Source organism: Triticum aestivum, chromosome 7B, assembly GCF_018294505.1.
Source record: "Triticum aestivum cultivar Chinese Spring chromosome 7B, IWGSC CS RefSeq v2.1, whole genome shotgun sequence".
NCBI lineage: Eukaryota > Viridiplantae > Streptophyta > Magnoliopsida > Poales > Poaceae > Triticum > Triticum aestivum.
This window is the reverse complement of record NC_057813.1, coordinates 58,212,542-58,284,089: the sequence shown is the minus strand read 5'-3', so window position 1 is coordinate 58,284,089 and position 71,548 is coordinate 58,212,542. Positions and strand designations below refer to the sequence as shown.

The following is a 71,548-nucleotide window of genomic DNA, read 5'->3' as shown; positions in this document are numbered from 1 at the left end:
ATTAATCCTGAGAAACGAGGCGTCTGACCAGTTGAATAACCATGTTTTTGGTCTCCTCAATTTCCGCAACCACTCATGAGTATTTCCTTATAAATAGGCATGACCCGTCTTTCCTCATTATCCCCCTTTCCATCGTCTTCCACCTCTCGCGCCCTTCTGCCTCTCGAGCTTTGCCGCCACCGCACAGTGCACCGTCGTCCTCGTCCAGGCCGCTGCATCACCCTGAATCGATCCAGAGAACGGCGGTGACCCTCCGCAATTGATCTGCAGCTGTAAGTTTTTGCTTTTCCGCTCCTCAGATCCTCATTAGGGTTTACGAGTTCTTCGGTGTTCTTCGTAGTTCATCACAGTTTTTTCATAGTTCCTCCACCGCAGCCTCTTTTGATCCAAAAGTAATATAAAACTCATGCGGTAGTTCGTTCACTTCCACTTTTCATATTAGTAGATCCCATTTCCCTGTAAAGAGACCTCATTGGAGCTCACGAACTCCTCTGTGCTGACTTTTAGGGTCTAGATTATTTCCTTTTTCTGAGCATCCGTTGATCCAAAATAATGATTGCCGTCTGTGAAACTTGTTTGTATAACAGTTAGCCAGTTATCTACGTTTTGATAGATCCACCTAGCCATGGTGGTTCAAACCACCGGCTTAAATTTGCACTGCTCAATAGATAACATCAATTTCTCACGGAGGCTTAAAATCCTGACTGCTAATGGCGATTTAAATAACCTGGCGTAATTAGTCATATACCATTAGGCCCCTTTATAAGCTGCCAGACTGAATACGTGCTCGTAATATTTCTCCTTCCGGCTTAAATTTGAACCGGTAATTTTATTCTTTTTAGGTTTTCCTGTTTCACGATGCCGCCCATGACCACCACTTCGTGTAACTGGGTGAAATCCATTGTTACCGGGAGCACACTCAATGATTCTGTGATCACCGGCTATCTGCCAAAAAAGGATGTCATGTCATATCGTGCTCCTGAACCAACAGAAGAGAAACCTCAACCCAAGGAAGGGGAAGTAATCGTCTTTACGGATCATATGAACCGGGGCTTTTCGCCACCCGGCTCAAAGTTTTTCAGAGATGTTTTGCACTTTTTTGACCTCCGCCCTCAAGACATTGGACCCAACTCCATGTCAAATATCTGCAATTTCCAAGTTTTTTCTGAAGTGTACCTTGGAGAAGAGCCCAACCTCCTTCTTTTCAGAGAGCCGTTTTACTTAAACCACCAGAATGAATACTCCAACAGACCGAGTTTGGAACTGGGCGGGGTCTCAATCCAACGACGGAGAGACGTAATCTTTCCTTATGCACAACTGCCGAGTCACCCCAAGGACTGGAACCAGACTTGGTTCTACTGTTAAGATACTTCTCCGGCTGACGAGAACCCTCTACCCAGCTTCCATGCTCTACGTCTTGACTCCCATCATCAGCTTCCTGGCAAGATAACAGTCGCCGAACGCTAGACACTCGCCCCCACTCTTGCAAAAATCAAAGTGTTGCTGGGGAACGGTTTAAACGGCATCGATCTGGTCCGGTGTTGGGTCGCATGGTGGGTCATCCTGTTGAGCCGTCGCTCCGGGTTAATGTGTGATTACACTGGTGATGCAAAGGATCATCTGCGCCACAACCCCAAAAACTTACCTGACGATGTTATTGACGATATGACAAAGTCACTTTTGAACGAGAGCTTAGCCGATTGTGGTAAAGTGGGACTGAGTCCTTTCTGCAAGGCTAACCCGGCTCCAGCACTAAGCCGCCAGAACCAATTGCTTTACTTTTACCTTTGATATTTCAACATAACTCGAACCTTCACTGATGATAAATTCTGGAAGAAGACTGATCATGAGGCTGCAAAGAGAGCCAGGAAATCCAAGAAAGCCGCCAGGAAGGCCGCTGCTCAGAAAAGAGGAAAGAAACCCAGTGCTTCCGAATTGCTTCAGCTGGAGGACTCTTCTGAGTTGGAGGTAACCCTTGATTCTCTTGGTTCATTTTTTAACCATCTTATTGATACTGATTATCATCAGGGTGATACGGGGATGAGTCAGAGAGGAGCTGATGAGGTAACTATTAATTCCTCCGACTCAGAGCCTTTGCCACAACAAAAAATCTGAAGAGTAACCCGAAAAGTAAGACTTACACACCCCTTAGCTTACCAGGACCCTGACTTTCTTTTGAAACGATAGATTTATGAGAGACGGAGGCAGACCCGGACAAGCAAGGATGCGGAACTCTCCTCTGGCTTGCCCAACACACCATGGAAACGCCAGAATGAGGTCACTTCCAATTTAAATTCTTTGTATCCTTTGGCGGGTTTTATTCGTCAACCGCTCAATTCTTCTGATTCAAACTATCAGGAATCCTCACACTCCTCCGGTGATTCAATTCAATCAAACCTGCTTATCTTGTATTCATTGTCCACCTTCATATTTGCACTCACCTCTTTAACTTTATGCAGCGGAAAGGCAAAGCCTAGCAAACGGAGCAAGAAAGATAAGCCGCTCAAAGAGTCAGTCGTCCATGAGACGAATCTTCAACCCGCGGCATCTGAGGCTACTATCCCTTGATACGTCTTCAACGTATCTATAATTTATGAAGCATTCATGCTATTTTATTATCTGTTTTGAATGATTACGGGCTTTATTATACACTTCTATATTACTTTTGGGACTAACCTATTAACCGGAGGCCCAGCCCATATTGTTGTTTTATTGCCTGTTTCAGTATTTCGAGGAAAAGGAATATCAAACGGAGTCCAAACGGAATGAAACCTTCGGCAGCGTGACTTTTGGGACGAATATGATCCGGGAGACTTGGAGTTCACGTCAGAAGATCCTCGAGGAGGCCAGGAGACAGCTGGGCGTGCCCACCCCCACTGGGTGCGCCCCCTATCTCGTGGGCCCCTCGAGCACCCCCCCCCCCGACCAACTTCTTTCGTCTATATAGTCCCACGTACCCTAAAACATCAACGAAGAAGATAGATCGGGAGGTCCGCCGCCGCAAGCCTCTGTAGCCACCAAAAACCTCTCGGGAGCCTGTTCCGGCACCCTGCCGGAGGGGGGATCCCATCACCGGTGGCCATCTTCATCATCCCGGCGCTCTCCATGACGAGGAGGGAGTAGTTCACCCTCGGGGCTGAGGGTATGTACCAGTAGCTATGTGTTTGATCTCTCTCTGTCGTGTTCTCTCTCGTGTTCCCTCTATGGCATGATCTTGATGTATCCCGAGCTTTGCTATTATAGTTGGATCTTATGATGTTTCTCCCCCTCTACTCTCTTGTAATGGATTGAGTTTTCCCTTTGAAGTTATCTTATCGGATTGAGTCTTTAATGATTTTAGAACACTTGATGTATGTCTTGCCGTGCTTATCTGTGGTGACAATGGGATATCATGTGCCACTTGATGTATGTTTTGGTGACCAACTTGCGGGTTCCGCCCATGAACCTATGCATAGGGGTTGGCACACGTTCTTGTCTTGACTCTCCGGTAGAAACTTTGGGGCACTCTTTGAAGTACTTTGTGTTGGTTGAATAGATGAATCTGAGATTGTGTGATGCATATCGTATAATCATGCCCACGGATACTTGAGGTGACAATGGAGAATTAAGGTGACATTAGGGTTTTGGTTGATTTGTGTCTTAAGGTGTTATTCTAGTACAAACTCTTGAATAGATTGATCCGAAAGAATAACTTTGAGGTGGTTTCATACCCTACCATAATCTCTTAGTTTGTTAGTGGCTTTGGAGTGACTCTTTGTTTCATGTTGAGGGATTGTTATATGATCTATCTATGTTATTATTGTTGAGAGAACTTGCACTAGTGAAAGTATGAACCTTAGGCATTGTTTCTTACCATTGCAATAAAGTTTACGCTCACTTTTATCAGTAGTTACCTTGCTGTTTTCATAATTTCAGATTACAAATACCCTTATCTACCATCCATATTGCACTTGTATCACCATCTCTTCGCCGAACTAGTGCACCTATACAATTTACCATTGTATTGGGTGTGTTGGGGACACAAGAGACTCTTTGTTATTTGGTTGCAGGGTTGTTTGAGAGAGACCATGTTCATCCTACGCCTCCCACGGATTGATAAACCTTAGGTCATCCACTTGAGGGAAATTTGCTACTGTCCTACAAACCTGTGCACTTGCAGGCCCAACAACGTCTACAAGAAGAAGGTTGTGTAGTAGACATCAAGCTCTTTTCTGGCGCCGTTGCCAGGGAGGTGAGTGCTTGAAGGTATATCTTTAGATCTTGCAATCGAATCTTTTTGTTTCTTGTTTTATCACTAGTTTAGTCTATAAAAGAAAACTACAAAAAAATGGAATTGAGTTTGTCTCATACGCTTCGTCTTTTTAATATCTTTCGTGAGAATGATGGTAAGGAAAATTGTGCTCAAGTGCTAGAAGAAGAAATCTATAAAATCTTTGTCACTAAATCTTTGAATGATGAGCATGATTGCAATGTTATTAGTATGAATTCTTTGAATACCCATGATGCTAATGATATGCAAAGCCACAAGCTTGGGGATGCTATGTTTGATGAATATGATATTTTTTGTCCCCCAAGCTTTGATGAGCAAATTTATTTTGACGATAGCATGCCTCCTATTTATGATGATTATATTGATGAAAGTGGGTTTGGAAGAGTGTAAACTTTAGGTAGTATTGATCCCACTATTTTGGAGGATGTTGAATCTTATTGTGATGAATATGAAAGTGGATTTGGAAGAGTGTCAACTTTATTTAGTGATGATTCCACTATTTTGGAAGAGGTTCCAATTGATTATGAGAACAAAGTTGCTATCTATGATGATTATTGTGATGACTAGTATGCTATTAAGAATAATTATAACCATGAAACTTGTCATCATGATTTTAGTTTTCAATTGGATTATGCTTCACATGATAGTTATTTTGTTAGGTTTGCTCCCACTACTATTGACGAGAATAAATTTGCTTATGTGGAGAGTAGTAAATTTTCTATGCAAGTAGATCATGAAAAGAATGTTTTAGGTGCTGGTTATATTGTTGAATTCATTCATGATGCTACTGAAAATTATTATGAGGGAGGAATATATGCTTGTAGGAATTGCAATAATATCAAGTTTCCTCTCTATGTGTTGAAAATTTTGAAGCTATACTTGTTTTACCTTCCTATGCTCGTTGATTATTGTTCCCATAAGTTGTTTGCTCACAAAAACCCTATGCATAGTAAGTGGGTTAGACTTAAATGTTCTAGTCATATTCTTCATGATGCTCTCCTTATGTTTCAATTCTTATCTTTTATGTGAGCATCATTGAAATCATCATGCCTAGCTAGGGGCGTTAAACGATAGCGCTTGTTGGGAGGCAACCCAACTTTATTTTTGTTCCTTGCTTTTTGTTCCTGTTTAGTAATAAATAATTCATCTAGCCTCTGGTTAGATGTGCTTCTATGTTTTAATTAGTGTTTGTGCCAAGTAGAGCCTTTGGGAAGACTTGGGTGAAGTCTTTTTGATCTTGCTGTAAAAAACAGAAACTTTGCGCTCACGAGATTAGCTGCCATGTTTTACTGGAGAGTGCTTTTAGGTTGATTCTTTTTGAATATGATTAATAGACAAATTCCTAAGGTCCACCAATTTATGTCAAAATTGTTGGAGTTCTAGAAGTATACGTTTGATACCTATTATTACAGACTATTCTGTTTTTGACAGATTCTGTTTTCATTGTGTTGCTTGCTTATTTTGATGAATCTATGAGTAGTATCGGAGAGTATGAACCATAGACAAGTTGGAATACATTAGATATTACACCAATATTAATAAAGAATGAGTTCATTACAGTACCTTAAAGTGGTGGTTTGTTTTCTTTTACTAACGGTGCTTAAGAGTTTTTGTTTTGAGTTTGTGTTGTTGAAGTTTTCAAGTTTTGGGTAAAGATTCGATGGACTATGGAATAAGTAGTGGCAAGAGCCTAAGCTTGGGGATTCCCAAGGCACCCCAAGGTAAAATTCAAGGACAACCAAAAGCCTAAGCTTGGGAATGCCCCGGATGGCATCCCGTCTTCCGTCTTCGTTCATTGGTAACTTTACTTGGAGCTATATTTTTATTCGCCACATGATATGTGTTTTGCTTGGAGTGTCATTTTATTTTTTTAGTATTTGCTTCCTGTTATTTAGAACAATGTTTTGCATATCTATTTTCAATAAAAAAATGTCAAGGATAGCCTTTACCATGCTTATTTTGCTAGTATACATGTTGCTGTTTGAAAACAGAAAGTTTAACGCTGTTGCAAAAATTCCCTAGAAAAGTCAGAGAGTGATATAATGTTGAATATTTTTGCATAATGATCTATGATAAATCTTTTACAGCGTAGTATTTTTCTTATAATTTTTGGACAGAGGGAAGTCTGATGAATCTTGCATTCTTTACAGACTATACTGTTTTGGCAGATTGCTGTTACGTTTGCATTGTTTGCATATGTTTGCTTGTTTAATGATTCTATTTGAGGATAGTGGTATTAAATATGCAGATAGATTTAGTATTCAATGTTGAATAATAATCTTAGTAATTTGTTATAGTAGAAAATTATAAGGTTTTGCATTAGTTTATACTAACCTATCTCACGAGTTCTTGTTGAGTTTGTTGTGGATGAAGCTTTTTATAAAAAGAGAAACCATGATATGAGAGGAATTAAGGAGACACAAAAGTTCAAGCTTGGGGATGCCCAAGTCACCCCAAGATAATATTCCAAGAAGTCTCAAGCATCTAAGTTGGGGATGCACCGGTAGGCATCCCACCTTTCTTCTTCAACAACTATCGGTTAGTATCGGTTGAACCTAAGTTTTTTGCTTCTTCACATGAGTTGTGCTATCCTTGCAAAGTCATTTTATTTTGTTTTGCTTGCTGTTTGAATACAATACCAAGATCTGAAATTCTTAAATGAGAGAGAGTCTTCACATAGTTACATAATTATTTAGCTACTCATTGATCTTCACTTATATCTTTTTGGAGTAGTTTGTCATTTACTCATGTGCTTCACTTATATCTTATGAGTAAATTGTTGAATGAGGTGAATGTCATAAATCTGAAATTATATATGTCTCATTTGCTTATCCCATGGGGAGTAATGACTTCACATCTAAGAAGTAGAGGTTGTAATTTTATTGACGGTTAGCAAGCATTGTATTGGTCATTTGAACAATTCATGAAAGAATATTAAAGGAAGAGAGATTTCACATATAAATATATTATCATGGACATCTTTTATAATTGTGATCACTCATTAAGTATGACATGCTAAAGAGTTGATGTTGGACAAGGAAGACAACATAATGGGTTATGTTTTCTCACATCTCAGTTAAAGTATATTGTCATGGATCATTCAAACATGTTGAGTTTGCCTTTCCCCCTAATGCTAGCCAAAATTCCTAGCACCAAGTAGAGATACTACTTGTGCTTCCAAATATCCTTAAACCCAGTTTTGCCATGAGAGTCCACCATACCTACCTATGGATTGAGTAAGATCCTTCAAGTAAGTTGTCATCGGTGCAAGCAATAAAAATTGCTCTCTAAATAGGCATGACTTATTAGTGCAGAGAAAATAAGCTTTGTACGATCTTGTTATGGAAGCAATAAAAGTGACGGACTGCATAATAAAGGTCCATATACAAGGGGCAATATAAAGTGACATTCTTTCGCATTAAGATTTTGTGTATCCAACCCTAAAAGCGCATGAAACCTCTGCTTCCCTATGCAAAGGGCCTATCTTTTACTTTATGTCTTTTACTTTATGCAAGAGTCAAGGTGATCTTCACCTTTCCTTTTTTCATTTTATCCTTTGGCAAGCACTTTGTGTTGGGGTGATCCTGATATATATATCCAATTGAATGTAAGTTAGCATGAACTATTATTGTTGACATCACCCAAAGGTGAATACGCTTGGAGACAACATTATAAGCCCCTATCTTTCTCTGTGTCTGATTAAAACTCCATAACCACAAGTATTGCGTGAGTGTTAGCAATTGTAGAAGACTATACGATAGTTGAGTATGTGAAGTTTGCTAAATCAAAGCTCTGTCATAGACCCTTCCTGAAAATAAGATGAATTGCAATTGTTTGATGATTAAGAATGAAGTTTGCTAGTTTTCAAGAAAGTTTATGGTCTATGCTTTAACATGTGAATAGTTTGTTACTTTATCATGAAAAGTTTTATGAGATGAACTATTGTTATGACTTATAAACATGCTAGAAAAGGTGATTGAAATTATCATTGATCAAACTTGCGCACCTGCTAGCATTCACACTTCATAAATTCTTTCTTTATCATTTACCTACTCGAGGACGAGTAGAAATTAAGCTTGGGATGTTGATACGTCTCCAACGTATCTATAATTTATGAAGCATTCATGCTATTTTATTATCTGTTTTGAATGATTATGGACTTTATTATACACTTTTATATTACTTTTGGGACTAACCTATTAACCGGAGGCCCAGCCCATATTGTTATTTTATTGCTTGTTTTAGTATTTCGAGGAAAAGTAATATCAAACGGAGTCCAAACGGAATGAAACCTTCGGTAACGTGATTTTTGGGAAGAATATGATCCGGGAGACTTGGAGTTCAAGTCAGAAGATCCTCGAGGAGGCCAGGAGATAGTTGGAAGCACCCCCCCCCCCGGCGCTCCCCCCTATCTCGTGGGCCCCTCGAGCACCCCTCGACCAATGCCTATATAGTCCCACGTACCCTAAAAACATCAATGGAGAAGATAGATTGGGAGTTCCGCCGCCGCAAGCCTCTGTAGCCACCAAAAACCTCTCGGGAGACCATTCCGGCACCCTGCCGGAGGGGGGGATCCCATCACCGGTGGCCATCTTCATCATCTCGACGCTCTCCACGACAAGGAGGGAGTAGTTCACCCTCGGGGCTGAGGGTATGTACCAGTAGCTATGTGTTTGATCTCTCTCTCTCATGTTCTCTCTCGTGTTCCCTCTATGGCACGATCTTGATGTATCCCGAGCTTTGCTATTATAGTTGGATCTTATGATGTTTCTCCCCCTCTACTCTCTTGTAATGGGTTGAGTTTTCCCTTTGAAGTTATCTTATCGGATTGAGTCTTTAATGATTTGAGAATAGTTGATGTATGTCTTGCCATGCTTATCTATGGTGACAATGGGATATCATGTGCCACTTGATGTATGTTTTGGTGACCAACTTGCGGGTTGCGCCCATGAACCTATGCATAGGGGTTCGCACACGTTCTTGTCTTGACTCTCCGGTAGAAACTTTGGGGCACTCTTTGAAGTACTTTGTACTGGTTGAATAGATGAATCTGAGATTGTGTGATGCATATCGTATAATCATGCCCACGGATACTTGAGGTGATAATGGAGTATCTAGGTGACATTAGGGTTTTGGTTGATTTGTGTCTTAAGGTGTTATTCTAGTATGAACTCTTGAATAGATTGATCCGAAAGAATAACTTTGAGGTGGTTTCGTACCCTACCATAATCTCTTCGTTTGTTCTCCGCTATTAGTGGCTTTGGAGTGACTCTTTGTTTCATGTTGAGGGATTGTTATATGATCTATCGATGTTATTATTGTTGAGAGAACTTGCACTAGTGAAAGTATGAACCTTAGGACTTGTTTCCTACCATTGCAATACCGTTTACGCTCACTTTTATCATTAGTTACCTTGCAGTTTTTATAATTTCAGATTACAAATACCCTTATCTACCATCCATATTGCACTTGTATCACCATCTCTTCGCCGAACTAGTGCACCTATACAATTTACCATTGTATTGGGTGTGTTGGGGACACAAGAGACTCTTTGTTATTTGGTTGCAGGGTTGTTTGAGAGAGACCATCTTCATCATACGCCTCCCACGGATTGATAAACCTTAGGCCATCCACTTGAGGGAAATTTGCTACTGTCCTACAAACCTGTGCACTTGCAGGCCCAACAACGTCTACAAGAAGAAGGTTGTGTAGTAGACATCATCCCTGAACCGGCTCATGATACACCAACAATCACCACTTACCTGCCTGTCGAGCAAACTATCGCCGGCTTAAATCCTGAAGCTTCCAGTCCGACCAAGAAAGCCAACCCTACTGACACTTATGTGGAAATCATCAAGACCGGCTTTTCTGAGCCGGGAAGACCTACCGTGCTGGGCAAGTGCTCTGCCAAGGGAGAGCGTAAGGTCAGATTTGACATAGCTGACTACTCTCAGTTGAGTCTTGGTGAAGTTTTCTCTGGCTATCTGAGCCAAGTGAGCAGCAATCGTGACCTTGAAATTGACATGGTGAAACAAATGCACCAGAAATTCAAGGTATAATCTCTTGTCTTTATTGAATTATCTTTACTATGCCAGCCCCCAAGTCTAGTGCTTATGATGCATATGCTGTAGACTTAGAACAAACATATAGTTCTCAGTAATATCCTTTAATCAAACCTGCAAAAATCCGGCTTAATCCATAGCCCCCAAGGGCTGGTTTAATCAAAATGAATGAGCCGGTCCTTCACCTGCTTGTGTAGAATATAGTATTTGTGTAGCTTTAACTGCAATATGCATTAGCCCCCAAGTGCCAAGTAGTCTTGCTTGCAAAGTACTTGGGACTTACTCTCATGAACCGCCACTTGGAAAAAATCTTTCGGTGGACATTAGCCCCCAAGTGCCAAGTAGTCTTGCTTGCAAAGTGCTTGGGACTTACTCTCATGAACCGCTACAGTAGATAACATTTCTTAGGTTGACATTAGCCCCCAAGTGCCAAGTAGCCTTGCTTGGAAAGTACTTGGGACTTGGATATGATATGCTAATAGTCATGATTTTGACCCGGTAATTGTACAGGTTGCCACCACTCAACTGCATGCAGAAGTGTCTGATTTGAGGAACCGCCTGGAGGCACAGGAGACTGAAACCCAAAGAGCCAATTCAAAGTTTGAATTCAGTGTGTCTGAACAGGAGAAACTGAAGATAGACTTTGAAGCGGAGAAGAAGGCCTGGGCTAAAGAAAAGATTGCCTTAACCGGCCGAGCTGAAAAGGCAGAGGCAGCTCTTGAAGAGACGGCCACTGAAATGTCTGGTTTAAAACGCCATATATCTCAGATGGTCTCAGCAATCTTTGGTAAGTCGCCCTGCAAGTTGAATCTTTCTTATGATCATACTAATTATTGTTAACTCACCTGATATGGTTATACATGTCCCAGGAGCACAAATCTTAATCAGGACATGCTGATTAAGTTGAAGGCGGTTTACACGCTCGTGGAGCAATTGTACACTAGTTCTCAGTGTGCTTTAGCCATAGTTGCCTTGTCAAATGAAGTCCCCACACTCCTGTCAGATGTGCTAAAGAAGCTTTCGGTGCTGCCTCAGCGTCTCACTGAATTAAGGTGATCGTCTACAAGAGCTGGAGTCGTGGCTGCCTTAAGCTGGGACAAGGTGTGGCTATCGGAATTAGACCCGGCAGACATCGCCATTGGGTATCCAAGCCTTAAACAGGATGGCACTTCATTTGAACAAGAGGACTTCGCCATGTGCATGAAGGAAATACGTCATGTGGCCACCCTGATTGCTGATAAAGCAGATCTCACCAAGTACCAGCTGGGTTATGACGTAGAGAATCGGAGGATACCAACGCCACATTATAAAGTGACCAGCCTGATCCCACCGATCTGTAAGCATACCTTCACCCCTGAAGTTGACCCGGGCGGATTAATTGATGATGAAGCTAAATTTGAAGCTTTGAATGGCATTGACTGGTCTTCATCAACCTTCCAGGGCAGGGAACAGGTCGAAGGAGCAGAAAAGGTTGATCTGGAGGCGTCAGGTCAACCAGAGAATTAACTTGGTCGGACGGCTCATGTTTGCAGCCTGCTGATAAACAATTTAATCATGTGGACTTGGGGAGTCATGTAATAGAGTAGAAATGACTTTGCTTGTCGTGCCATTGTGCACGTTTTGGTGCTCAACATTGTTAAGCCGCCATCTTATCCTTGTCCCTTTTACATTTATCATATATGTTCCTTGTGCAAAATAAAGTTCTTAAAACACCCTGCACACAGAAATAGATCACAAGAACCCTCGGCAGTTTACCGCAGGGCGAATCACGAATATCCCACATACAATCATTGATGTTAAATAGGAGTTATAAATAAACCTGATAAGAATCAGAGCTTACAACATAACTGTAATAACATCATACCTGAGATGTCAAATTTTTACTGCCGGTTTAGATGACCTGTGCAGTAAGGGCGATGACCCACTCTTTTAGAAGCCATGATTTCAATCTGCTTGGCGTTTGTCACATACCTGGTGACTTATCATTCAAAGTCAAGCCGGTTTAAACAAAAACCTTATATATATATATATATATATATATATATATATATATATATATATATATATATATATATATATATATATCTCAAAGTCTCAAACGTGAATACAAAAAAGGTCTCAAGACAAACTCAGAGTATATACTTAAGTCCAATAAAGAAAAACAATACGAGGTTGCTGGTTCGAATACGACCAGTAAACCGGACCAAAGGGGTTAAGCTAGGATTCAAATACGATCATGTAGCCCCCAGTGGTTTTGGCGTTGCACCGATCAAGAGGGTACGGACAGCTATGTTCTCTTTGGTTCGAATACGACCTATGTTTGAACAGGAGGCCCCCAAATGACCTTGAGAGTTTTTTAATGACTCTGATTTGAATACGATCAAAGTCGGACCCAGAAAGGGGTTAAGCTATGATTCAGATATGATCAAGAAGCCCCCTTTTGGGTTTGGCATTGTGTCGATCAACAGGGTACCGACAGCTATGTTCTCTTTGGTTCGAATACGACCTATGTTTGAACAGGAAGCCCCTTAGTGACCATAAAGTTTAACGGCTAGATTCGAATACGATCATAAGCCGGATCAAGAGGATCAAGCTAGATTCGAATATGATCAACCCCCAATTGATCATTTGAAATTATAATGAAGACATATGATTATTTGAAGATAAAAAGGACGGAGGTCCTGCTTTATTACTTATCATAATATATACATCATCAAAGTATGTACATTACCAAAGCCCGCTCAAGTGTAGTAAGGCCGAAGAGGAGCGATATTCCACGGTCGGCGGTTCTCCTCCTCCGTCTTACATGAGACTTTGTGCTCTCGAACATCGATAAGGTAATATGACCCGTTGTTCAAGTTCTTGCTGACCACAAAGGGCCCTTCCCAAGGTGGGGATAACTTGTGTGCATCAGTTTGATCCTGGATGAGCCGGAGCACCAAATCACCTTCTTAAAAGGTTCTGGACTTAACCCGGCGGCTGTGATAACGGCGCAGGTCCTGTTGGTAAATTGCCGAGCAGGCTGCTGCTAGGTCACACTTCTCATCTAACAGGTCAAGTGCCTCCTGACATGCTTGTTCATTATCAGCTTCGACGTAAGCCGCCACGCAGGATGAGTCATGACGGACGTCACTAGGAAGAACCGCCTCCGCTCCATAAACCATGAAGAAAAGGGTGTAACCCGTAGATCTATTGGGGGTAGTATTGATACTCCATAACACTGATGGAAACTCCTCCACCCAACAACCCAGCGTCCGTTGCAAGGAACCAGAAGCCGGGGCTTGATGCCTTTCAAAATGTCCTGATTGGCTCTTTCTGCTTGACCATTGGATTGGGGGTGAGCTACTGATGAAACATCAAGCCGAATATGCTCACGTTGACAGAACTCCTCCATAGCCCCCTTGGACAAGACATTATCAGTTATGATGCTATGGGGGAAACCAAAACGGAAAATCACCCTTTTCATGAATTGAACCGCCGTTACCGCGTCACACTTACTGACCGGCTCTGCTTCCACCCACTTTGTGAATTTATCAACCGCCACCAAGAGGTGGGTCTTTTTATCCTTGGATCTTTTGAAAGGCCCAACCATGTCAAGCCCCCACACAGAAAACGGCCAAGTAATTGGAATCATCCTCAATTCTTGAGCCAACACATGAGCTCGTCGTGAAAATTTCTGACAACCATCACACTTACTAACCAGATCTTATGCATCAGCGTGAGCCGTCAGCCAATAAAATCCATGACGGAATGCTTTGGCCACAAGGGACTTTGAACCGGCATGATGGCCACAATCTCCTTCATGAATCTCACGAAGAATCTCTTGACCTTCCTTAGGAGAGAAACAACGCTAAAACGCCCCAGTGACACTACGATGATGCAACTCGCCATTGGCAATTGTCATTGACTTAGACCATCGGGTTATCTGTCTAGCCAAGGTTTCATCCTTCGGCAACTCACCCCGGGTCATGTAAGCCAAATATGGCACTGTCCAATCTGGGATGACATGAAGAGCCGCCAGCAATTGTGCTTCCGGGTCAAGAACAGCCAAGTCTTCCTCTGTAGGTAACTTAACAGAAGGATTATGCAGAATATCCAAGAAAGTGTTCGGAGGTACCGGTTTACGCTGAGATCCCAGCCGGCTTAAAGCATCAGCTGCCTCATTCTTCATGCGATCAATGTGTTCCACTTGATAGCCCTTGAAATGTCCAGCAACAACATCAACTTCACGGTGATAAGCTGCCATGAGAGGATCCTTGGAATCCCACTTGCCTGAGACTTGTTGAGATACCAAATCTGAGTCACCGAAGCACCTTACCTGGCTTAAGCTCATCTCCTTAGCCATCCGAAGACCATGGAGCAAGGCCTCATACTCAGCTGCATTGTTAGTACAGGGAAACATCAACCTTAACACATAACAAAATTTGTCACCTCGAGGGGAACCTAAAACAACTCCAGCACCCGAGCCTTCTAACTGCCTGGACCCGTCAAAGTGAATAGTCCAGTATGTTTTGTCCGGCTTCTCTTCAGGGATTTGCAGCTCTGTCCAATCGTTGATGAAATCCACCAATGCTTGAGACTTTATAGCAGTGTGCGGCACATACTTTAAACCATGAGGCCCAAGCTCAATAGCCCACTTGGCGACTCGTCCAATGGCCTCTCTGTTTTGGATGATATCCCCTAAAGGAGCAGAACTGACCACAGTGATGGGATGACCCAAAAAAATATTGTTTAAGCTTCCGGCTGGCCATGAACACCCCATAAACAAGCTTCTGCCAATGTGGATACCTCAGTTTGGACTCAATAACCACCTCACTGATATAGTAAACTGGCCGTTGAACCGGATACTACTTACCAGCTTCCTTGCGCTCCACCACAATGGCCACACTGACAACGCGTGTGTTAGCAGCCACATATAACAACAAGGGCTCCTTGTCAATGGGAGCAGCAAGGACCGGCGGCTCAGCCAGCTGTTTCTTCAAATCTTCAAAGGAGGCGTTAGCAGCGTCACTCCAGACAAAGTCGTATGTCTTCTTCATCATCTGATACAATTGTATGGCCTTCTCACCTAATCGTCTTATGAACTAGCTTAAAGCAGCAATATGACCCGCCAAATGCTGAATGTCATTGATACACTTGGGTTTTGCCAAAGAGGTAATATCCTTGATCTTCTCCGGGTTAGCCTCAATGCCTCTGTTAGAAACCAGAAATCCCAAGATCTTGCCTGTCGGCACACCGAAGACACACTTTGCCGGGTTAAGCATCATATTATAGACCCGGAGATTATCAAAGGTCTCCCTTAAGTCATCTATCAGGGTTTCCTTCTGTCTGGACTTCACCATAATATCATCTACGTAAGCATGAACATTACATCCAATCTGAGTATGAAGACAATTCTGCACACAGCGCTGATAAGTCGCCTGGGCACTCTTGAGCCCAAAAGGCATAGAAACATAGCAGAAGGCTCCAAAGGGAGTAATAAACGTTGTCTTCTCCTGGTCCTTAACTGCCATCTTGATCTAATGATATCCAGAATAAGCATCCAAAAAACTTAGACGCTCACACCACGCCGTAGCATAATGATTTGATCAAGACGAGGGAGAGCAAAGGCATCAACCGGACAAGCCTTGTTCAAGTCCATGTAATCCACACACATGCGCCAAGTGTCGTTCTTCTTGAGCACTAGCACCAGGTTAGCCAACCACTCATGATGAAATACTTCAATAATGAACCCAGCTGCCAAGAGCCGGGCCACCTCCTCACCAATGGCCTTGCGCCTCTCCTCATTAAACCACTGAAGAAACTGCTTGATCGGCTTAAACTTAGGATCAATATTGAGAGTGTGCTCAGCAAGTTCTCTCGGTACACCCAGCATGTCAGAAGGTTTCCATGCAAAGATGTCCCGGTTCTCACGGACGAACTCAATGAGCGCGCTTTCCTATTTGGGGTCCAGATTAGCATTGATACTGAACTGCTTGGATGAGTCGCCAAGAACGAAATCAACAAGCTTTGTGTCATCAACTGATTTAAACTTCATCACTGGGTCATGCTCTGTAGTGGGTTTTTTCAAAGATGTCATATCAGCCGGATAAACATTATCCTTGTAAAACTTCAACTCTTCCGCTGCACAGACCGACTCGGCATAAGCTGCATCTCCTTCTTCACACTCCAAAGCTACCTTCTGGCGTCCATGAACCGTGATGGTCCCCTTGTAACCCGGCATTTTGAGCTACAGATAAACATAACACGGTCGTGTCATGAACTTGGCGTAAGCTAGACGCCCAAACAGAGCATGATATGGACTCCTGATCTTGACCACTTCAAAGGTTAACTTCTCAGCCCTGGAATCATGCTCATCTGCAAAAGCTACTTCTAGCTCGATCTTGCCCACTGGGTATGCCGACTTACCAGGAACCACACCGTGAAAAACAGTATTGGACTGCTTGAGATTCTTATCGTTAACCCTATACGATGGAAGGTCTCATAATAAAGGATATTGATGCTGCTACCTCCATCCATGAGTACCTTAGTAAACTTATACCCCCAAACTTGAGGTGCCACCACCAAAGCCAGGTGACCCGGGTTGTCAACCCGGGGCGGGTGATCCGCCCGACTCCACATAATGGGCTGCTCAGACCATCGCAAGTATTGGGGAACTACCGGCTCAACGGTGTTCACTGCCCTCTTGTGAAGCTTCTGGTCCCATTTGCATAAATTCATGGTGAAGACATGATACTGCCCACTGTTCAACTATTTTGGATGACTCTGATACCCGGACTACTGATGTTGTTGTTGACTCCCTTGGCTAGATTGTTGATTATAACCACCTTGGCTACCTTGATTAAAACCTCCTTGATTATTCTGGTGGCTCTGAAAGCCGGAACTAGAACCGCCACTTCCATTATTCGGACCATGAAAATCACCACTGCCTGAGCCGCTGACCGGCCCATGATTGCCATCAAACATGTTAGAATTCTTAAAAGCTCTCATGATTGTGTAATCCTTCCACATGTGAGTAGCTGGCTTCTCTCGAGTGTCGTGCTTCGGGCAGGGTTCATTTAACAACTGCTCAAAAGTGGGACCTGACCTGCCAGACCGAGGAGGTGGCCTCCCCTTACGTCGTTGATTGTTGCCATGTCCATTGGTATTAGCCACAAACTCCAAGCTACTATCAGCCTTACGTTTGTTATTGCCCCCTTGATTCACCGGGTTATGATGCGAGCCCTTTGAGTTGCCATTCTTCTTTCCCTTCCCTACCTTCTCATCGTCAGACTCGGGATCCTTGGTACCATCAGAGTCGGCATATTTGACTAGAGCCGCCATTAGTTGTCCCCTGTCATTATAATCGCGCTTGAGCCGCCCCAACTTCTGTTTCAGAGGATCAAAACGGCAATTTTTCTCCAACATTAAGACTGCAGAGCCGGCGTCCATCTTATCAGAAGAATGTATTATAGCCTTGACGCGGCGCACCCAATGGGTCGTGGACTCACCTTCCTCTTGCCTGCAATTAGTCAAGTCCACAATCGACATGGGCTGCTTGCATGTATCCTTAAAGGTCTGAACAAACCGCTCCTTTAATTCTGACCATGAACTAATGGAATTAGGCGGCAGCCCCTTCAACCAATTATGGGTTGTTCCATCCAGCATCATGGTAAAATACTTAGCCATTGCAGCATCACTGACCTCCGGTAGCTCCATAGCCATCTCGTAACTTTCGATCCATGCCCCGGGCTGTAAGTCGGCTGTGTAATTAGGCACTTTTCGAGGCCCCTTGAAATCCTTGGGTAAACGCTCATTACGTAGAGCCAGTACCAAATAGGGTACACCTATGGTCCTAATAGTCAAGCTTGCCTCAATTGAAGTCATTGGATAAACCGGAAGGGGCTGGTAAGCCGCCTACTGAATGGCCATCTCAGCCGCCTGTTGAGCCGCTAGCTGAGCCGCCTACTGAGCCGCCTGCTCAATTTGCTGACGCACTCCGTCCTGATTACGCACGTTGGGAATTCCACCCCGTGCTGGGTTGTGCCCGTGCGGTTGATCACGGCGCTGGGCATTGCTTGAAATGGCCAGTAAGTCTATATGCCTGCTATAGCTCCTGCTCCGGCTTGGACGTGGAGTTGAATGAATCATGTCTCTACTATAAGAGTAAGCCTCCTGTTGTGCTAAGGCTGTCTGAAGAAGATCTCTGACCCTTCGTGTTTCAACCGCCGTCGGAGAGTCGTCATCGACTGGGAGAGCCGCCAATCCTGCTGCTGCAGTGATCATGTTCTCCAATGGATTAGAACAATGACCCGGTGGTACTGGTACATGCTGAGGTGGAGCAGTATTCAGACATGGGGGTTCCATCACCCGCTGCTGAGCCGGCGTTCCTGCCCCAGGCGCCGCAGCCCGGTTCACCTCTGCCGGGTTACTGGACCCTGCACCAGGCGTGCAAAAAAGGTTTCTAGGCTCATATACCGTAGGCAGACAGGACTAGTGCCTTCTCCTCATGACCTCATTAGATGCGTTCTGATCCAACGCAAGCTGAAAAGCCTGCGCCTGAATCTGCTGGGCCCGAGCATCCAGAGCCGCCTGTTCTACAGTGATCTTGACGTCCTCTGCCGCCAGATCTTCCTTAGCTTGTATTATCTCCTCATGTAGTTGTGCCACCTCCGCATCATGTTGAGCTTGATCTGTCGGATTAACCACAGCGGTTAACAGAGTCGTCAATTTATCCATCAGAGATATCAGAACTTGAGCCAGCGAGTGCACAGGGCCTCCTGCCCCGGCCATGGTCAGCGCTGCTGATCCGGAAGTCATCGCTGCCGTAGTTGAAGAATTTAACCCAGGTTGGGTACCAGCCATGAAGATTCCGACTCTGCTCGGCGTCTCAAAGGGGTCCGGAATACTGTTGCCATCGGAACATCCTCCAAGCACGCCGTCTTGCAGCTGATACAACGAATCCGTCTCACCCATGGATGACTCACCATCAGAGTAGATGGCCGTCTCACCACCAGATACAGATCCTTCCGAAAGTTCCCCTCCATGGATGCATCCCACGAAGGCATGCCTCACGGCAGGCTGAGCATGGGCGGGACTCGCACGCTAAGCCGTCTTGATGATGTCGGTGCAGATGTCCGGCTAAGGGCCCGACTCGCCGATTTTGCCAATGAAGACATGGATTCCGCAGAAAGGGACCCGATACCCGTACTCGATTGAGCCGGCGTCGGTCCCCCAGTCTGCGTCGTCGATGTAGAGCTTGATGCAAAGACTCTTGGTCATCCGGCCCACAGCATATCCTTTGAGCCCTTCGAAGCTGCCCTTCAAGAACTCAAATCCACCATGCGCTAGCCCCATGGTGGGCGCCAACTGTCGTGGAATTATCATGTCAGATGTCCTAGCGAAAGGACTTAGTCGTGGAGCCATCGCAACTAGGAAGCTTAAAGGGGTTAAACGGGACAAAGGACACGGGGTTTATACTGGTTCGGCCCCTTGCGGTGAAGGTAGAAGCCTACGATCCTATTTTGGGTGGTATTGCTTATGTCTCGATTACTAAGGAGCGATTCCGCTTGACCTAGTTCTCGATCTGTGGTTACTTGCCCTGAACCGCCGCCGGGTCGTCCTTCTATATACAGAGGTTGACGCCCAGCGGTTCACAGAGTCCCGGCCGGCTCATAAACAGTGTCCGGCTTAGTCTCTCTCTATTCTTGCCTTACAATACAAGTTACATACATATGGTGGTTTATCTCTACGGGCCTTAAGTCGCCTTTGGGCCTTGGGCCTTTAACTGAACCGCCATCTTCAAGTGTCGCAGTGGGCTTCATAATAGTGAATCGCCATAGGTGTGACCCGGCCCCTCCTAGGCGGGTCATACCTAATAGTTATATCCCCAACACTATGTTTGCGAGTTCATCTACAACGCAACCTCTCAGCGGGACTACTCTGAAAAAGAATATGAAGTACGTAAATAATAATATTCACAATTTTATTTTATTACCATCATTTTTGTTGAGTTTCATTCATATATATGTATTGACACCCTTCTTTAAATTAGTTGTGGCAGATGTGGGATGAACTCCTACCACATGATCGCATTAGAGCAATTCAAGAGGAATTGGCGGTATTCTTTCTTAACCACATCATAAATGAGAAGGGAGAATACATCTGGAAAATGACATGGATTTTAGATGTTAGGGATTGTAAGAGATGTTATATTGTATATATGTAATAGCGTCAGATCGATATACGAAAACTTGTTGTTCGACCAATCTCTCGGAGAAAAAGAGGTCACTTCTCTTTGTATATGTTCATGAAAAACTTGTGTAATTAATGGTTCTTTCATTTGCTTACTAACTAGCGTGTCGAGTTCTCACTACTAGGGAAAACTTTATACACAGAACTTTAGCAGTAGCTTGGGTCAAAAAAGCACGCTGGTGCTAAGTAGCAGTAGCGCGCCTGTGCAAACCGCGCTACAGATAAAGTTCTAGCAGTAGCGCGCCTCATTCTAAACACGTTACTACTAAAATTCCCACGGCTTAACCAATAGGCTACACATAGTAGTAGAGATCTATAACGAACCGCGCTATCGCTACTTTCTTTATAGCAGCGCATTTTATTCTAAACTCGCTACTGCTAAAGGATATAAAATTAAATGGAAAGAAAATAGAAAGGTAATTGAAAATGAAAGAAATAGAAGAAGGTGAAAGGAAAAAAATAAAATGTGAAGAAAAATAAATTAAAAAGGGAAAAAGAAGAAAGGAGTAGCAGTAGCACATATCCCAGAAAACGATGTAGCTAACGTAGCAGTAGCGCACTTTCTGGAACGCGTTGCTTCTACTTTCAACTTAACCACGGGGTTCGTCCTTCCCCACGGTCACTTCCCGCAAATCCAACTCCTCCGCTCTCGCTGCCGCCGTCGCCCGTTGGCCGCCGCACGCTCTCCGCACACCCTCTACGCCGCCCCGACCCCGGATTCAACATCGCCCCCGCCCCCGACCTCAACGTCGCCCCGGACGCCACCCCCGACCCCGACGTCGACGCCGCCCTCCATCGCGCACCCGAGCCCCGACCCCTACCTCGACGCCGCCTTCCCCTCCCTCGTTGCAGGCACCCAAGGTGAGCACGCCTGCTCCTCCCTCTTCCCTACCTCTGCCTAGGGTTTCTTCATATTTTAGTTGCATCAAATTAGTTAGGGTTCATGTAAGGGTGGAAACGGATCGGATGCGGATGCGGCTCAAATTAGTTAGGGTTCATGTAAGGGTGGAAATGAATCAAATTTCTAAGATGAATCATAAAACGAGTAAAATTTGACCACTTATTTCACTTTTAAGTTGGATAATTGGAATATCCGCTACCACTTTCCACCCCTAGGTTCATCAAATTAGATGGTAATTGGTGATGTTATATGTATGATACTATTCGGGATGTATTAGTGATAATATTCGACGATGTACGGACGCATGAGATGATTTACTTTTGTTTATTGAATGCATGCTAATTTCCGTTCATGCCCAAGTGGTCGATCATGTTTGCAGGTTACACCTCCGAGTGACCTATGTTTTGCCGGAGTGTTGATTCATTTCCGTTTCGGCAAACTTCAGGCGCTCGATATGCCCTATTTTAGCAAAGGTCATGCCGGATTTTTTCGTGAATTTTGGCATGACTTGTGCCAGAATATGTAGGAAATATTGAGTGCCCCGGATTTGTGTGTTGAGTATCCTGGTAGTTGTCTTCGATCGATTTTCAATTAATGTTTCAACTATGAACATAGGAAATGTCGGACGACGAAAAGGATTTCGGTATTTGCAAATACTACGAAGACGAGCGCGACCTGTGTGACGGAATCTTCCTAGATGATGATAGGCGCTTCAGCATCAAGCTGGACGAGAACTTCAAAGTGGATACAGTAAGTCACAACGACAAGTCTTTTTTCATAATTAAGCATGACATCTGCTTCATTTGCTTTAACTTATAATTTTTTTACTATTCTAGCGTATCCCCTACCATGCAAGAGTTTTTGTATTGGATAAGATAGGTTTCAGTCGTACTATGGAGGTAAAGAAAGTTCACTTGAAGACCGAGCAAGGTTATATTTTCCACGCAAAATTATACAACGCAGACGACTACACCTATTTTGGATGCAAAACATGGCGAACACTATGCAAGGCTTATGCATTTGAGCCTGTTATGGTTATCACCTTTGATATTCATCTGGAAGATGATATTGAAGGTAATACCGACATCTGGGTCGATGTGCAGACGCCTCCAGTTATATCATTATGTGAGTTTCTCAACCATATTTATGTCTTTGATATTGTTTATTCAAAAATAGTTGACAACTAATTTCTATTGTCAGCTTATTTCCGTTCTAGCAAACATGTCCAGCGCTTGGTAGACAGGACCTACTACTGTCCCGGGGCTGAACTAAACTGCGAGGAGCTAAGTCATTATGCTTCATAGCTTGCGGATCTTGATACTGTCAAGACAAATTTTCTTCCTGCACTTAGAAATGTTAGTACTGAAAACGTGCGACCAATAGTGTTCGTAATGAATTACGGTCACATCTATTTTGGAAAGATGATAAGATTTTTACTATTTATCCTCAGTGCATCGTTTCCATACATTATTTTTAAGCTAAACTTCATTGCTAAGTATGTTACCATACGATGTTCTTCAACAGATACTACCGATGAATGTTGTGCCTCATGGAATCGAGACTAAAGGTACAATGAGTATTATTAGCTTACGGCCAAGATATCCTATAATGTACTTTAGTGCATTCGGGATTAGCGACGAATTCTTAATAGTGAAAGACTAGACCAAATTTGTGATGGAGGAGCGCAGAGAAGTACTAGGGGCAGCAATCAGAAGCGCAGCCCACGATTAGGAGACAGGTTCATCTGCATGCTCCAACTTGATGAAGGAGGAGAGCTACACATGTTTTACCTGAGAGAGAGCAGCAGGAGTGATTAACTAGCTAGAAATGAGTTTGAAGATGATGATGTGCTACACTATGACTATGATGATAAATAACTAGTGTTGGTGGTAATGACTATGATGATTATTATTAGCTACTGTTGGTGGTAATTAATGACTATGATGATGATTAAATAGCTTGTGCTGGCGGATTAGATTCAAGTGGAGGCAACATGTGGTGCACATAGAAAGTACTACTAGTCCAAACTAGATCAAGTTTGGATTAGTAGTATACTTTTGACATGCACCACATATTGCCTCCACTTGAACCTAATCCACCTTTATTTGACACACTGTTATGGACATAATGATATAAACCTCATAATTGGTATTGTACCAAAATTTGTATAACGGCGTATAAATACACTAAAAAAACTAGGAGCAATGGATAGTAAACACGCTGCAACTAGCTAGATTAGCAGCAGCGCGGGAGAGAAGAAGTGATGGCGCTATGTGTCTTAGCAGTAGCGCGTGTCACACGCGCTACTGCTAAGTAATAGCTGTAGCGCCGTATTAGTAGCGCGGCAGCACGCGCTACTAGTGGGCTTTAAACCCGCGCTACTACTAAGGTTTTCCCTAGTATTGTCTCTCTATATGTATAGTAGCTAGCATCGACCAAGTACGAAGAAAGAGAGGCCATTTTTCTCTATTAGCTAGCTAACACAATATGAAACCCGTAAATTAACCCTCAAAACCCCTAAACCCCTCTTTAAAAAAATAAAAACCCTAGCGCCTGCGAGCTGCTGACGCGTGACTGACTTTTGGTCCTGGTTGGTGTCGGGACTAAAGGTCATCCTGCCTGGGTGTCCCGCAGCGGCCATGTGAAGCCCCTTTTGTCCCGGTTCGTAAGCGAACCGGGACTAAATGTTTTGGGCTTTAGTCCCGGTTTCAGAACCAGGGCTAAAGGGCCTCCGAAATCGGGATTAATGGGTCATTTTCTACTAGTGATATCTTATGTAGGAGTGAGGGGAACCATTTCCCTATGATGGCATTCATCGCCCACTTCTTCATGTCTTTGTCGGTCACAACACTCCGGCCACCTCTGCTCCATCCTTGACCCTCGTCCTCCCGGCCGCGGCTTCCCTGCCTCGCACCATGAGGAGATCCGGTTGGGTCAGAATAGAAGAGAAAAATACTGGGGGCTAGGAGATAGGCAGAGGAGGTAGGAGAAGAAGCACGGAGGAGAAATCTGCGAAATGGGGGAGAAACCACTAGGAAATGTTTCCTTCCCTTTATATCTTGTGTTCTTTGTGAGGTTTCCCACCGTGCGAGAATCCAGGCGCCATCATCACTACGAGACATCAAATCAAAGCTAGTTGGTTCCCCTTCTGTTTTAATAGTGACAACGACATGACATGAGGCCAACTCCACCGCACGATCCCAAACGGACGTCCGTTTTGTCTGAATTCTGTCTGTTTGGGTAGGGCAATGGAGTCGTGTCCGGGCAACTTCTGGGATGCGGTGGCCATGCGTCCAGCGCGCGGACGCATTCCGGCCGCATCTTGTCCGCGTGCACATTTCTTTGCAAGTCCTTAAACTTTTTTTCATCATTCATTTTTGGTACATAGAAGGGGAGCCTTGGCGCAGTGGTAAAGCTGCTGCCTTGTGACCATGAGGTCACGGGTTCAAGTCCTGGAAACAGCCTCTTACAGAAATGTAGGGAAAGGCTGCGTACTATAGACCCAAAGTGGTCGGACCCTTCCCCGGACCCTGCGCAAGCGGGAGCTACATGCATCGGGCTGCCCTTTTTTTATTCATTTTTGGTACATGACAATACATCATCACATTTTGACTAGTAAAGCAAGGCCAAAGAAAACAAGAACCACAAGAATACATTTGAGAAGATACCCAACTTCCATAACTGCTCCCTTGAGTTGGGTTAGGGCCTTCTCGATGCACTCATTGTTGATCTGTGGAGGAGGCTCAACGTTGCACCCTCCTTTCTTCTTCAAGCCAGAAGTCGATGTCGCTTCCTCACACGTAGTATCATGTCTAGCCTCTAATCTAGCAACAAGTGCACTTGTCTCATCTACGGCCTCTAGGCTACCTAAAAGTGCACGAACATGTACTAAATTTCACTCTATCAATATATCGATGTACTCTTTTTCCCAATACCAAAACTTGCATCCCTTCTACATAATAAAACTTAAAGTTAGCAAAACTAGTCTAACCCGAGAGCACAAACTGAAGCTAAAAAGAGCACATACCCCATCGTTTAAGCACTTGATGAACACCCATCCGGGATGTTCCGGCGTTGTAGACACGCGGCGCACGACCATCCTTGGGCAGTGGTCGCACTTGATGAGGGGCAACGGTGCACCAACGAGCTTTTGGGCAAGCACCGAGCCCGGTCGATCGCCATTCGTGTATTTGCCGGCGGACCACCGACGGTGCAGATCCGAGTGGCTAGAGGACCAGGTGGCCGTGGTTGGGTAGCTCGGCGGCGACGAGAGGAAGGGGCTGGGCGAGCGCGCATCCGAGTTGCACGGCTGCAATGGCAGCGGAGACAGCGGCGGCGGCGAGGGAAAGAGTGGGGAAGAGTGGAGAAGAGTGGAGTGGGGTGCGGCCGGAGGGAGGGAGGGGGCGGATAGAAAAAGGCCCGTCATGTGCCACCGACGGGCGGGCCAGGGGAGAACACGCACAGACGGCCGGCGCGTCCGTGTGGTGTCTGTTTCACCCAAAAACGACGCAAACTTGAACCGCGGATGGGTCGAAAACGGACACAAAACGGATAAAAGTCCGTTTACTCCCGCGCGCTGGGCCGCTCGGTTTATCCGTTTTACCCCAAACGAACGAGTTCGGACAGGATAGGGCCACGCGGTGGAGTTGGCCTGACCGGCGTGAGTAGCCACAACGCCACAATCCCTACGGCAAGCTAGTTGTGACTCGATCAGGCTGGATACGTTACTGGGTCTAACAGTCAAAATCCAACACCAAGTCTGCAGAACCTAGCATTGATCCTGGGCGGGCTCGCTTTTCCTATGACCAAGAGGCCAGAACTCTCGCGGGTTCCCAGAAAATAAAAAAGAGAAACCGATTACGACGGCGCAATCGACAAGCTCCTTGATGTCATTGTTTCGAGTATGATGATGGCTTCTTTGGTGTGACTTTTATATAGCCCGCGCAAAATTTTGAGACAGTTTTTTTATTGTCAATGCATGCAATCAATTGAACTGAGCGTACCTGGAAAGCGTCTTGCCACTTCAATAGCCATCAACTTTTCTATCTTGCACATTTGGTTCACTCAGATACTTTGCTCCAAACACATGCACCATGGTGCAGACAAATCTCACAGTGGTCTTAAGACATATTCTCTCCATACGGTTCATCTCACCAATGACATCAGCGGCGGTACCTAGTGCGAGCATCCTCATAGCAACCATGCATTTCTACTTAGCAGAGAACGAGAGTTGTCCGCAACAATCCCTGGTGAGGCTGAAGTATGGATCATGTGCTTCCACTCCCTCCAACAAGCGAAAACAAGGGTTTACGCATATAAAAGTGTCAATGAAACCATGTACTCCCTCCGTCCAAAAATACTTGTCATCAAAATGGATAAAAAGAGATGTATCTAGAACTAAAATACGTCTAGATACATCCCCTTTTATTCATTTTAATGACAAGTATTTCCGGACGGAGGGAGTATTAGGGAATGTTGGTTTGGGTCAAAAGTAGTCTATGGTAGAGCATCCGTGATCCAGAAACCCTATCCCAGTTCAAAACTCTTCTCTCTTTGATTTAATCCTTGAAGTTAAAAATGTGCTCCACCTCGATTTCCATTTCCTCATGGATGCTCATGATCATCATCATCTCGACATCTTCGTCCGACACCGACGAATCGAAGAACTCCTTTTGCATTAATTTATCAGCTTTGTGTTTCCATACTCCTTATCTAACAAATCATCCACATCCATCACTTTACCTACAATAGAATCACAAAAAAAAACGCTCTCAAAAACTTTGTCAAGCACAAAGAGGACAAGGTGCAGTCCGAGAAAAGTCTGACATACCACGGTAGCATCCGAGGCAACGAGGATAAGCCCGGGTCTTCTCATATCCGCATCAGATATGAGCTGTATATGAGGGGTGTCAGTCTGGCTGAATTTATTGTACCGGTTTGAGAAGCCTGGCTAGGTTATAATGTGACCAGACACTGATCGGGTCGTCCGCTCGGCCGTATTTGGAGTAGTAGAATTGCAGTAAAACTTTGGTTACGTGTAATGCACTCTATAAGAGTTCTGCTTTGAGAGAGACATACAGAGAGACATTCCACTGCATCGACACAGGTAGCGGCGGCTGACTGATGGAGTGGGGCGACGAGTGGCTCGCCCCGGACAAGCTGCAGCACGTCCTCGCCTGCCTCCTCATCGCCCTCGCCGCCGCCGCGCTTGCCGGCCGGAGCTCCCGCCCCTTCCTCCGCCGCCGGGCGCTGGCCCTCGGCTGCGCCGCCTCCCTCGCCGTCGGCGCCGCCAAGGAGGCCGCCGACGAGACCCGCCTCTTCGGGTCCTCTGGCGCCTCGCTCAGGGACGCCGCGGCCGACCTCCTCGGCGTCGTACTCGCCGCGGTCCTCGTCGCCATCGCCCGCCGCCTCCGCCGTCAACGGCGCCGCGAGAAGGCCGACGATACGGACGGCAGCATCTCCATGGTCTGAGTAAGTCTGAACACTCACCTTTCCGAGTCAAATGGGTCACTGGGCCTAATTCTTTTGCCGGCCCGTTTTCACCGGCCCGCGTCGCGAGGCCTTTCTCGTGCGCGTGACCTTTCCACCGTCGCTCCGATCTCTCCTCCTCCTGCGCTTTAGGGAGACGCCGCCGCGCCGCCGCCCACCCGCCATGGCGCTCCTCGCCGCCGTCCGCCGCCTTCCTCGGGCCCTCCGGCTCCTAAAGCCTCACCACCTCAGCACCACTTCTTCCTCCACCTTCTTCGGGGACTCCGAGGGCTCTGCGCCCGCCTGGGAGCCGCGGTCCCCCGTCCGCTCCCCGCCGGACGACCAGTTCGCGGCGTGGGTCACGCGGCTCCGCCCGGGCTTCACCGCGTGCGACCTGGCGGACGCCATCAACTCCGAGCAGGACCCGGACCTCGCGCTCGCGCTCTTCCGCTGGGCCGGGCTCCGCCCGGGCTTCCGCCACGGCCCCGCCTCCTACATCGCCGCCCTCAACGCCGCCTCCTCCGGCAAGCGCCCCGTCGCCGCGGAGAACCTCATCCACGACGTGCTCGCGGGGGCCTGCGCCCCCGACCTCCAGCTCTTCAACGCCTGCCTCCGCTTCTGCTGCGACCGCCGCAGTCTCTTCCCCATCGCCTTCGACATGTTCAACAAGATGCGCGCCCTCCCGGCCAACGCCGGCTGCCGCCCCAACGTCGAGACCTTCACGCTCCTCCTCAGCACCGTGGTCCGCCGCGTCCGCCGCCCGCCCGCGTCGCTGGTCTACCTCCACGCCGTCAGATCCCTCTCCCGCCAGATGAAGGCCACGGGCGTGGTCCCGGACACCTATCTGCTCAACCTGATCATCAAGGCGTATGGGCGGTGCCTTGAGGTGGACGACGCCCTCAAGGTGTTCCGTGAAATGCCCCTCTACGGCTGTGAGCCGAACGAGTTCACCTACGGCTACATCGTCAAGGCCATGTTCCAGAAGGGCAGGACCGACAACGGGTTGGTGTATCTCAAGACGATGAGGGAGAAGGGGTTCGTGCCGAGCGGCGGCGTGTACATGTCAGCGGTGGCCGCGCTAGCACTGGAATGGAGGTTCGAGGAATCGAGAGAGGTGCTTTTGGATATGCTGGATAGCAAGAGGAAGCCAGATATGATCACTTACAGGACTCTGCTGGAGGAGCTGTGCCGAGCTACACGGACAGAGGACGCGTTCCAGTTGCTGGAGGAGCTGAAAGAGAGGAAGCGAGGAGCACTGGACCAGAGGATGTACTCTGAATTGCTCGATGGGCTGCACTGGATTTCTCAGCCACAACAGAATAGTCTTCCTCGCCGTGACAGGGGCTCCGATGATAGGGGATCTGATGACTGAAATTCATCGATGAATTGCATGTCTTAGTGCTATCCAATGGCCAATCACAGTCATAGAGAGTAATTCATGAATTAAGCAGGAGGGCCACCTTCACTGGTATTATCTGGTTGACTCAACTTTGCACAATTACTGCTTCTGGCATGATCGATGACATGCCCACAGGGCGGAGAAATGCACAAAATGTCTTGACAGGAGATGTGGGATCAGAAAAATTGCTTGTTGCTGGCGGCAATGATTGTTGGGGTGCTGTTCAACTTGTCAATTGCAATTTCCGAAGTAAATCACGGTGGCATTCAGAAATGGTTATTCCAGGTATCATGTATTGAACACAACAAACTGTAGTAACATGATACATTTAAAATTCCTTTTGCTCGTAAAGTCCGATTATAGAATAACTAGTGCTTGCACCTGTGAGAAATTGCTCTATATTTTCTCTACTTGGTGTTGATAGCACAATCAGTATTGATTGTATTGTACTCCCTCCGTTCCTAAATATTTGTCTTTCTAGAGATTTCAACAAGTGACTACATACGGAGCAAAATGAGTGAATCTACACCAAAATATGTCTATATACCTCCATATGTGGTAGTCCATTTGAAACTCTAAAAAGACAAATATTTAGGAACGGAGGAAGTGGAACATCGTTCATGGTGGTGCAGTTAAGATGTTTTTCTGTGATAATAGTGTGTTACGTGATGTTTTTTTCTTTCTGAAATGATCTGGTCAGACACGTTTAAATTCCTTTTGCTTGTAAACTTCAGGTTGTAGAATAACTAGTGCTTGCGCCTGTCAGAAATTGCTCTTTAGTTTTCTCTATCTGGTGTTGATAGCACAAGCTGTATCGATCGTGGTGTAGAACCTCGATCATGATGGTGCGCTTGAGCTATTTATCTGTGAGAATAGTGTATTATGTGCCATCGTACCAAAAAGAGTTGGAGATAACTCCGCATCCTTTGCTGCTGATGCCCCTGTGATGCCATGACGTGCAAATCACAGTCATAGAGAGTCTAATCCATTGTTTTTAAGGCGGTAAGGCGAGGCGAGGCGCTGGGGGGGCGCCTCACTGCCTAAGCGCTAAAGCATAAGGCGAGGCGACGCCTTAGAGAGTTATATGCAACAGAATTAAGTAGAATTTGGTAGGCATTAGGCAACTAGGCATACAGCCATACACAGCTTGCTTCTGCCTGCTGTCTTGGAGAGGTGCTGCTTGCTTGTTGTCCTGGAGGAGGAAGAAGCTAGCTGCAGGAGAGGAGGGGAGGAGGTACTGCAGGAGAGGAGGGGGAGGAGGAACTGCAGGAGAGGAAGGGGAGGGGGATCGCTGGAGAGGAGGGGGGAAGCTGCTGTAGAGGAGGGGGAGAAGCTCAGATCCAGCCTGAGGTGGGGGTGGGGGGAAACTGAAACTGGTTACAGCTCTCTCTCTCCCTGCTAGTAACTGTTGGCGCCAAAACAGACTTTCCCGCCCTTTTCTTCCCTCCTAGATCTCTGTTTCCCGCCTGAACCTCCCAGCCTTGTCTAAGGCGTCCTCATTTGCCTAAGGCAGGCAGAGTGGCGCCTAGGCGGACGGACGCCTTGGACGCCTTATGGACTAAGGCGGACGCCTTAGACACACAGGTAAGGCAAGGCCGACGCCTTGGCTCCTGGGGGCGCCCTGACGCCTTAGGGACGCCTTAAAAATAATGGTCTAATTCATGGAAGAATGTACTTCTGCTTGATAGATTCTATATGTTCTGATGTAGAACAGCATAAGGAGGAACTGAGTTGACCTGGTTGATTCAAACTTGTGCACAATTACGGCTTTTGGCATGATTGATGCAATGCCCATGGGGTAGAGAAGATACACAAAATGTCTTTGATGGAGATGCGGGGTCAGGAAAAAATGCTTGTCACTGGCAGCAACGATTGCTGGGGTGATTGCCGCTAAACTTGCTTGACAATAGCAATTTCCGAAGTAAATCACGTATGGCATCCGGAAAAGGTTGTTCCAGGTATTCATGTATGATATGAACAATTACACAACAGAACTGTAGTGGTGCTGTACATTTTTAATTCCTTTTGCTCGTAAAGTTCAGTTGTAGAATAAGTGTTTATGCCTGTGAGAATTTGCTCTTTGTTTCTCTACCTGGTGTTGATAACACAATCTGTATTGTAGAACCTCGTTCATGATAGATATTTATCTGTGAGAATAGTGCATCATGTGCCCTTTTTTCCCCTTCCGAAATACTCCCTCCGTCCGAAAATAGTTGTCATCAAAATGGATAAAAGGGGATGTATTTAGACATATTTCCGTTCTAGATACATCTCTCTTTATTCATTTTGATGACAAGTATTTCCGGATGGAGGGAGTAGTATGGTCTGTCAATACACCCTTCATACTGCATTACATCTCTTGATATAGCAAATGAGAACGCAATTCCTCCTTATGTTCCAGGATTTCGGGTGTACAACATCAGTCAACTCTCTGGGTAAGAAACTACCCAGGGTATCCTATTGCTCGCGTAGCTGGAGACAGTTAAATACGATTTATTGTTATGAAATGAACAGTAGACTGGAAGCGATTCCAACCTTCACCAACATCCGTGTTTCTGTAGTGTCCAGCACTGGAACCAAAAACAAAAAAAACAGGTGATTGTATCAGTAGTAACAAATGGGTGAGGTTTTGATCCTTTGCCAACCGTAGCGAGTCAGACACAAAATCCTGCATATTGCTATCCTGGTGTGTGGTATCAGTTTTTGTTTTTCTGTTTTTTGTTTTTTGTTTTTGAGGGGATGTTGTTTCAGTTTTCTGGTAAGTCAAGCAAGTACTCCCTCCGTCCGGAATGGAAATTGATGTAATTTCGGACGGAGATAAATCAGGATGTGATTGTGATGCCGTGATGTGCCAGTTGCAGGGCTGTATTGTATTTGCAGCTCGGCTCACCCGGTTGCTCATTTGTAGCTCAAGTTCAAGTGGCCTTTTGTCCTCGACGTCGGCATCGTCAAATGGTTTCATCCTTGGCCGATCGTAGTGACTAGTGACTAGTGAGCCATACACGAAATCTGTGTTACGATCATCCACAAAACCGGTTTCAAAAAAGAAAAGAAAAAATCATCTACAAAACCTCGACCCGGTTGGTCTCTAGCATAGGAGAAAAGAGATCCGCTCCTGCCGAAACTCGACTCGACGGGTCGACGGGTCAAACTTGACAACCCTGGCCCAAAATATGCAAGTTGTAACTGGCACAGCCGGAAAAGTCTAGTCTAATAAATACTGTATGTATATATCCTTCCGTTCCACCAAATGATCAGAAGCAAGGAGCGCTTCCGGCGACCGCGAGCTGCACCTGCACCGGAGACAGCAGCATCCACCGGAGGAGGAGGAGATGGAGACGGGGCCGGGTTCGCGCTGCCGCCGGTGCCTGGAGATCCTGTGCGCCGTCCTCCTCCCGCCGCTCCGCGTCTACCTCCGCCACGGCTTCTGCTCCGTAAGCACCCGCCGACGAGCGAACACCCCATGTTTCCTTTCCTCCATGCATATGCATGCATACCTTTCGACTTTCACCAGCTGATTCACCCGATGCTGCCGCTCACTCTTTTCTTGCCGCTTGGTGCCGGAGCAGATGCGGTTCTTGATCAGCGTGCTGCGCACCATCATCGGCTACTACTTTTGCCTTCTCTTCGTTATTCAAGCCCCCGTCACGGGTTACGTGCGGAACTACCTCGCCGTCTTCTATGTCTTGCTCCTCGTCGCACTCAACCGCCCCAGTAATGGCGACAACGACGACGTCGACGAAGATGACGACTCCGCCACCGCCGCCTCCTACGTCTTCGTCGCCTGACCGTGTTTGATGATTCCATGCCGTGTGGACTGTCAGTCCCCCAACAAGATTATTTGTGGCGAGGTCTTGTCACTGTACCAAAATTGAGTTGACCCACTTAAATCCAACCTCCTTATTGTGCCTCCTTTGTGTTTTTTTTACAAAAGGGCGAATTTTAGCTTAAAAACGAAGCATCAAAGTATATATACAATGAGCACGTACCCGGTCTTTGCATAGTTAGGGCATCTTCAACGTTGGCCCATAAATTTGCTCCCACATCCGTCCGTGGATACAGATATAGAAGTTGGCCATCCAATGCTGTCCGCATATATTTCAAACACTATTTCAACTAATTGGACGAAATTCATGCAAACATGGCGGATATTCATATAAATCAAAGCACATTCATTATAATTCAAACATTTTTATTAAAAAAAAGCAGTTGGACCCTAAACATATCCTACCGCGGTGCCTGTCGTCCACTTCCTTTGTATTCCGCATCGGTGACCACGTTCTCCATCTGCCGCCTCCATGAGCAGTAGCGGGGTTCAAAACTCGTGAAGTGAAGGTGCAGTCTCCGGCGAGGAAGAGTAGAACATGAGAGACAGACTGGCCCACTTGGGACACAATGCCATGTCGCCTCCCACGCCCTACTCATCCTCGAAGGAGTCCCCGACCTGTTCGTCGCCAGCGCCGGTGAACATGAGGTCGATGATGGATGTGGACGGTCCGTCACTGTCCACCTGCCACATGCACCCTCGAAAGTTGGATGGCGGCGCATAGGACGCATAGCTGGCGGCGTCAGAGTTCACGACCGTCTGCGCCGCCAGTCCTTGTGCGACCACAGCCGCGTTTGCTCTGCGTTCCGAGCGACGCCTTGAGCACGCATGGCCTCATAGAGCGCCTGCTGCCCCGCAAAGAAGTTCGATTTCGCCGCGGTCATGGCGGCCACGGCCTACTCGCTTGCGCACCTGCCGTAGATTTGGCCCTCCGCCTGCCGGTGCTGCTCGAGGAGGAACATGTTGTACCTGTGCTCCTCCTGCGCCTGCCGGAAGGTCGACATAGGAGTCGGTAAGACTCCTCCTCATCGGCGGATCTACGTGCAGTCCTGGGGGTGCCACTGCCCCCAACTGTAGCCTAATTACAAGGCATTTTATCCAGTTAGTTAGGGCATCTTCAACACTGGCCCGTAAATTTGCTCCCACATCCACCGTGGACACGCATATAGGACTCGGCCATCCAACACTACCCGCATACATTTCATACACTATTTCAACTAACCGGATAAAATTCATACAAACACAATGATTTTTCATATAAACTAGAGCACATTCATTACAATGTAATTCGGACATTTTTCATTAAAAAAAGCAGTCGGACCCTAAACCTGCCCGTCATCCACTTCCTTTGAATTCCGCATTGATGACCACGCTCTCCATCTGCTGCCTCCATGAGCGGCGGCGGGGTTCAGAACTAGTGAAGTGAAGGTGCACTTCATGGGCTATGCCTTCTGCGTCGTCTACGCAGTCTGGGTCCTCGTCTATGTCTACCATGAGTCTGTGACGGCCTCCCCCACAACAGCGACGACGATGATGACGACGAGTCCGCAGGTGCCGCCGCCTCCTACGTCTTCGTTGCCTGACCAACCAATAAAACCGTGGCCATCCCCTGAATGCATCCCCTGCATTGATCTTTGTATGGACCTTGCCCAAATACAAGCTCAGCCTGCCGATTGCTGAACTCCGTTGAGTTTAAGGAATTTTACATTTTATTATTGTAGGAGTAGGAAAGAACGCATAAAGGAGATTAAAAAAACGAGCAAAAGAAATCCTACGTGCAGATGAAACGAGCAAAAGAACTCTGGAACTGTTCGTGCAGATGAAACTTTCATTCACTCCTCTGACCTCTTGGAAGAAATTCTATGTGCTTCCTATGAAAATAAACTTCAATGCAAATCCATTCATGTAGGTCATGCGCTTTTTCTATTCTTGAGTTTTTAGAGACCTACAAATCAAGGAAGCAACTGGGAGATATCTTAAGAAAGTATAGTTTAGGAAAAGTTGATGTAAACTCTATGATGTCTTAGGGCATGTACAATGATGATATATTAGTGATGCCACGTGGGATAATTGCTTAGAAAGAGAGAGAGAGAGAGAGAGAGAGAGAGAGAGAGAGAGAGAGAGAGAGAGAGAGAGAGAAATGAAACAAAAAGAAAAACAGATGAAACTTGTTGTATCTCACATCGGATAATAGTGAAAGAAGATTTGGGCGGCTTCGGTTTGTAGTTTTTACCCCGACTTGAGCATCACCGCTCCAAGTCCACCCGTTGGACTTGGACTCTGATCTAGATCCGAACATGACCGAAGAGGAGAGAGGAGATGGGAATGGGAGTGAGAGTTAGGCTTAGGGTTTGGTGCGGATTGGAACGGATGGATCAGGACAGGCCAACATGGCCAGACATGTCCGCAAAATCCAATTTCCGCCCCCACATTTGGGATAAGGTTGAGACGATCACGACAATTCGGATAAATGAGTGGCTTTTGTGAGATTTTTCGGACAGTCCGTTCAATTCAATTCATCTGAACAGATGATGTGACTATGAGGAGGATTGGAGATGCTCTAATGGTGCTTTTTCAACTTCAACTTTTCCCCGCAAACAAAAGGAACTGTTTTTTCAACTTCAGTTTGGATGGCCATCGGCACTGGAATGTTGGTTGATGCTTATTCAGAGAATGAGAGTAGCGTTTCAGATTTTGTCGCTCAATACGCAATTTGATAGGACACGTGAGCGTGTGATAAAACCCGAGCTGACCTGTAAAGCGGGACCAACAGACAGAGCTGCCGTGCCTCGCAGAACTTCCAGCCAACCCAACCCGCACAAGTCGCGAGGCCCGCGTCTCCGTGTCTCCCAATCCAACCAGCCGAGTCGCGATCTCCCCCACAGAAAAACAGAGCCGCGCACGCATCGTTGGTCCAGCTCCCCTCCCCTCCCGCAGCTCCGCCCCCGCCTCCGAGTCCGGCGACCGCGAGCAACCCAGCCGGAGACAGCTGCGGGCGAGCGAACCGCGATGGGGCTGTGCTCGTGCTGCTGCCGGTGCCTGGAGATCATGTGCGCCATCCTCCTCCCGCCCCTCGGCGTCTGCCTCCGCCACGGCTGCTGCTCCGTACGCCACCAATTTCACCTCCCCGTCCCCCTCCCTCTCTTTGCCGGCTAATCACCGTGTTTCTCTCTCTCTCTCTCCTCCCCGTTTCTGGCGCAGATGGAGTTCTGGATCAGCGTGCTGCTCACCATCCTCGGCTACCTGCCGGGCGTCCTCTACGCCGCCTACGTCATCTGCTCCGTCGACCCCGACCGCGTCCGCCGCCGCGGCGACAGCGACGACGACTACATCTACGTCGCCTGAGCAGAACCAGCCGCCGCTCCTCCCCTCCCATCCTGTGGGATTAGGTTAGTGGAATGAACCAGTCCTGTTCCTGCCCCCTGTATACGTACACTTCGGGTGACAGGTTATATACCTGAAATTGGATCCAGATTTGCTGGTACCGTTTAATGCAGTTACTGCTTACTTGCCTGGTTCAGTTGTGGTTGCTGGTTTATGAGTATTTCATCTGGGTTCATTTCAACTTTGCTGTCATGATAATACTTTGATATAGCAAATTCCATCCTAGATCCATTTCAGAAAACCTTGAGTTCCGACAAAACGATTCATAAGCTAGAGGATCAGGCTTCCTATAAGCTCTTAGATGCGCATGTGAACTGAAGAAGGTATTAGTGATCAAAGTGAGAGGTACAACTAAGCCCTAGTGTTTCATCTATCAGTACAACACAGAGTAGCACATGATTTTCCTAGGATTACATAGATGCCTAAGCAAATCGTGAGAATCTTGATCTGTTGTCATTCATAAGAACCTCCGGGTTTCCTTCTTCAACCTAAATTTGGAGGAAACAGAGTTAGATACTATTCTAACAAGGTGAGCAAAGGGCATTTCTAATGATTTGAACATAGTATAACCACGCTGCTGCAGATGTCCAATGAAGGGCATCTGATTCACGTTGCCATTTGTTCATTTCTGTGAAGCATTTTGTTGCATCCAGATTTTGACTCTTCAGGTATATATCATCACTAAGAGGTTACAAAAGCATAATGGCATGACTTACCAGTTTGCCTTGATCAAGAACTAGAATATTGTCCATCTTCATCACAGTTGAAATGCGGTGGGCTATTGTGAGGACCGTCATGCCCTTGCATTCAGCAGAAATAGTATTCTGTAACAGGAATGCTGTCTGATTGTCAACATTGGCTGTGCACTCATCAAGGCAAAGTACCTGTAGAATCATTAGCAAGTTGAACTTCTTTGAGCAACTACGTGGCACGCAACTTAACATCATAAACTTTTGCTGCTGCTGAAACTTGCAGAAATTTTGAATAGACCAACACAGTATAGATACCTTTGATGATTTTAGGATAGCACGGGCGAGACATAGGAGTTGTCGCTGGCCTACTGAAAAGGATCCACCACTTTCTTTCACATGGATATTGAGTCCTCCTATTGATTCTATCTCTGCCTTCATATGGCATTTTTCAAGAGCTTCCCATATCCTGATATCTGTTGTTATACCGAAAGGGTCTAGGTTTTCCCTGTTTGTCAACTGAAAATTAGAATGCTGGAGATAGGTTTCTCTGTTTAGTTCTCTAAATGTCCAACCAATGCCCACAAAATTGTACAAGTCAGAAAAGAGAGAAATAAGAGCAACTAATAGTTTACCTCAAAGAACCATCAAACAAAAACGGACTCTGCGGTACTACTGCAAAATGTGCACGAAGATCTCGGACAGCAACTTTGGCCACATCAAAACCGTCTACTAAGATGCGACCATTGCAGATTGGAGTTAAACGGAAAAGTGCATTCAGTATACTGGATTTTCCTGCTCCGGTCCTTCCTATTATTCCAACCTAATAAACCAGGGCAGTTTAATGGTAGTTTTCTGAATGACTCAAATAAGAATGTGCAGACAGTTACCATACCTGCATGCCAGATTCAATATGGAATGATATTTCATCCAAAGCTGGTGGTAGATCCGCTTTGTACCTTAGAGTTACATGCTCAAACTCAATCTTCCCTTCTGTTGGCCAACTTCTATCAGGAGATTCTGATCCCTGGAGTTCTTCTTGAGGTATATCGACATACTGCAAGCATTATTGAATTATTAGAGGAAAATATGCTTGTCACTAACAGGCAGAATATTTCTTGGCTTTTTACCTCAACAACCCTCTCAACAGAGATCATTTCCTTTTCTGTCTCTGTAAAAGTGGTTAAGAAGCTATTCAACAGTGATACAACAGGTGCTGCATACGATAACGCCAGGCCAACCTGCAGTGTATTTTCTCTATCTTAAATTCTATATAGTTCAAACATACCAATATTTTCAACAGGAACAGAAATGTAAAAAAATGAGCCTGGAGTTGGTAATTTCTTCCCTGTCATACTTACCAGTCCAGGTGTACCAAACTTAACAGGAGAGTTGCTATGGAAGCCAACAACGGAAATCACAGCGATGAATAAAATGATCAACCCTGCCAACAACTAAAGTGATCTCCTAGTTAATACATTGACTGCGCAATAGGCCTAACTAATAGAGAAAGCTTCATGGTTTCATAACAGAAGATGAAGTTACTATCCCTTGACAAAGAATTATACCTGGAGTCTTAGTGAGAGCCACAGACTAGCAGTAAGCTCAGAGTAGGATGTTTTCTGATATAGTGTCAGTTGTTGGATGAACCTCTCTAAGAAAAAATCCTGTGTATTTTACCGTCAGTATCTTGAACAAATCATATCAACACAAGTCACTCGAGCTTTAAAGTTCTACTCCCTCCGTTCCTAAATGTAAGACTTCTTATGGATTCCACTATAGACTAGACGCGGAGCAAAATGAGTGGATCTACACTCTAAAATATGTCTATATACATCCGTATGTAGTTCATGGTGAAATCTCTAAAAGGTCTTATATTTAGGAACGGAGGGAGTAACAGCTAGGTTCAAATGAAGGTAAAGGCTCTGGTATCCTTCATATAATTTTTAGTAGTCTTGATGTAATTAACATACCTCCTTTTGGAATGCTCTTATCGTTGATGAACCATCAAGTGTCTCTGTAAAAGATGAATAGATAGGTGAACGAGCAACACTGTCAAGCCGTCGTACTTCACGTGATGTCGACCTGTAATAGAACTGCACAGAATGTTAATTTGTTTCTCAAAAAGTAGAGCATGTGTACAGTGCGAAAGAATCAGATTCCACTGTAAATGTATTTAGGCTAACAAGATGAGTTCTGCACTACATATGAGCTCCTTACAGTCTGTTTTCAGTTTTGTGGAAGGCTCTCCTGAAATGCATGTTATGCAGTAGAACTTTATAGTTGATACCATAAGTGCCAATCAGTTTTTTTTTTGCGGGGTAAGTGCCAATCAGTTTATCACATTATTCGAACATTCTCAATGCATGTTATATATCAGTATATAACATGTATTGAGAATGTTCGAATAATGAATTTTTAAAAATTGGAAGAATGTTAAGGACCAAAGCCTTAGTGAAGAACAGCACAAACTAAGGAAATCGATAACAGTACCTGCACTTTGCTGTAGATAAGCCAGAGAGGGACTAAGATGAGTAGAAACATAACCTGTGTGGGAACGTTCATGAGTTACAAGCTAAGTGAATTGGTTTATTTGAATATAATGTTGGCCCACATTAGAATTATAGTAAACTATTGCATATTTACCTGTGAATAACACAAAACAACAAGGGTGCCAAGTAAGCCGAAGAAGTTGGCCACAAATATATTGAGGATAAATGGAAGAGAATCATCAACAGTGTAGAGGTCTGACGATAATCTGGAAGTTCATAAAGTTCATCAAGGGTGTTTCTGTATTGCAGAGTTTGCTGAAGATTCCTGACATACTAACCTATTCAGTATTCGGCCACTGGGATTTTGGTCGAAAAAAGAAACCGGGGCACCGATTAGACTGCCAAGAAGATCTGCATGTATCTGAATTGCCGCACACAGACCGCCATATGCAAAAGAAAATGCCCTTCCCAATGTGAAAAAGGAGTTGATTATGCCAAACCCAGCGAGGATAGTCTACAGAGATCAAAATCATGAATGAGCATAAATGCACATCAGATCTTATTTATTTCACACACTGCCTTCTGTTCTGAGTGACCAGATATAGATAACATGTTTATGATAATAACTGTTCAAATTCAGTAGACTTAGATAGAGAGCACTCTTACCAGATAAAATCTTGTGTTATTGGTGCCTGAGCTGCTATCCACCCAGTAAGTCAACCAAAGATCATTGCCATTACGAGATGCTTGCATTAAGAATGCAGTCACAAATATCAGAAATACCATTGACCACCCTGCAAGTGTTGCATATTTTCTGTAGAAATAATCATTTCGGTTTAGTCGTAGTAGGAAGTTTAAGAAGCTTCCACTGTTCAATGCAGTAAATCAACAACATTGCAAAACAACTCACTTGTACACAATTATCTCAACCATGCCTTCTTTCCTGCCCTCTGCTTCAGTCTGATCTCTTTGTTCCTCCTGATCAACCACTGAACCATTGTCAAGCACATCTTTAGTGTTGAATTCAAAGGTGCTTGGTCCTTTATTTTTTTGTGAACTTGTTGCTGAGACAGCAGATGAACTATCTGGATTAGATATTTTTGAATATGGAGTTGCCAAGAAACTGTCCAATGTCCCGAACCATTTGACAAATCCATTAGCCATGACCACAATCATATCTGCAGCATAAATAGCCTGAAGAAAAAAAGGAAACATTTTGTTGTTTTAGTGGAAGCTATCTTCATTTTCTTGCTATCAAATTAAATGCTCGTTTCATGTATTTAGAAACAACATGCTACAATTTGTTTTGGTGAGATCAGAAAATCATTACCTGGAGATTGTGGGTGCTTAATAATCGTGTTTTTCGCTTCATTTGCGGTCCCATAATGGCCTTTTCGAGGATCCATGAAGCAACCTGTGAGTCAACTGCACTAAGTATATCATCGAACAAGTATACACCAGAGTCATGATACAAAGCCCTGCAAGTATATGATCACGTTGTTAGTACAAAAACTTTGGACTTTCCAGTGTCAACTGCACAATGTTTTTAATATAACCTTGCCAATGCTAGACGGGCTCTCTGTCCACCCGATAAGTTGAGACCTTTCTCTCCAATATGTGACATATCTCCCCCAATCATTGTTGAGATGTCAACATCAAGGGTACATGCTTGTATTACTTCTTCATATCTACATAAATGCTCCAACACAGAATAATAATTAAAATAAGACACAATAAACACCAGGTAATTCAGCTTTAAGAAAAAAAAGAAGCACCACCGTTAGCAGAACAAGTGATTCTTATTGGTAAAGCTAACATTTTAATAATCTACCTCCTTGTGTCAAATCCTTTTCCAAGCAAAATGTTATCCCGTAAAGACCCAGATAATATCCAAGGTACCTACAAAAACCAATGAAAAATTTAAGTTTTATGCAGCTCAACTGCGAATTTAAGCCATCTCTAAATCATAAAGTACAACCTGTGGTACATATGCAACTGAACCGCATGAGTTAATAGAACCACTGATGACAGACATCTCTCCAATAATAGAGTTCAGCAAAGATGACTTGCCTGAACCAACCTGAAAATGAACATAATATTATTATTTTTCCAATTAACAGAAAACAACTGCAATAGCCACAACACTCTACAAGAGTGGTTATTTTTACTCCTCTTGGCAAATTAAGGTGCTTAATAGAAAGCCTTGTGAAAGTTCCCTATCCAACTATCAGTATCAAATCAAACGCAAATTTGCATTATAGCAGTGTCAGAGAATCGATGAAGCTGGAGAAAAGAAAAAAAAAGTGTGGCAATGAAAATTTAAGAAGGTGTCACTAGTAATAGTATTGCAAATTCAAATATTATTTTCAGCCAGTAATACAGTATCCCCAAGGTATTCTTTCACCAACTAAAAGAGAAATATTCAAAGAAAGTAGTAGGATAATTATACAATTTTAAAAATCACCTCGCCTACGATCGCAATGAAGAGGCCGTTCTGTAGCTGCAGAGATATGTCTCTGAGAATTATTTGGGGCTCAACAGTGGAGATACTAGACCAAGAACAACATAGGTTCCTGATTATAACAGCTGTGGGATCATAGATTGTTTCAGTATGTCTGTTGGAATCATCCTTTACAACGTCACTTGAGATGGTCAACTCGGAAGAGCAATGCTCTGGAGTAGACAAATAGTTGTGCAATCTTCTGCTAGAGATAAAAGACTGCAATACCAGAGAATACAGGTAAGGTTACAGTGGTAGAGATGCATCTGGCATTACAATAGCAGATAGAGATCATCTAACTTACATCAATCATCCCATTAATAACCCATGGCAATGAGTTTAAGGGGGATATTAATGTGTTGAAGAGTGCGACACAAGTGAAAACCTGTAAGAAGGAATAAAATGTATGGAGTTTTTGTCACACCCCGAGACCCGAGGGCAAGTTTCAAACATATAATTCAAGATATTGCTTTACCGTGGCGGCATCCAGTGAGTGGCCCATTATTGCAAATATGGAAAAGGTGAAAAGGGAGAACAATGTTGGCGTGGTTGCCCAGAAATAGACACACCATGCATCCAGATATTTTCGAGTCTGTCAGGAAAAGAAGCACCTGTGAGTTCTAGTGCCAAAAATGCAACTTGATAGAAATTTTAAAATTGCTAACAAGCAACTGCACACCGCAAGATGCTTCACTTCTAGTTCTCTTCTTTTATTCAAGCGTTGAGTGAATAGTTTGTCCCAGCTGTACATCTTCACTGTTCTAATGTGTGCTAAGAGTTCTCCTGCACAACTTATCCTGTCCACAGAAAAATAGCAACAGACATTTTTGCACAATTATTCAAACTTTTTTTTCCATTCCTATTATTCAATTAAGACAATAGTTTCTTTGTTCCACGATAGTAAGAGAGGAATCGCTTATCTCACCTCTCATCCTTTTGCTTCATCATTTTTTGTGTGGCAGTAGCAATCCTTGTAGAAATCCATTTGTTCACTGTAAAATATGGCAGTGTTTTGATGACACAATTTTAACATAAATCTTTAAGTAATGATTAAGAAAGGCCTAGCATGACTTGATGCAATATTTATGGAATCATGGTTGCTTTAAGATGCACATTTTTGTGTGTTAGCGCTAGCATAGGAGGATGTATCTGTCAATGCCCCAGATAAACGGAGACATTGATGAAGTGAGAGGCTGAAGAATTATCTACAAGTAACATGAAAAAATGGGATTTATGACCTGGCAAGTCTCTCGAGATATAAGGAAACCTAGTTCACATTAAACAATTAGAAAAATAGCAATACCTGGTATCAGTATGATTGTTATTGCAAGTCCAGATAGAAATGCATAATTGACTTGTGTATACAGTAGGTAAAGAGCAAGTCCAATCTGCAATGGGAAGCTAACCAAACACCAAAATGTGCAATTCTGCAATTAATTAAGGCGGCACAAGCATACAATTTAAGTCCGTAATAGCCAAGAATCAGTAGAGAATGAAATACCTCCAAGCATCGTGAAGATTGTTACATATGTTTACTGTGCGGTCAACGTCAACAGACATGAAGGTCTGAATCTCTCCTTCAGAAAACCTAGAACGCTCAGATAGACTGAGGCATAGACACTGTTTTTTTAAGGCACATACAAATTGAAAAGGGACAAAGGTAAGTCAAGTAATGTTTGAATGATGCTTCAAGTCTACTGGAAGTTGTTACAAAATTCCTTGTTGATTTTTAAGAACCAAAAAACATTCTACAGCAGCAGCTAGCAACAGAAGATATGCTACAACTATTGTACAATCTCACAAGAATGGTCTAAACAAAACATGAGCTATCATACAAACTACTCATTGGATCCATGCTGAATGTCAGGAAATGGTGACCTAGTGTCCTAGATGATGATTCCTATCGTTCTTGGGAAGTGAATAGTAGCCAAGATGCATACGAAAATCTTAGTAATATGTCCTCATGACCAGTTTAATAAACTATTATTGTACAATGCAAGCAGACTGCAATGTTCTTTGCTTAGATTTTTTCTTTTTAACAGAATTACAGTAGGCATACCTTCCGGTAAACTATTCCCATCATGCTTGATCGCAACATCAACTTGAGCTTTGCAAGACGAAAGGAGTACTGGGTATCTAAAAATGACCTAGCAAACGGTGAAACAGAAATTGAATGAAGTTAATTACTAATGAGATTTGAAAAGATGCACAAGTGGTTAATCATCTGGAAATATTTGTTCAGCATTTATCTCGTTTCACTATTTAGTATGGTCATTACGACAAGTAAAAACCACACTCGTAATACCACAAGAGGTCAGAAACTATAACTGGTGAAGTCATCTTTATTATCATACTTATTCCATTCAGGACGAAACCAATTTAGCTAAAGCAGCTGTAAAATGAACATGTGACACCAGTACAAGTGTACGGCATGATGCAGCATTCTTCAGAAGATAACATGAGAAGACCACAATGCCTATCACATAACCTGTCCGCCAGTGAATAAAAGGCTTACGCAGTTTGCAACTTTAAACTGAAAGCTTATTTCGTTCAAAATGAAATTGAAGGCATACTGTGGATCTCAATAAATTCAATACATAAAATGGACTCGTCACTTTCTGTTAAAAGAAAGACTCGTCACTCTTGTTGAAGTATCAAAAATAAATTTTTATCTTCATAAACTGTGACTATGTTACCACAATTTCACCTATAACGCATAAGTGTCTAAGACTCGGTTAAAAACAACGTCTACACTTTCAAATTTAAAGAAAAAACTAATATGGAACCAACACTCAAGGTGAAGTCGAAATAAAAAAATCATTTTCATAAATTGTCACTATTTTTGCTGCAAAATTCATTTGTAGCTCATCAGTATCTAAGACTGAGTTAAGAATAATGTGTCTAGCTAGACTTCCAAATCACACAAAAACACACAATTAATTTGTGGTGAGAAGATTTACTTGATAATCGAAGTCAATCCTAGGGAAATGGCAATAATATATCCATCCATGCCAACGGAACCTGACAAAAGAAATGTTGATAAATACCAGAATATGTAGCTTGGTTTATTTACATTGGCTAAAAAGCACAAATAAACCAGTATAATGGATGCTACTTTGATAAGAAACATTATTCAGATACCCTGTTGTTTAATACATCTTGTAGTTTATTTATTGATGAATCCCAACATATTATGCAGTGCTTCTACAAGAACTACCAGCAGAATCCTAAGAACTACTTCTAAAATGCTTGTGAGAATATTTGCTGATCGTCTTTGGTTTTCCTGAGCCATCCATGTGAAGCAAACTAATGAAACACTCTGTATAGTGCAAGTTTTAGTGCCAGAGGAACATGGCAGTTATTATCCTTAGAAATTTTCAGTGGAAAGCCTTGTAGATTTTTAGGAAACAACACCTTCTTGAATAAGCTTTATGAACTTGTTGAGTAGCAGTGGGCTTACAAAACTGATACTGTCATTTACCACCTGCACGAACGGAAATTATGATAATGTATTAAAAAAAACAATCTTTGAATGTAGGGTTCATTCTAAGCAATAATTTTGCCAGCATTCATTGAACAAGATAAAAATTATTAACCAAGTATATCAACCTCCTTTTTGTGAAGTGCTAGCAATATATTAATCACAAAGCTGTCTGTCACAGGACACGTATCAAATTAATAAAATTCATCCCAGCATTTAGTACATGGAGTTCTCAATAGCAATATGATAATCCTTTTTTTCTAACTTGGTTAATATGGTCATGTATGCAACATGGCTATAGAAGGGGGATGCAGAAAGAGATCATGCACTTCTGTGTCATAAATCCCTCGCCCTCTTTAATAAAATTACAAGCCCGAACAACTAATTCATATATACGGCATAAATTTACTCAGCTGATCTATAATAATTTTAAAAAGGTACCTTTAGTATGCCCAAACGTAAGTAGGACCATCCATAAGCGTAAAACATAGCTCTAAGTAGAGAAGAATCAGCATGGTATTTTTGATGTTCAGCGGTCCAGGAAGACAGAAGTTTGTCATAACAGGAAGCAGTTCTGAGCTCAGTGGGTAATTCAAGTAGATCTGTGAAGTCAAGTTGTCTTCTGATACCAATGTCCATCATTGGATTAACAGACTTAAAAGTCAACAGTTCCCAAACATTGTGCTGCTTATTTACCTGAGAGAACAGGACATAAAGCATAGAGAAATTCAGAACCTGAACTACGTAATTTGGTTAATAGAAGTGAAATATCAGTGTCCAAATTACAAATAATCAAGTAGCAGGAACATTTTTTTCATACACCAAAGGTTTACATTAATATATTGGCATGGTTTTAGAGGGACATGTTTGCAGGTGTGGATTATAGGATGGCATAACCTTAATATCGATTCAACTATTCCTGCCATGTTTGCAATTGTCAGTTGGAGTTTTCAGCTGTTTGGGGTTGACACCTGCACCCAATAAGGGATGGCATTTGTATCGCACAAATCACTTGCTCTCAAAACAAAGATGCCATATATTTTTGACAAGAAAAGTTAACATTAACTTGACGAGTTTAGGCAAAATTATGCATTTATAACATAAGAAATTGCACACATCCTGAATGTACAACAGGAACTCAAAAACGTCATACCAAGTTTGCATTTTCAGCCTCAGAATTTTCATTGTTCAGGATGAGGGGAGCTTCGATAGAGTTAACTTCTCTGAAAGAGAACAACACAGCACACAGCTTTACATGAATTGTGAGGAACACAGCTCAGTATGATTTATAACGATGAATAACAACACAGGGTTGGTTATTCAACAGAGTAGCTAGGTTGCTGTGCTTGGCAAAAGAATTATCTAGCGTGCCTAGGTTAAAGTTAAATAGAGGATACAGCCTGCATGGATCCAAAACAAATTACAGTTGTAGTTTGACTTTGCCTCATTTAGCAATAGCAAACATAAAATAGAGCATGGTAAGATTAAAATAAAGCGCAAGAATGTACTAATTAGAATGACTAAGCATAAGTTATTTATACATGATATACCAATGACTTAGGTTGCATTTCATGATAAGCAACATGCTTGCTCCAAGTATAACTCCTAATTCCTAAAAGATAAAAACCGATTTAATGCATTAATAAAAACAATAATGTGATGTAGGTGATTTACAAACCAGTTACCTTTTGTTGCATAATTTGCGTACTGCAGTTATGACAATAAGAAAAAGTCCAAATGTAATTGATGTAGAGAATGAGACGATCTCCATAACATATGCCATTGCCTGTAATGAATACCAAAACAGAGCATAAACTAGATGCTTCTATTTGTGTAGCTGCCATTTCATGTTAATTTATATGCAACTTGCAGTAGCATGCAAGCTAAAGAACAGTGGAATGGACAGAGAATTTGTCGGTTATCATAATACAGCAGAAAATCGTAGAGAAGAGTGTCATAACTCCATAACAAAGAAGCATCACTCAAAGGGAAGAAAAGACGGCAGATTGTGTGTAAAATGGAATACCTTCATTTCTGTGAGCTTGTATTGCAAATGAGGTATCTCTAGAAGAATCTTCAACATCCAGCAGATGCATATGATTGGGTTGCTTAGTATTTCGGACCAAGGGCCATTGGCAGAGATAAGAACAGCTACCTATTCAAAGGACAGACTATAATGGCCGGCTGGAAAGGAAGAGCATGTAGATCGTTATTGTAATGAACCTCTTACCCATGCAAGAAACTGCGAGCACCTGAAGAATGATTCGTGGTTTGGGACATCTATCCCTTCAATTTTCTTCTTTACAAGCACAATTAGTCCAAGCAGAGAAAGGCAGGCTGCAAAGCTAGGTATGCCGAACACAAACAACTTCTCTGGTAAACGTCTCCTGACGTTCTGAAGCAGCATGTGAAATTATAATCGTTAAAAGAACATGGCAAAAAGTAATAACAGTGTATAAAATTATAATCGCTAATTGCAGTCTAATTAACTATCGTTGCAAACAGGACATATTTGCTGATTAAACTTCTGCAACATTTAAGCAACTCTCAGTTCTCCACTTATTCAAACAGGACATATTTGCTGATTAAACTTCTGCAACATTTAAGCAACTCTCAGTTCTCCACTTATTCAAACAGGACATATTTGTTCTCCACTAGAAACATCAAACAGATAATTAGCTAGAATCTTTGAGTTCAGCACTCCAATTGGCAGAACAACCAACCGGCAACAAAGACCTTCAGTGAGTTCTGAAATACTGCATGCAAGTTGCATAGTACCCGAAGGTAGACCTCGCAATTCATCCTTCAGCATATTATTAACTGAACCCCTGTTTCAACCTTATTGTTTGATAGAAGTAAACGCAACACTAGATTAGTATAAGACTATAAGTACATAAATGCTCTGCCTATAAGAAATAGATGTCAGCATCCGACTGTCCTATAATTTGCAAACAGGCAATAACACCTTGAGAATGACAGGTCCCGCAAATAATCAATATATGTTGTCTCTGTCACTAGTTAACTGTCTTGGTGCTTTTTAGACATCCTCAAACTCCAGAGGCCCAATTGCAAGCAAACTGAACTGAACTTGTACGCGATTTTGCTCGGTGCTGCGATGCCTCACCAGTGAGTAATAAGTTGGTGCCATCAACCATGTATCCACTATAAGTATCGATTACTATTTACTTTGATACGAACCAAGTAACCAGGGCATTTAATCAGTTCTGAACCCAATCGGACTAGTACCTCGGCTCTGGACTCGTTCCTCTTGGCGATGAAGAGCGCCAGGACGGCGACCGTGGCGACCACATTCCCCCCGAGCCCCAGCACCGTGCGACGCGGAGGAAAATTAAGGAACGCAAAGCCAAAAAACGATTTCCGATCGTCACCACCCGCACAACGAAGGAGGAAAAAGGATATAAATCCGCGAAGCACGGAGCGAAACGCCTCCCGTGCCAGACCTGCAGAAACCACCGCCGCGTCCTGATCAACAACGCGCGCATTCGAAAAAGGGGGAATCCGGCGCGCGCGAGGGGTTTAGGAGCCGTACCGTCGGATCGCCGGGGCAGAGGAAATTCATGGCGGCGGCGGATCCGCGCGCGGGCGGCGAGCGGAGAGCCGGGGACCACGCTACGGAGCGGAGGAGGGAGAGACCCTCGAGAGTGCCGTCGTCGTCGTCGTCGTCCTCGGGCACATTCCTTCTCCACTCCCTCTCCTTGATTAGTGAGTGCGCCGTGGAGCGAGGGGTTTTGGTGCAACTTTTCCGTCGCCATCTTCCCCCGCTGAGCGGCCGGGCCACATCGAGCGCGGGACCCACATGTCATGGCTGGTGAGAAGGGGCTTAAGCTTTTCTGGGAAAAAAAGGAAGAAAGAGAGAAAGCCGCGGCCGCACTAGCGCGACGCGAATGGCGTGCGCGCACGCACCGGGCACGCGGACGCCGGTGTCCGCTCTGCGAGAGTGGGTGGGCTTTTTGTCAGCTTTTTGCCTTTTGGGCTTTGGATCCATCCTACCTCTGTTAGCCTCTCTCATTTCCCTGAAAGAAAAAACTAATCACTCTCTCTCATGTGCTGCCCACTAGATCCACACTTTCTAACCAGCGTCAGTGCTATATCTCGCCTACTGCGAGATAGAGCACCATCCCGCCTTCAGGTTTTTCGTCGTGACTGAATCTGCGCTGGCTCAGTAACGTGATTTCCTATTGTTTTCTGGGAGCGGTTTTGAAAAGCTTCAATGGACGTTTTAAAAGCTTCTTTCTTTCCTGTTTTATCTATCTTTTTCTTTATTTTCTATTGGTTTTTGTTTCTTATTCAATTTGCAAATACATATTGACATTTTCAAAAACTTTGAATATTTTACATAATTTTCACAAAAAATCATGTTTTAGTATACAGGTTTAAGCATTTTTTTGAAACACGTTAAATGTTTTATTAATGCACATTTAGTATTTGTAAAATACACACAGAACTTTTTTATAACGTAGTGAGCATTTTTAAATACATGTTTGAACATTTTCCAGAAACATCATCAACATTTTTCCAAAACATACAAACATGATTTTAAGTGATAGAACATTTTTATAATGACACATACATTTTCACATGTTATGATTTTTTTCCTAAAATTTCATGAACACATAGTTACATTTCCTGATATTTTTTAAATGTTATCAAACATATTTTAAAACAAGTGAACATTTTTCAGAAGTCATGAATAATTTTTTGAATGTGTCGACCATTTATTTAAGAAATTACGTGACCAACTTTTTACATTTTCATGGATATTTTATAAAATTTCATGATTTTTTTAAACGTGTGCTTTATTTTGAATGAAATGAGAATTTTTCATACCTTTTTTGAATGGCGTAATTTTTTTTAAGTTGCACAAACATTTTTTTATGTAGCATTAATATTTTTAGATATGTGGTAAATGTTTTTGAATTTTTCGTAAAATTAATTTTGGTAATACATACTTAGAATATTATCAAATATAAAAGGGTAAAAACAAAAAATGGAAAACAAATGAAAAAGAACATGCATAGTGTGAGTCTCGGCTTGTGTTGCACATTGGACCTGGCCCAATTAGCGAGCGTTTGCAGGCGATATCTTGATGCTAAAGCTCCTAGTCAATGCCTTAGACGCTAGCTACCCAACTGGCTCACAATTTAGTTATAATAAACTTAGGGGTGGGCCATCATGTTTGGTTTGTCCCTGTAAACTTTGTGAAGTTATAATAAAGCTTCGCGAGATTGCCGCAAGAAAAAGCGATCCAACTGGTGCTCACATTCCCACTCCCGTGGGCTGGCCCACCAATGTGTCCTCTTTGCTCACTCAGGTCTTCCCCTAATGTTGACCAGTAGTGTATTTGTCTGTTGACCGTTGACTTTTCCAAAAAAAAGTCCACGGGTTGAAAAAAATGTACATGTAAAAACATTTTTTAATTGATAAAAAAAATTCATGGTTTTGAAACATGTTAACAATTTGTAAAATATCATGGGCTTGCATTTTTTTGCAAATTTGAAAAAATATTCATGAATTAAAAAAATTGTGGTTTAAAAAATGTTTGCAGATTAAAAACTATCTATACCTACTATTAAACCAAGGTGACATTCTTAATTTCGTCCCGCATAGTCCGGTAGGTCATTAATATTCCTTGGGTTCGTACGTCGCCTGATCGAGCACATGATTGAGGGGAGCTCCTACCTACCGTTCTTTGCGGCTGGTCTACGACTGGGCCGACTAGGTCGAGAACTGTAGCTCATTATATTACCTGGGTTCGTACGTCGCCTGATTGAGCACACGACCGAGGGGAGCTCCTACATATTGACCTTTTTCGTTATTTTCTATTGGTTTTTGTTTTTTCTTCAATTTGCAAATACATATTGACCTTTTTCAAAAACTTTGAATATTTTACATAATTTTCGCTAAGAATCATGTTTTCATATAGAGGTTTAAACATTTTTAAACCCATTAAACATTTTATTAATGCACAATTAGTATTTGTAAAATGCATATTGAGCATTTCTTAATAACATGGTAAGTATTTTTAAATACATGATTGAAAATTTTCAGAAACATCCTCAACATTTTTTTTAAACGTGCAAACGATATTTTAGGTGTTAGAACATTTTTATAATGGCACGTACATTTTCGCATGTTATGATTTTTTTCTAAAATTGCGTGAACAAATGTTTATATTTCATGATTTTTTTAAATGTCATCAAACATATTTTCGAACAAGTGAAGTTTTTTAGATGTCATTTTTTGAATGGGTCGACCATTTATTTTAAAAATTACACAACCAATTTTTACATTTTCATGAACATTTTATTAAAATTTCATGAATTGTTTTAAATTGTTTGATTTATTTAAAGTTGCACGAATATTTTGTTTAATGGCACGAATTTTTTAAAGTTGCACAAAAAAAATTAAAATATTTTTAGATATGCGGTAATTTTTTAAAATTTCACATAAATTTAGTTGGGAAATACATACTTTCAACATAAAAGGGAAAAACGAATGAAAAAGATCATGCGTAGTGTGAGTCTCAGCTTGTGTTGCTCATTGAACCTGACCCAATTAGCGAGCGTTGCAGGCGTTGTCTCAATCCTGACGCACTTTTTTCTTTCGGCAACGATCTGCGCCGGTGCGCCGGCCTAACTGTTGGGCCGGTCGCACCGCGGCCGTTGGATCAGAGCGAGTGGGCCGTTGGATCCAGCTGAACAAGTTCGCCCTATCGTCTTCTACCTCGCACCACGGCGCTGCGCCTCTTACCGCCCCCGCCGCTCCAAGCGTTGCGCAGCCCCTCCCCTCTCCCCTTCCCCCCGCCCCCGGTCGTCCTCGTCTTCGTGCTCGCCGCCGGTCGCCGTAGCCGCTCGCCGTCGCTGCTGCAGCAACATCGTAACTGCTAGCCGCTCGCCGTTGTTGCTTTACCCCGTGCAACAGCCCCACCCCCATGGTTGAAGCTCTTGTTGAGACCGTTGTAGCTCCGGTTGCAACGACTGAAGCTCACCAGCATGCTCGCCGCCGCTCATCCCCGATGTGCATCTTGCAAACAAAAAATCAAGCACTGGGGAAGATGCCCAGTGCTACAACCAACGACCAAAAAAAGCTACAATTAGCGATAGAAAAAGCTTCAACCGGCTATGGAAAAAGCTTCAACCAGTATACGACTTGAGCCATGGATGACCAAGAAAAGTTACAACCGGTGACAGAAAAAGCTTCATCTAGCGACGAAAAAAGCTTCATCCGACTATAAAAAAAGTTTCAACCGTGGAATCGAAGCGATGGACGAAAAACAAAAAAGTTGCAACCGACAGTTATAAAAGTTACAACCGCATTGAAAAAAGCTTCAAACTTCTTATCTCAGCTGCGACCCCGCGATTACGATGACGCCGTTTTGCTGCAACCGTAGTAGATTTTTGCTACCACCGACGAGTGAATTTGTTACAACCGGTTCCAGCAAAATTTCGCCGCGGGGTGTAGTCTGCCATGGCTGGTTGCAGCTCCAACGTGGCCGGGTTCGGCGAGGTAGGCAGAGCTCCGATGCATGCGGATCCGCGCGGATCTGGTCGAGGGCAGCCAGATCTGCTGATTCTCATGACGGCGACGCCCCTGGGAGGCCTCCGGCATGGGCGATGGGTTGACCATGGCAAACGGGGAGAGAGAAGAGAGAGATGACCGAGAGGAAGAAGAGAAAAGGCAGGAGGGAGAAGACGCACATGGGCGCCCCCCCCCCCCCAATCCTACGTGTCGCTAGGCGAGTCGCTGGCGCGTATGGCGTGGCCGTGACCGGCCGAAGCTTCGGCCAGTGCGCCGTTGCCAAAGATTCCCTTTTTCTTTAGGGGACCATCCCGAAGCTCCTAGTCAGCGCCTTAGGGGGCAGCTACCCAACTTGCGGTCGCATGTCCACTCCAGTGGCCTGGCCTACCAATGCGACCTCCTTTTTTTTTTGAAGCAACCACACATTTCATTAGACAATCTGTTCACAAATATTACATAAATGGTCGCCATAAGAGACAAGCAACTTTGCACAAAGCATTCCGCAAGAAGTAAAATTACTATTCCACCCTTACAAAAACTTGTGCCTCGCCGGAACATAGTCCATAAACGTCCTCCGCCACCACCATGGCAACGCCGGAAAAAGAGAAGAACAACCGCGACTTCCAGATCGGGGAGATATTTTCCGAGCCGATGAACCGGGCCACCGCAAGTGACGAGACCGAGACTTTCTGGCACGTCGGCCGGGGATCTTCCCCGTGGTCACCAGATCTCAACGCCGTTAACTTCATCCGATTTAGTCGAAGAAGAGAAACATCGCTGCCTGCCATCATCCACACACCCAACTGCAAAACAATAAACACAACTACAACCACACCCAAATGCGACCTCCTTGATCTCTCAGGTTTCCCCTTTTGTTGGCCAGTAGTCTATTTGTCCATTGGCCGTTGACTTTTCTAAAAAAAAGTTCATAAGTTGAAAAAATGTACATTTACAAACATTTTCAAATTGCGAAAAAGCTCATGGTTTGGAAACATGTTAACAATTCGTAAAAATTCATGGGTTTAACTTTTTTGTAAATTCGAAAAAAGTATTCATGAATTGAAAAGAAATTGTGGTTTAAAAATATTAATGTTAAAAAAAGAAACAAACAAATCAAAGAAGAAAAACAAAACCCAGTAGAAAACCCCAAGCAGAAAACGTAGAAAAGAAAAGCCAAATTTATCTACTAGCTTCACAAAAGTGGAAGTGCAGAAGTTATACAGACTGTTAAATCACAGCACGCGTGAGCACTGTATATCGATAACGAAGAAACCAGCGCTAAGTAGGAACTGGCCGATAGGAATGCTTTAAGCGGTATATAGACGTGTGCTCGCTATCAACCGGTGTCTCCTATTTACCGTGTAGGTCGTTAGTTGTCTACCAAACACATACTCCCGGTCTGGTAGCCACTAATTGAGGAGCGCTTATTCAGAAGCCTCATCAATGAACACTTAGGATGGGACGTTATAAATGCTCCCTCCGAAATTTATTTTTTCTTATTATTTTTCTACTTGTGTTTTTAGATTTTTAGATGTTTTTTTGCCTTTTGATTTTCCACCAGTCTTTTTAGCTTTTTGACAAAAAAAAATCGAACAATTTTTTTACATGAAAAAGGTTTTTTTGCATTCGTGAAAGGCACGGTGTTGCTTTCACGAGAGGCGTGTCCATGCCTCTCGAAAGCAGACAACAAGACACGTTTCTTTTTATTTCTGTGAAAGACATGCTTTTGCTTCCGGTGCAGGAACGATTATGCCTCTCGGAATTGAAAAAAGTGTTTTCTTTTTTCTTTTCTCTTTCGTGAGAGGCATGGTTTTGCTTCTGCGAGAGGCATGGCCGTGCCTCTCGGAAATAAAACAAAAAAACATGCTTGCTTTATATTCCGCGTGAGCCACAGTTTTGCTTCCACAAGAGGCACGGACGTACCTCTCGAAAACCGAAAAATGCGTTTTTTTTTCGCGAGAGGCACGGCCGTTCCTGAGCGTTCCTCTCGGAAACGACTTTTGAAAAGAGAAAAAACATGCTTCCGGTTCAGTTTTTTCGTCTGATTATTTTGTTCCGTTTTTCATGAAAAAAAGTTCGTCCAAAACCTATCAACATAGGATCTAGGTTTGAAGATCTCGATGCGAGGAATCCAACAGTGAAAGCGGTTGAAGATTTAGACGCACGGTTTTAGAGATAAAATATTTTTGAATAAATAGATCTACGAAAAAAGGGAAAACTCACCGTTGCAATAAGTGACGCACATGCAGCATGCCACTTGTCGCAACCCATGGAGGGTGGAAGTGATCTTTGGAAGGAGTGCTCTTCAATACTGATATCGCTCCTGCTTGCTACGTGACTTGGGCCGGCTCGAGTAGTGCAGATGACTCTTTCGTTTATGTTTTTTTCCTCTTTTGAATTTTTATGTTTGTTTTTTATTTTATTTTATATTTTGTTATTTTCCCTTTAATTTTTGGTCTTTATTTTCCACTTGACAAACATTTTACCAAATTCAGTGAACATTTCTTGTTGTCCAATATCAAAAAAATGTCATTGAATTCAAATTTGTGTTCATCAAATACAAAAATATTTGTCGTATAATAAAATATATTCATCTGTTTCTGAAAATGTTCACCCATTTCCAAATTTAGTCATCAAAATTTTAAATGGTCATCAAATTCAAATTTGTTCATCAAATAGAACAAATATTCATAGAGTAGTCATTAGACATTCACTATCATTTTCTGAATTGTGAACATTTCAGGAAAGTCATGCACAACTTTTTAAAAAAAATCATGAACATTTTTCCTAATTAGTGAACATTGTTTAGTATTTAGAACATCGTTTTATCAATTATGTGAATGATTCTTGAATTTTCGTGAAGAATTTTCGAAATCCATGGATTCTTTCTAAATACATGAATATTTTTTAAATTTTGTAAGCCTTTTTTCAAAATCATGAACATCTTTTGAAATCCCGAATTTGATATAACAAAACAAAAGCGGAAAATGAAGAAAAAAACAAATTAGCCTCATCGCGTGCATGGGCCAGACCAAAAGGGGGTTGCACGTTTCACCGCGTCCCAACGTACAGTGTCCTAAGAGAATCTCCACTCCCCCCCCCACCCCGCACCAACAGGCCCCCAAGGCCATTTTTTATCGCCGGCATGAAAAAAAGGCCCAGTCTCGCCGCTGGAAGCCCACTTTTCGCGGGTTAGGGCCAAATTTGGCACCGGTGGACCCATGCCGAACCCGGCGCGCTCGGGGGAGCCGGGAGAAACATTTTTTGCGCAAAAGTCTGGTGGACCCCAATGAGTTAGCGACTAGGCGCGCTCATCGTCCTCACCGCCTCGTTTTCCCACGAGGAATCAATGTCAAGGATGCCGTCGGTCAGCCTTTCATTGATTCCTCAGCGGCGCAGTGGAAGCTCGCAGCCGCACGCCACGCCCCATCCCGCCACGCATGCGCACGCATGCTGCCCGCTCGCCACCCACCCGCCTCTATAAAAGCCTCCCTCCCTCACAGGTGGCCGCACAATCCCTTGCCGAAGTCTCTGCCTCCCTCGCCGCCGATGCCCATCTCTCTCTCTCTCTCTCTCTCTCTCTCTCTCTCTCTCTCTCTCTCTCTCTCTCTCTCTCCACGCCTGCAACCACGATGGACGAGCGATACCCCGGCGATGGAGCTGCGACCAACGGCTTTGGCCGCCGCCACCTCCACGAGCAAGAGGCGTACCTCCTTCACGAGGCGAACTACCCAGCGCCGCCGGACATGCGCGTGCCGGGCTCGTGGAGTCTCAGCGCCGGAGGTGTCCCCGTCCCCCCATAGCCGAACGCCGCCACTTTGAGATCACGCGCGTTCGCTGCTCCTTGTCGGTGGAGGTGCAGGGCCTTTCGGAGTACGCCGCTAGCAACCACACGTTCTGGACGGAGTACTTCCGGTGGTGGCACGAGGAGTAGCTCGCCTCCACAAACAACGCACCAGTACGACGACGCCACAACGCCAACGGCCGCCGCCTGTGGTGGGGCGTCCCCGGGCGTACTCTCCATGCCATCCTCGAGCACCTCGAGGGCGGCAACGAGCCGCCGCTCGAGTACCCGGCGTCCCCGGGGACCCCAGTCTCCCACCAGAGCGACAACTCTTTGCTGTTGAGGCGCATGGCGGGCTCCTTCTCCTCCTCCTCTTGCTCCTCCGGTGTGGCGTCGCTCACCACGGTCAAGCTCGAGCCCGTGGAGATTTCGGAGTGTCAGCGAGCCGTGGCAGCGGCCTCGTCTTGAACGAGGGCTGCCACCAGCCTCCCCCTTCTCCCAACGGCCATCTTCACCTTGTCAGGCCGAAGAGGGAGCCAGGGACGCCGCCTGTCGTCGTGAAATAGGAGCACGTCGACATGGCCGCCGCCGTCGAGACTGCCCTAAAATGGGCGCGGGATGACTGCATCCGCGAGGAGATGTGCCGTCAAGAGCCCGTGAGTGGGTTGAAGCCGAGCGAGCGCCGGAGTCTGCGGCATCTTGATGAGACTTCATGTCAATCATAGCAGGGTCCACTTTTACGACCATGAGATCGAGGTTGTTTTCCAAGTGGGTACTTGATAACCCACAAGTGTAGGGGATCGCAACAGTTTTCGATAAGTAAGATGTCGAACCCAACAAGGAGCTAAAGGTAGAATAACTATTCCCTCAAGTTCTATCGACCACCGATACAACTCTACGCACGCTTGATGTTCGCTTTACCTAGAACAAGTATGAAACTAGAAGTACTTTGTAGGTGTTGTTGGATAGGTTTGCAAGATAATAAAGAACACGTAAATAAAAAGTAGGGGCTGTTTAGATAAATATGCAATAAAGTAAATATAGCGAGTGTGGAAAAGTGGTGGTAGGAGTTGTGAAATTGTCCCTAAGCAATTGACTACTTTACTAGACCGATAGCAAATTTTATGTGGGAGAGGCCACTGCTAGCATGTCATCCCTGACTCTTCTATGCACTTATGATTGGAACTATTAGCAAGCATCCGCAACTACTAACATTCATTAAGGTAAAACCCAATCATAGCATTAAGATATATTGGTCCCCCTTCAATCCCGTATGCATCAATTTCTATGCTACGTTGAAGCTTCTGTCACTCTAGCCCTCCAATACATAGTCCTATCAACATACAACTAACCCTATGGTGTGATCCACGAGCGCGCTCATATGATGGGCACCAAAGGATAGCAACATAACCACAAGCAAATTAAACTAATCATAGCAAGTCATCAATCACCGATAGGACAACGAAAATCTACTCAGACATTATAGGATGGCAACACATCATTGGATAATAATATGAAGCATAAAGCACCATGTTCAAGTAGAGGGCACAGCGGGTTGCGGGAGAGTGGACCACTGAATATAGATGGGGGAAGGTGATGGAGATGTTAGTGAAGATGGCAGAGGTGTTGGTGAAGATCGCGGTGATGATGATGGCCCCCGGCGGAGTTCCGGCGCCACCGGAAGCAAGGGGGAGAGAGCCCCCCTTCTTCTTCTTCTTCCTTGACCTTCTCCCTAGATGGGAGAAGGGTTTCCCCTCTAGTCCTTGGCTCCCATGGCTTGGGAGGGGCGAGAGCCCCTTCAAGATTGGATCTATCTCTCTGTTTCTGCGTTCTCAGATTCTACCCCTTCACCGTTTCTTTAATATCCGGAGATCCGTAACTCCGATTGGGGTGAATCTTTCGCCCAGATTTTTGTCATAAAATTAGCTTTGTTGCGGCAAAAGAAGGGCATCAACCGCCTTACGGGTGGCCCACGAGAGTGCCAGGCACGCCCCCCTGTCTCGTGGCCACCTCGGACACTGTTTCGCGTTGATTCTTCCTCCGCAAAATCCCAAATATTCCAAAATAATTCTCCGTCCATTTTTATCCCGTTTGGACTCCGTTTGATATTGGTTTTCTGCAAAACATAAAACATGCAACAAATAGGAACTGGCACTAGGCACTGGATCAATATGTTAGTCCCAAAAATAGTATAAAAAGTTGCCAAAAGTATATGAAAGTTAAAGAATATTGGCATGGAACAATAAAAAATTATAGATACGACGGAGACGTATCAGCAACCCCAAGCTTATTCCTGCTCGTCCTCGAGTAGGTAAATGATAAAAATAATAATTTTTGTTGTGGAATGCTACCTAGCATAATCTTGATCATATGTCTAATCATGGCATGAATATTAAGACACGAGTGATTCAAAGCAATAGTCTATTATTTGACATAAAAACAATAATACTTCGAGCGTACTAATAAAACAATCATGTCTTTTCGAAACAACAAGGCCAAAGCAAGCTTATCCCTACAAAATCATACAGTTTGGCCATGCTTCATTTTTGTCACACAAAATGCTTCCATCATGCCCAACCCCGATGACAAGCCGAGCAATTGGTTCATACTTTTTAACGCGCTTCAGCTTTTTCAACCCTCACGCAATACATGAGCGCAAGCCATGGATATAGCACTATAGGTGGAATAGAATATAATGATGGAAGTTATGTGGAGAAAACAGAAAAGGAGACAGTCTCACATCGACACGGCTAATCAACGGGCTATGGAGATGCCCATCAATTGATGTCAATGCAAGGAGTAGGGATTGCCATGCAACGGATGCACTAAGAGCTATAAGTGTATGAAAGCTCAAACTGAAAACTAAGTGGGTGTGCATCCAACTTGCTTGCTCACGAAGACCTAGAGCATTTGAGGAAGCCCAAGTAGGAATATACAAGCCAAGTTCTATAATGAAAAATTCCCACTAGTATATGAAAGTGACAACATATGAGACTCTCTATATGAAAAACATGGTGCTACTTTGAAGCACAATATATGAGACAAACTATATGAAGAACATGGTGCTACTTTGAAGCACAAGTGTGGAAAAAGAGATAGTAACATTGCCCCCTTTTTTTTTTCTTTTTTTCTTCGGCTTTCCTTTTTTTGGCCTTTTTTTTCTTTGGGACAATGCTCTAATAATGATGATCATCACACTTTTATTTACTTACAACTCAATATTACAACTCGATACTAGAACAAAGGTATGACTCTATATGAATGCTTCCGGCAGTGTACCGGTATGTGCAATGATCTAGCGTAGCAATGACATTAAAAAACGGACAAGCCATGAAAACATCATGCTAGCTATCTTACGATCATGCAAAGCAATATGACAATAAATGCTCAAGTCATGTATATGATGATGATGGAAGTTGCATGGCAATATATCTCGGAATGGCTATGGAAATGCCATGATAGGTAGGTATGGTGGCTGTTTTGAGGAAGATATAATGAGGCTTATGTGTGATAGAGCGTATCATATCACGGGGTTTGGATGCACCGGCGAAGTTTGCACCAACTCTCAAGGTGAGAAAGGGCAATGCACGGTACTGAAGAGGCTAGCAATGATGGAAAGGTAAAAGTGCGTATAATCCATGGACTCACATTAGTCATAAAGAACTCATATAATTATTGCAAAAGTTTATTAGCCCTCGAAGCAAAGTAATACTACGCATGCCCCTAGGGGGATATATTGGTAGGAAAAGACCATCGCTCGTCCCCGACCGCCACTCATAAGGAAGACAATCAAAGAAACCCCCCATGCTTCAAATTTGTCACACAACAGTTACCATACGTGCATGCTACGGGACTTGCAAACCTCAACACAAGTGTCTCTACAATCCACAACCACCCACTAGCATGACTCTAATATCACCATCTTTATATCGCAAAACTATTGCAAGGAATCAAACATATCATATTCAGCGATCTACAAGTTTATGTAGGATTTTATGACTAACCATGTGAATGACCAATTCCTGTCATCTCTCTAAATAGATATAAGTGAAGCAAGAGAGTTTAATTCTTTCTACAAAAGATATGCCCACGCTCTAACAAATATAAGTTAGGCAAAAGAGCATTCTACAAATGGCGGTTTTCTATGTGAAGAGAAACAGACAATCCAAACTTCAAATGATATAAGTGAAGCACATGAAGAATTCTATAAAGCCATACTCAAAAGATTTAAGTGAAGTGCAAAGAGCATTCTATAAATCAACCAAAGACTATCTCATACCAGCATGGTGCATAAAATAAAAATGAAAACTAAATGCAAACGACGCTCCAAGACTTGCACATAATGCATGAACGAAACGAATCCAAAAACATACCGATACTTGTTGAAGAAAGAGGGGATGCCTTCCGGGGCATCCCCAAGCTTAGATGCTTGAGTCTCCTTGAATATTTAATTTGGGTGCCTCGGGCATCCCCAAGCTTGAGCTCTTGCCTCTCTTCCTTTTCCTCATATCGAGACATCCTCGATTAGACACTTCATCCACACAAAACTTCAACAGAAAACTCGGTAAGATCCGTTAGTATAATAAAGCAAATCACCACTCTAAGTACTGTTGCAAACCAATTCATATTTTGATTTTGCATTGTGTCTACTGTAATATAACTTTTCCATGGCTTAATCCACTAATATAAATTGATAGATTCATCAAAACAAGCAAACTATGCATCAAAAACAGAATCTGTCAAAAACAGAACAGTCTATAGTAATCTGAACATTCACCATACTTATAGTACCCCAAAAATTCTACCAAAATTAGGAAAAATAGACAAGCTGTACAGAAAGACAGTGCAACAGGAATCAGAACCATTTCACGTTCCAGTTAAAAATGTAAAACCGAGCACTACAGCCAAAGTTTCTGTCCTGCACCGTACAAACCAACAAGCATTGTAAACATCCTAAAGGCAAACCTTGGCACATTTTTTTATAATACAATGGAATTGTACAAGGGGATAATTATTGTTGATGAAAAGTTTCTGTAATTAAGATTCACAAAGTTTCCATGAGCATGAACAAAGTTCAAGGCTAGCTCCCACTTCAACAATGCTTGTCTTTCTCACTTTCACTTTCCTTTTTGAAAAGTTTTGGGTTACCCTCTTTATTTTTTTGTTTTTAAACTATATGAAATCACTCAACAGAAATAAATGACTCTCTAAAACTTCTGGGTTGTCTCCATGGCAGCTTTTCTTTAAAGCCATTAAGCTAGGCATAAAGTGCTCAAGTAATGGATCCACCCGGATCCCAAGGTATATGAAAGCCAATTTTAATTAACAATGATTTGTGATTTAGTAGTGAGCACAAAGTAACATATATCAAGCAATGATGAAGTCTAACTCTCTTCCTAAGCATCGGCATGTCATAAAAGAACAATTCATGCACACATAGTAAAGGCCAATGCATAGTATAAACAGTTTCTTGCAATTTTATCATATTGGAAACATAAAGAGGTGGAGATATAGTTCCTCTCTCATAATAATTGCAAGTAGGAGCAGCAAGCACATGCATATTACATTCATCAAAATCATCATGTGCAATGGTAAAATGCAACCCATAAATAAAATCCTTAATAAACGCAAACTTCTCCAATATAGTGTAGTCGGGAGAATTCAAAAAGATAATAGGACTATCATGCGTGGGTGCAATAGAAACATTTTCATGTTTAACATAAGGAACTATAGCAAGTTCATCTCCATAAGCATAATTCATATTGGCATCTTGGCCACAAGCATAGCAAGCATCATCAAAAAGGGATATTTCAAGAGAATCAACTGGATCATAGTAATCATCATGGCAATCATCCTTCGGTAAGCACGAAGGGGAATCAAACAATGTATGAGTTGAAGAGTTACTCTCATTAGAAGGCGGTCACGGGTGATCAATCCGCTCTTCCTCCTTTTGTTCTTCGCTCTCCTCATCATCTTTTTCATCCAATGAGCTCATAGTTTCATCAATTCCTTCTTCCCTAGCTTCCTGCAAAATATTAGTCTCTTCTTGGACAGCGGAGACTTTCTCAATAAATGCATTAATATTGTAATTGTATTCATAATTTTTATAGCAATATCTAAGTATAGCAAAAATTTCAGGTCTATAAACTGCATCATCAAAATCATCAAACTCTTTAAACATAGACTCAATCTCATAAGCACCCATAAAAGCAACAAATTCTTCTATTTGTTCCACATCATAGTAATCATATCTATCATTAGCATAAGAAGCTAAGGTTTTATTATCATTGAATTTGCATGAAAAAGGAAGGTGTGGAGCCTTCATCCTAGAGCAACAAGTATAATCATGTATCAAGCATAGTTGTCAAGCATACCAATGTAACATATGAATTGGATCCCATAATAGTTTCCCTTTTTGTGTCAAGCGATAATCCCTAAAGTATTCATGTTGATCCAACGTGTCTCCCACAACATAATTGAATGGGGTTTTCTCAGGATTATCACACAATATCTTGAACATAACAAGCATCGAGGGTTTTAGGAGGTTCCCCATCTCCATGAGTAGCAAGTACACCTATTTTTTTTGGTATTTCATGTTCCATATCCATAACTAAAGATAGAGAACAACTTAGAACAACAAATAAAAATTAATTAGTGATAAAGCAAACAAGCACACACGAGAATATTCACCCCACGCTATGACTCCCCGGCAACGGCGCCAGAAAAAGGTCTTGATAACCCACACGTGTAGGGGATCACAACAGTTTTTGATAAGTAAGAGTGTCGAACCCAACGAGGAGCTAAAGGTAGAATAACTATTCCCTCAAGTTCTATCGACCACCGATACAACTCTACGCATGCTTGATGTTCGCTTTACCTAGAACAAGTATGAAACTAGAAGTACTTTGTAGGTGTTGTTGGATAGGTTTGAAAGATAATAAAGAACACATAAATAAAAAGTAGGGGCTGTTTAGATAAATATGCAATAAAGTAAATATAGCAAGTGTGGAAAAGTGGTGGTAGGAGTTGTGAAATTGTCCCTAAGCAATTGACTACTTTACTAGACCGATAGCAAGTTTTATGTGGGAGAGGCCACTGCTAGCATGTCATCCCTGACTTGGAATTCTATGCACTTATGATTGGAACTATTAGCAAGCATCTGCAACTACTAACATTCATTAAGGTAAAACCCAACCATAGCATTAAGATATATTGGTCCCCCTTCAATCCCGTATGTATCAATTTCTATGCTAGGTTGAAGCTTCTGTCACTCTAGCCCTCCAATACATAGTCCTATCAACATACAACTAACCCTATGGTGTGATCCACGCGCGCGCTCATATGATGGGCACCAAAGGACAGTAACATAACCACAAGCAAATTAAATCAATCATAGCAATTCATCAATCACCGATAGGACAACAAAAATCTACTCAGACATTATAGGATGGCAACACATCATTGGATAATAATATGAAGCATAAAGCACCATGTTCAAGTAGAGGGTACAGTGGGTTGCGGGAGAGTGGACCGCTGAATATAGATGGGGGAAGGTGATGGAGATGTTGGTGAAGATGGCGGAGGTGTTGGTGAAGATCGCGGTGATGATGATGGCCCCCGGCGGTGTTCCGGCGCCACCGGAAGCAAGGGGGAGAGAGCCCCCCTTCTTCTTCTTCTTCTTCTTCCTTGACCTTCTCCCTAGATGGGAGAAGGGTTTCCCCTCTAGTCCTTGGCTCCCATGGCTTGGGAGGGGCGAGAGCCCCTCCGAGATTGGATCTATCTCTCTGTTTTTGCGTTCTCAGATTCTACCCCTTCACCGTTTTTTTAATATCCGGAGATCCATAACTCCGATTGGGGTGAATCTTTCACCCAGATTTTTCTCATAAAATTAGCTTTCTTGCGGCAAAAAAGGGCGTCAACCGCCTTACGGGTGGCCTGCGAGAGTGCCAGGCGTGCCCAGGGGGTGTGGGCGCGCCCCCTGTCTCGTGGCCACCTCGGACTCCGTTTCGCGTTGATTCTTCCTCCGTAAAATCCCAAATATTCCAAAATAATTATCCATCCGTTTTTATCCCGTTTGGACTCCGTTTGATATTGGTTTTCTGCGAAACATAAAACATGCAAGAAACATGAACTGGCACTAGATCAATATGTTAGTCCCAAAAATAGTATAAAAAGTTGCCAAAAGTATATGCAAGTTGAAGAATATTGGCATGGAACAATCAAAAATTATAGATACGACAGAGACGTATCAGTACTAGTGGTACCATATTTTTTTTCCTTCATTGGGTTTCCATGCTCTTCTTTTAGCGAGTGACGCTTAGGCAGGTCCATGTAGCTTTACAAAATGGTTGGCCTCAGAAAGGGACAACATCACTATTATTTGGTACCGATATTTATAAGTCTACACACGGTCAAAGGGCACTTACATGATTATACTGATTTGTTGTTGTGCTATTAGATCTTGAAATGAAGTACAAGCTTCACATCTACAAACATCTTGGAATGAATGCTATTATTGAGGTATGCTTTTGATGTTTCGGGTTAAATGGCATTCCAATGTATATGTTAACAGACTTCAATTTTTCTAAGAAAAATGGGCGCTTGAATGTTATATTTTATAATTATATGTTGTGAGTGACTAACTGATGTTATTAACTCCATGTTAAATATACATAACCCCCATTTACTAAGAACATGTATGCTAAAAATGTGTGCTAAAAGGATTGAGTTCACCATGAAAAATAACCGGATCGCATGCTATAAATAGATGGCGTCGAGCTTATTGGAATCATAACTATGATTTCTAGTACATGCAAGCCCTCTCCTTATCAAGCACATGCAAGCCCTTCACATTTTCTTTTTAACACATGCAAAACCTCATCAACCACATGTAAGCCTTCCACATTGTCATGTTTTATGTTTTAGCAAGACATCATTGCACTGTGATAACCCACAAGTATAGGGGATCGCAACAATTTTCGAGGGTAGAGTATTCAACCCAAATTTATTGGTTCGACACAAGGGGAGCCAAAGAACATTCTCAAGTATTAGCAGGTGAGTTGTCAATTCAACCACACCTGGATAACTTAATATCTGCAGCAAAGTGTTTAGTAGCAAAGTAGTATGGAAGTAACATTAACAATAGCAAAAGTAATAGTAGCAGTTTTGTAGTAATTGTAAAAGTGGTAACGGTAAAGTAACTGAGCAAAGAACAATATGTGAAACGCTCGTATGCATTGGATCAGTGATGGATAATTATGTCGAATGCGATTCCTCATGTAATAGTTATAACATAGGGTGACACAAAACTAGCTCCAGTTGATCAATGTAATGTAGGCATGTATTCCGAATATAGTCATACATGCTTATGGAAAAGAACTTGCATGACGTCTTTTGTCCTACCCTCCCATGGCAGCGGGGTCCTATTGGAAACTAAGGGATATTAAGGCCTCCTTTTAATAGAGTACCGGACCAAAGCAATAAAACTTAGTGAAATACATGAACTCCTCAAACTACGGTCATCACCAGTAAGTATCTCGGTTATTGTCACTTCGGGGTTAACGGATCATAACACATAATAGGTGGCTATAGACTTGCAAGATAGGATCAAGAAATCACATATATTCATGAAAACATAATAGGTTCAGATATGAAATCATGGCACTCGGGCCCTAGTGACAAGCATTAAGCATAGCAAAGTCATAGCAACATCAATCTCAGAACATAGTGGATACTAGGGATCAAACCCTAACAAAACTAACTTAATTACATGGTAAATCTCATCCAACCCATCACCGTCCAACAAGCCTACGATGGAATTACTCATACACGGCGGTGAGCATCATGAAATTGGTGATGGAGGATGGTTGATGATGACGACGGCGACGGATTCCCGTCTCCGGAGCCTTGAACGGACTCCAGATCAGCCCTCCCGAGAGAGTTTAGGGCTTGGCGGTGGCTCCGTATCGTAAAACGCGATGAATCCTTCTCTCTGATTTTTTCTCCTCGAACGTGAATATATGGAGTTGGAGTTGAGGTCGATGGAGCACCAGGGGGCCCACGAGGCAGGGGGCGCGCCCCCCACCCTTGTGGACAGGGTGTGGCCCCCCTGGCCTTGATTCTTTCGCCAGTATTTTTTATTAATTCCAAAAATAACTTCCATGGAGTTTCAGGTCATTCCGTGAACTTTTATTTCTGCACAAAAATAACACCATGGCAGTTCTGCTGAAAAGAGCGTCAGTCTGGGTTAGTTCCATTCAAATCATGCAAGTTAGAGTCCAAAACAAGGGCAAAAGTGTTTGCAAAAGTAGATACAATGGAGACGTATCACACTGAAGCTCGAAAAATCATGAGCAACAAAAAAATGTTGTCACCCTCTCTATATATATGGCGAGAATGTGGAGCCAATGTGATTTTGTTGATTGATGTTGTGCTGTCGAATCTTGACTTGAAGTACATGCTTCACATCTGCAAAAATCTTGGAATGACAACTCTTACTTACGTATGTTTTGGATGTTTTAGGTTATAAGTGGTATTCCTATGTATATGTTTCAACAATTCAATTTTGGTATGAAAAATGGACCGCTCCATGTTCCATTTTTGCAGTTATACATTCTGATTCATTAATTGATTTTATTAACTACATGCTATATTAATATAATGATGAGAAAGAACTGTGTTGTGTGTTGAAAATAGGTGGTGTTGAGCTTACTAAAATCAATAATCACAATTTTCTATCACATGCATGCCCTCCACATTATCAAGCACAAGCAAGACCTAAACATTCCATTTTCAAGACATACAAACAACCTAGGTCAACAACTGTTGGGAAACGTAGCATGCAATTTCAAAAATTTCCTACGCTCACGCAAAATCTATCTCGGAGATGTATAGCAACGAGAGTGGGAGAGTGTGTCCATGTACCCTCATAGACCGAAAGTGGAAGAGTTTGGACAACACGATTGATGTAGTCGAACATCTTCTAGCTCCGACCGATCAAGTACCAAACGTACGACACCTCCGAGTTTTGCACACGTTCAGCTCGATAACGTTCCTCACCCTCTTGATCCAGCAAGGTGTCGAGGAAGTAGATGAGCTTCGTCAACACGATGGCATGGTGACGCTGATGGTGATGTGATCCGCTCAGGGCTTCGCCTAAGCACCGCGAGAATATGACCGGGGGTGTAAACTGTGGAGGCGGGCGCCGCGCACGGCTAACAATTGATGTTGTGTGTTCTAGGCGCCCCCTCCCCTCCCCACACATATATATAGGTGGAAGGGGAGGAGAGGAAGCCAAGGGGCTCCCCAATTAGGATCCGAATCCTACTTGGGGTTTCCCAAGTGGTGCCCCCTTACCTTGTATAAACAATGGGGGAGGAAAGAATGGGGGGGAGGGAAGGAAGGGGGAGTCCTACTTCACACTTTCCTTGCCCTCCCCTATTTCCTTCACCTCCTCATAGGGCTGGCTTGTATAGGGGTGCACCATCCCCTTGTGGGCTGGTGTGTTACCTATCTTGGCCCATAAGGCCCATACCTTTTCCGGGGGTGCCCGAAACTCCTTTCCGGTGACCCGATAAGTACTCCGTACCCTCCGGAACACTTCCGGTGTCCGAATACCATCGTCCTATATATCAATCTTTACCTCTCGACCATTTCGAGACTCCTCGTCATGTCTGTGATCTCATCCGGGGCTCCAAACAACATTCGATCACCAAATCACATAACTCATATAATACAATATCGTCATCGAACGTTAAGCGTGTGGACCCTACGGGTTCGAGAACTATGTTGATATGACCTAGACACCTCTCCGGTGAATAACCAATATCGGAACCTAGATGCTCATATTGGCTCCCACATATTCTACGAAGAACTTTATTAGTCGAACCGTTATGACAACACATGTTATTCCCTTTTCATCGGTATGTTACTTGCCCGAGATTCGATCGTTGGTATCTTCATACCTAGTTCAATCTCGTTACCGTCAAGTCTATCTCGTTCCGTAATGCATCATCATGCAACTAACTCATTAGTCACTTTGCTTGCAAGGCTTCTTATGATGTGCATTACCGAGAGGGCCCAGAGATACCTCTGAGATACTCGGAGTGACAAATCCTAATCTCGATCTATGCCGACCCCACCTCCGGAGATACCTGTAGAGCATCTTTATAATCACCCAGTTACGTTGTGACGTTTGATAGCACATAAGGCATTCCTCTGGTATCCGGGTGTTGCATAGTCTCATAGTCGAAGGAATATGTATTTGACATGAAGAAAGCAATAGCAATAAAAATGAAAAATCATAATGCTAAGCTAACGAATGGGTCTTGTCCATCACATCATTCTCCTTATGATGTGATCCCGTTTATCAAATGACAACACATGTCTATGGTTAGGAAACTTAACCATCTTTGATCAATGAGCTAGTCTAGTAGAGACTTACTAGGGACACAGTGTTTTGTCTATGTATCCACACATGTATCAAGTTTCCGGTTAATAAAATTCTAGCATGAATAATAAACATTTATCATGAAATAAGGAAATATAAAATAACAACTTTATTATTGCCTCTAGGGCATATTTCCCCCAGTCTCCCACTTGCACTAGAGTCAATAATCTAATTCACAACGCCATGTGATTTAACACCAATAGTTCACATATTTATGTGATTAACACCCATAGTTTACATCACCACGTGACCAACACCCAAAGGGTTTACTAGAGTCAATAATCTAGTTCACATCGCTATGTGATTTTTACACCCAAAGAGTACTTAGGTGGGATCATGTTTTGCTTGTGAGAGAGGCTTAGTCAACGTGCCTATCACATTTAGATCCGTATGTATTTTGCAAATTTCTATGTCTACAATGCTCTGCATGGTGCTACTCTAGCTAATTGCTCCCACTTTCAATATGTATCCAGACTAAGACTCAGAGTCATCTAGATTAGTGTTTAAATCTTGCATCGTCGTAACCCTTTACGGCGAACCCTTTATCACCTCCATAACCAAGAAACATTTCCTTAGTCCTCTCAGGATAATTTTGACCGTTGTCTAGTGATCTACTCCTAGATCACTACTGTACCCCCTTGCCAAACTCATTGGTAAGGCACACAACAGGTCTGGTACACAGCATGGCATACTTTATAGAACCTATGACTGAGGCATAGGGAATGCCTTTCATTCTCTCTCTATCTTCTGCCGTGGTCGGGCTTTGAGTCCTACTCAACTTCACACCTTGCAATACAGACAAGAACCCTTTCTTTGACTAATTCTTTTTGAACATTGATAATTCCCAAGTGCAAGGAATCATCGTAGAAATTTCCAAAGGTGGAAGTAATAAGTATGGAGGGTCGAACCCACAAGGAGCTAAAGGTAAGATCAATATTCTCTCGAGTCCTATCTGCCACTGATACGACTCTACGTACACCGAACGTTTACTTCCAACTAGATACGAGAAATAAAACTACGTTGTGGGTATGAAGAGGATAACTTTGCATGATATCGGAGAGCTAAAATATAAAAGTAGGTGCTGTTATCATAAAGTTAAAATATATTACTAAATAATATAAATAGCGAGTGTGGAATAATGATGGATCGGTGTGCGGGATTATCCTAGGCAATTGTTAACAAGACTGGTAGTCGTCATTGCAATTTCATATGAGGGAGAGGCATAAGCTAACATACTTTCTCTTCTTGGATCATATGCACTTATGATTGGAACTCTAGCAAGCATCCGTAACTACTAAAGATCATTAAGGTAAAACCCAACCATAGCATTAAAGCATCAAGTCCCCTTTATCCCATACGCCACAACCCCCTTACTCGGGTTTATGCTTCTGTCACTCAAGCAACGCACTATAAGCAAATCATGAACATATTGCAACACCCTACAGCGGGAATCCCTCACGCTTGCGCGACACGGAGGGCACAATAGGACAACACCAAAATAAAACATACAACTCGTACCAATCTAGATCATCAATCAACCCAAAGACAAAAGATATCTACTCAAAACATCATAGGATGGCAACACATCATTGGATCATAATATGTGGCATAAAGCACCATGTTCAAGTAGGGATTACAGCGGGGTGCGGGAGAGTGGACCGTGTAAAAGAGATGAGGATGGTGATGTTGATGAAGACGATCACCGCGACGATGATTCCCCTCCCGATGGCACTCCGGCACCACCGAGAGAGAGGAGGAGAGGTTCTCCCCCTTGTGCTTCCTCCTCCATGGCCTCCCCCCTGGATGGGGAGAGGTTCTCCCCCTTGTGCTTCCTCCTCCATGGCTTCCCCCCTAGATGCGGAGAGGTTCTCCCTCTGGTCCTTGGCCTTCATGGCGATGATGGCCCCTCCGGGATCCTCCTCCATGGCCTCCGGTGATGATGGCCCCCTCCGGCAGGCAGAGAGGGCCTAGATTGATTTCTCATGGCTACAGAGGCTTGCGGCGGCGGAACTTCTGATCTAGGTTATTTTCCGGAGGTTTTAGTATTTACAGGATTTTTTGGCGTAGGTCTC

General features: G+C 43.6%; 5 protein-coding genes across 5 annotated transcripts; 4 read left to right on the top strand and 1 right to left on the bottom strand.

The window, feature by feature from the left end:
* The first annotated feature begins 27,562 nt into the window (after positions 1–27,562).
* On the top strand, positions 27,563–27,937 carry LOC123160245 (uncharacterized). Its single transcript, XM_044578055.1, has one exon. It carries the CDS (start codon positions 27,590–27,592, stop codon positions 27,935–27,937), a length of 348 nt encoding a protein of 115 aa, XP_044433990.1. The 5' UTR covers positions 27,563–27,589.
* Positions 27,938–28,118: 181 nt separating this feature from the next.
* Positions 28,119–29,835, top strand: LOC123160244 (pentatricopeptide repeat-containing protein At3g25210, mitochondrial). The gene has a single exon (XM_044578054.1). The coding sequence runs from the start codon at positions 28,119–28,121 to the stop codon at positions 29,304–29,306; it is 1,188 nt and encodes a 395-aa protein (XP_044433989.1). The 3' UTR covers positions 29,307–29,835.
* An 858-nt stretch (positions 29,836–30,693) lies between these two features.
* Positions 30,694–33,245, top strand: LOC123160242 (UPF0057 membrane protein At4g30660). The gene is made up of 2 exons (XM_044578052.1): positions 30,694–32,767; positions 32,903–33,245. Exons 1-2 carry the CDS (start codon positions 32,666–32,668, stop codon positions 33,119–33,121), a joined length of 321 nt encoding a protein of 106 aa, XP_044433987.1. The 5' UTR covers positions 30,694–32,665; the 3' UTR covers positions 33,122–33,245.
* Positions 33,246–35,984: 2,739 nt separating this feature from the next.
* On the top strand, positions 35,985–36,724 carry LOC123160243 (hydrophobic protein OSR8). The gene is made up of 2 exons (XM_044578053.1): positions 35,985–36,264; positions 36,361–36,724. The coding sequence occupies exons 1-2, from the start codon at positions 36,169–36,171 to the stop codon at positions 36,502–36,504; spliced, it is 240 nt and encodes a 79-aa protein (XP_044433988.1). The 5' UTR covers positions 35,985–36,168; the 3' UTR covers positions 36,505–36,724.
* A 129-nt stretch (positions 36,725–36,853) lies between these two features.
* On the bottom strand, positions 36,854–49,482 carry LOC123160241 (ABC transporter C family member 13). The gene is made up of 36 exons (XM_044578051.1): positions 49,256–49,482; positions 49,126–49,166; positions 48,952–49,036; positions 47,936–48,100; positions 47,732–47,860; positions 47,391–47,491; positions 46,859–46,928; positions 46,147–46,401; positions 45,639–45,708; positions 45,185–45,245; positions 44,284–44,371; positions 43,726–43,844; positions 43,528–43,625; positions 43,150–43,216; positions 42,904–43,021; positions 42,700–42,816; positions 42,529–42,609; positions 42,189–42,443; positions 41,703–41,804; positions 41,556–41,623; positions 41,281–41,412; positions 41,055–41,202; positions 40,635–40,918; positions 40,391–40,538; positions 40,063–40,238; positions 39,879–39,990; positions 39,726–39,779; positions 39,206–39,328; positions 38,801–38,899; positions 38,594–38,686; positions 38,363–38,473; positions 38,128–38,289; positions 37,868–38,055; positions 37,551–37,740; positions 37,260–37,427; positions 36,854–37,031 (listed from the first exon to the last, which is right to left on the bottom strand). Exons 1-36 carry the CDS (start codon positions 49,283–49,285, stop codon positions 36,966–36,968), a joined length of 4,374 nt encoding a protein of 1,457 aa, XP_044433986.1. The 5' UTR covers positions 49,286–49,482; the 3' UTR covers positions 36,854–36,965.
* Positions 49,483–71,548: the final 22,066 nt, after the last annotated feature.

What these genes read in the sequence shown, in the direction of transcription:
- LOC123160245 (XM_044578055.1), top strand. Translation starts at nt 27,590, where the DNA reads ATGGAGTGGGGCGACGAGTGGCTCGCCCCGGACAAGCTGCAGCACGTC.
- LOC123160244 (XM_044578054.1), top strand. Translation starts at nt 28,119, where the DNA reads ATGGCGCTCCTCGCCGCCGTCCGCCGCCTTCCTCGGGCCCTCCGGCTC.
- LOC123160242 (XM_044578052.1), top strand. Translation starts at nt 32,666, where the DNA reads ATGGAGACGGGGCCGGGTTCGCGCTGCCGCCGGTGCCTGGAGATCCTG. An exon ending in TCCGCCACGGCTTCTGCTCC is followed by an intron (nt 32,768 to 32,902) that starts GTAAGCACCCGC and finishes GTGCCGGAGCAG; the next exon opens with ATGCGGTTCTTGATCAGCGT.
- LOC123160243 (XM_044578053.1), top strand. Translation starts at nt 36,169, where the DNA reads ATGGGGCTGTGCTCGTGCTGCTGCCGGTGCCTGGAGATCATGTGCGCC. An exon ending in TCCGCCACGGCTGCTGCTCC is followed by an intron (nt 36,265 to 36,360) that starts GTACGCCACCAA and finishes TTTCTGGCGCAG; the next exon opens with ATGGAGTTCTGGATCAGCGT.
- LOC123160241 (XM_044578051.1), bottom strand. Translation starts at nt 49,285, where the DNA reads ATGAATTTCCTCTGCCCCGGCGATCCGACG. An exon ending in CAGTTGCATATGTACCACAG is followed by an intron (nt 41,624 to 41,702) that starts GTTGTACTTTAT and finishes TGGTTTTTGTAG; the next exon opens with GTACCTTGGATATTATCTGG. An exon ending in TTGTTTTGTGTTATTCACAG is followed by an intron (nt 39,780 to 39,878) that starts GTAAATATGCAA and finishes GTTCCCACACAG; the next exon opens with GTTATGTTTCTACTCATCTT.